Source organism: Gymnodraco acuticeps, unplaced genomic scaffold (assembly GCF_902827175.1).
Source record: "Gymnodraco acuticeps unplaced genomic scaffold, fGymAcu1.1, whole genome shotgun sequence".
NCBI lineage: Eukaryota > Metazoa > Chordata > Actinopteri > Perciformes > Bathydraconidae > Gymnodraco > Gymnodraco acuticeps.
This window is the reverse complement of record NW_022991434.1, coordinates 1-72,089: the sequence shown is the minus strand read 5'-3', so window position 1 is coordinate 72,089 and position 72,089 is coordinate 1. Positions and strand designations below refer to the sequence as shown.

At 42.5% G+C, this 72,089-nt stretch overlaps 3 protein-coding genes across 3 annotated transcripts; 2 read left to right on the top strand and 1 right to left on the bottom strand.

The window, feature by feature from the left end:
- The first annotated feature begins 25,998 nt into the window (after positions 1–25,998).
- LOC117532539 (olfactory receptor 10J4-like) lies at positions 25,999–30,820 on the top strand. The gene is given in 3 exon segments (XM_034195869.1): positions 25,999–26,065; positions 26,068–26,944; positions 30,367–30,820. Coding segments are annotated over 3 exon segments (1,398 nt in total).
- An 11,901-nt stretch (positions 30,821–42,721) lies between these two features.
- Positions 42,722–43,720, top strand: LOC117532538 (olfactory receptor 52K2-like). The gene has a single exon (XM_034195867.1). It carries the CDS (start codon positions 42,722–42,724, stop codon positions 43,718–43,720), a length of 999 nt encoding a protein of 332 aa, XP_034051758.1.
- A 1,218-nt stretch (positions 43,721–44,938) lies between these two features.
- On the bottom strand, positions 44,939–70,149 carry LOC117532561 (beta-arrestin-1-like). The gene is given in 17 exon segments (XM_034195895.1): positions 44,939–46,370; positions 46,871–46,919; positions 48,789–48,859; positions 48,992–49,015; positions 52,500–52,583; positions 53,537–53,674; positions 55,496–55,568; positions 56,278–56,362; positions 56,745–56,880; positions 61,622–61,689; positions 61,845–61,904; positions 62,831–63,027; positions 63,487–63,514; positions 63,516–63,538; positions 63,620–63,681; positions 64,135–64,165; positions 70,005–70,149. Coding segments are annotated over 17 exon segments (1,383 nt in total). The 3' UTR covers positions 44,939–46,261.
- Positions 70,150–72,089: the final 1,940 nt, after the last annotated feature.

Genomic DNA, 72,089 nt, shown 5'->3' with positions numbered 1-72,089 from the left:
TAAGGCTTCTCGGTGAGGTTGGTAAAATAAGGTCATGCTTGTACATTAGTTAGTTTGCTAGTTAGGTAACTGTATGCATTGTTATTGTTAATTTAAAATAGCTATGCTCGACGATGCAGACAGCTAGCGTCACATTAGTGTTGAAGAGCAGAGTATGAGATTAACCCATAGATTAACCTCACTATAAGATCTGTGTATCTGAACAATATGAATCTCACATTTCCAGTTGGTTCCAGAAATAACGTTGACGTAGATATTGCAATATGGTTTGTTGAGCTGGAGTTGATTGTTGAAGCTTACTGGTTAACGTTCATCATGTTAAACGAACGAACCCAAACGTTGTTGTTTTTATTAATATTATTACCAATACTTACTTAGCATTTTATTATCATTACACTGGAGAAACCGACTTATTGTGGCAGCAGAACGTGAACATGTAACTTAATGCCTGCATTTGAGGACGAAAAATAGCTCATTCAATGCTTTAGGGACAAGGAAATGATTTGTTTAAATATTAGATATGACGTTATGTGTGCTTCTGTGACAATGAAGCTTATTCATTGCATTACATTTGTTGAAGATGTTTGTCTTTTACCCTTACGTGTGTGTTACACATGAATGTGAATATGGCATAGGACCAGGGCCGGACTGGGACAATATGTCAGGCCGGGAATTATACACCATACATACAATACATACATACAAATCTATAAATGCCTTAAGGTTTCTAAAATATACAATATGTGGTAAATTCAACAGTGGATCCAGCAAAGATTCACATTTTTGCATGATTTTTGTTATTGATTTGTTGCTGTTACTTAATTATACTTTTAATAAATTCAAGTCAAGCTTAGTTACATGTGATGGTAGCTATATGCTCTCTGTGTGCCTCCTCCGCAACCAGACTGTATTCAAACTCTTAAGTACCAGTTCTATCTACTTTAAACAATTAAAAAGACAAAATCAACTACATTTATTGATATACCAATCTTTATTTTTGGGGCCTCTTCTTCTTTTAAATTAAACTTTCAGACGTGAGATATTGAAATACAGTAATAGTTTTGTCTATTTAAAAAAGAATGAGCCATTCCTTACAGTTAACTTCATATTTCTTATTGTCTAAAGCATTTATGACACACATTTCCCCCTCATATTCACAGTGTGGATCAATTGAGACAGCGTGCAGAGACTTTGGGAGAAACCTCAGCATGACGGATGTCCTGTCTGTGGGTTTGGCTGGAGAGGACTGAGGTGGAGAGGTCTTTCTCTGGGAGGAGGACCAGGCCTGATGGAGGAGGACCAGGCCTGATGGAGGAGGACCAGGCCTGATGAAGAAACCCCCTAACTGCATCTGTGAGCACATACTGGGCTCAGCTGTCACAAACAAATGATGGTCCTGTTTGACTTTGTGTTCAAAATAAAAGTGTAGTTTCTTAGTGAATGTCCTGTATTGGTCTTTAATCTGAAATCAGCTTTTCATTTTCTTCTTGCCCCTCTGAGAAAACGGTGAGGCAGTTGTGTCCTTCAGGTATGTCCTTTCCTAACAGAAATGACAAGAAACATATGACATTATTGCAGAGCAAGTGTGTTATTTATGAAAGGTTTGTTTATTTAGCGGCTGTAGAAATAATGTATTTTTTTTAATTTTAATGTGTTTTTTTAAATCATCACTTTGTACTACAAAGATAATCAGATTATGAATGAACAGTCTGCAGTTAATCAACATTAAAATATCTTATTAAATAATATTCAACTGCTCGGTTGTCTCACTGCAAGAACCACTTTTACCACGTCTTTTACAGACAATATGTAGAGACAAATGGTAGCAATTCTCACAATGTAAAATAATAATTGCCTTAAATACATTGAAATGTGAAAGCTGATTATAGTTGTTACTTTATCTATTTAAACCAGAACGTTTCTCGATTCTTTGTACAGTATGAAAGGAGTCTTTGTACCTTTGAGTCCATGCTGAAGTTCACTGATGTTAGGAATAGGTCTGTCTCTCGTGGTCAGCATCCTCTGGTCTGTCTGCATCACCTGGAAACTTTAAACAAACATATATATATGTAAAGTAACAATGTGTTGGTCACAGACTTTTTTTACATGCAAATGTCATGTGATAATCTTTTTGTTATCCTTAAAAAAAGTGCTGGATATCAAAGCCCTTACTGTATCTTATCAGTTGGATTGTGTATTATTGTATAGTTGGGGTCCTTTTTATTTCAGAATCGTTTTTCATGAGACAGTCAATTTAAATATTTGTACTATGCCATATTCACATTCATTTGTAACACACACGTAAGGGTAAAAGACAAACATCTTCAACAAATGTAATGCAATGAATAAGCTTCATTGTCACAGAAGCACACATAACGTCATATCTAATATTTAAACAAATCATTTCCTTGTCCCTAAAGCATTGACTGAGCTATTTTTCGTCCTCAAATGCAGGCATTAAGTTACATGTTCACGTTCTGCTGCCACAATAAGTCGGTTTCTCCAGTGTAATGATAATAAAATGCTAAGTAACAAACAACAAACCATATTGCAATATCTACGTTAACGTTATTTCTGGAACCAACTGGAAATGTGAGATTCATATTTTTCAGATACACAGATCTTATAGTGAGGTTAATCTATGGGTTAATCTCATACTCTGCTCTTCAACACTAATGTGACGCTAGCTGTCTGCATCGTCGAGCATAGCTATTTTAAATTAACAATAACAATGCATACAGTTACCTAACTAGCAAACTAACTAATGTACAAGCATGACCTTATTTTACCAACCTCACCGAGAAGCCTTATGTTTTACAGTATAATCATTCTTAATGTTTTACACTTCTCTATTATGTTTTAACTTGTATGCTACGGATAGCATATTTAGCACAGATGTAGCTTCGTCTCGCTTGTTAGCTGAATAAAAAGACAAGTAAGAAATAAAGTGCTTGAATTTTACTTACCGAATAAACTGCATTCATGGACGGTCTGTTTGAACCGCAGAGCCATAAGATAAGTGCGATATTTCAATGAAGAAGAATACTCCACACAACAAACACGTCCGAGTAGCAGCCTGGAGCTAATGAAGCTAACGGGGATAGCAAAGAGACCACTAGCAGATGACTTCCGTTACATTAGAATGACTTCCGTTACATTAGAATGACTTCCGTTACATTAGAATGACTTCCGTTACAGCAAGAATGACTTCCGTTACAGCAAGAATCCCCTCACACACACATAGGTGAAACACATGCACATTCCCTACTGAGAACCTTTCAGTAAAATGTTTTTCAGGAGTGTGTGTGTGAGGTTAATTTTCAGTAGTGTGTGTGTGTGAGGTGTTCAGTAGTGAATGTGAGAGGATTTCAGTTCAACCCGGAGAGACGTGATGTAAGAATTACATATTTATTGTTTACACGTCATATGAATGAAATGATTGCCATGATAGTACAACAGGAGAATGTAATGGTGTTTGGCGATTAGGCCCCCGGTTTGCAGGATAATCATTCAGGAGGGAAAGCACCGCTCCGATGAAATCCCCGGGGTCTAGACACTGGTGGTGGTGATGAGTAGGTGAGACCAGTCTGAAGGAGGAAGGTTTAGCTTTGTCCTGAAGGAGACGGGAGGCGAGAGGGGTGGAGGCGGGTTGCGTGTGATCATCTGCAATGACAACTGACAGGGAGGAAGAGCAGGTATTTAAGGCATTTAGCATGTGCAGCGATTGGCTGCTGAGGCATGACGCCCTCATATTTAATGAGGGGGGAAGGGAGCCATAGAGTGACGTGTGAGTGACTCGAGTTAGGTCTTCCTTATTGAACTTGCGCTAAAGCTTCATTTCAACCCGGAGAGACGTGATGTAAGAATTACATATTTATTGTTTACACGTCATATGAATGAAATGATTGCCATGATAGTACAACAGGAGAATGTAATGGTGTTTGGCGATTAGGCCCCCGGTTTGCAGGATAATCATTCAGGAGGGAAAGCACCGCTCCGATGAAATCCCCAAAACCAGTGAAGTATGAATACTGAGATGCTTACCTTGTGGGGTGACTGGTGATCTGGGGAGGAGAGATAATAGATTAACACGTATATGAGCGACACTGTGCCGGAATCACTGCCGGAGCTTACTGGTCATGCTGAGACTCTGACTGCCGAAATCAGTGCCGGTCTTATCTGAAAACGACCTGCGGGTCGCATGCCTGGCCAGCAGGGCTTGACTACGCCGAGGAGCGAGCGGTTTCGTTTTGTAACGGTGGCCCAACGTCCACGACACCGAAGTGTACGGTAGCCTTCCGCTACGACACCGAAGTGTACGGTGGCCTTCCGCCACGCCTGACTTCGCAGGCTATATATATATATATATATATATATTTCTCTTTATTCTTTTTCCTTTGTTTTGTAACTGACACCGAAGTGTACGGTGGCCTTCCGCCACGCCTGACTTCGCAGGCTATATATATATATATTTCTCTTTATTCTTTTTCCTTTGTTTTGTAACTGACACCGAAGTGTACGGTAGCCTTCCGCTACGACACCGAAGTGTACGGTGGCCTTCCGCCACGCCTGACTTCGCAGGCTATATATATATATATATATATATATATATTTTTCTTTATTTCTTTTTCCTTTGTTTTGTAACTGACACCGAAGTGTACGGTGGCCTTCCGCCACGCCTGACTTCGCAGGTTATATATATATATATATATATATATATGTATCTTTTTTTTCTTTACTCTTTGTTTTGTAACTGACACCGAAGTGTACGGTAGCCTTCCGCTACGACACCGAAGTGTACGGTGGCCTTCCGCCACGCCTGACTTCGCAGGCTATATATATATATTTTTTTTCTTTACTCTTCATTTCTTTTCCTTTGTTTTGTAACTGGCACCGAAGTGTACGGTGGCCTTCCGCCACGCCTGACTTCGCAGGCTATATATATATATATATATATATATATCTTTACTCTTTCTTTATTTCCTTTGTTTTGTAACTGACACCAGAGTGTACGGTGGCCCGAGTCCACGCGGACTGCAGGAAATACATTTTACACTGATGCGTTTGAGCAAGGCCTGGGAATGAAATACCTGTGTGCCGGAGATGAAGCCCATTACCTGTAGTTGCGGCGTGAGACGAGACATTATTCCCTGTGGGCGGGGCCCGCGGAATTAGGACAGGAATGCAGTTTTGAATATCGGGAACCTTAGTGAGACATGTATACTTGTGAATGTGTTTGAGCCACCACCAGTTATATGTATAACTACCATAGTTGTTAGGGTCTGAGAGATCTTTGGGAAGCCCGTACGGCGCTGATGTCCGGACGAATTAAGGTTGTGAAGGCGGAGGAGGACCACCGTCCTAGTTGTTGTAGGGATGAGGTAGAGAGACCTTGATTAGCAGCAGAGGTGGCTGCACCTATCCTGAAGGAATGCCCGGGTATGATATGGGTGATAGGCTGGATTTAGTGAGAACTTGCTTGGGTAGAAATTGACGGGGCCATGACCCTGCGAACCACTCTCCCTGGAAGAAACCCCCCCAAAACCCATGGATGGGCGGCATCCGTGAAGACCTCATTGAGTCAGAGGAACGCACGAGGCCATCGTAAATAAAGTAATTCCGTTCCAGTGGGCGAGCAGGAGGGACCAGAACCGAAGGTCTGAACGGCAGCCTTCGTCTAAGAAAACGCAGTCATGGAGGTTGTCGACCGCTGATGCTGCGTCCAGGAGGCGGGAGATGAACGAGCGCCCCTGGGGGATGACGTGCATGGCGAAGTTGAGGTGTCCGAGAAGGGAGAGCAACTGTTGTTTTGTGATAACTTGTTGCTCGCAGTATGACTTGGTGATGTCCTGGATGCGCTGCGATTTGTCGGAGGGGAGAGACGCCTTCATGTCTATGGAGTCGAGGATGATGCCTAAGAACTCTAAGCGTGTGACGGGACCTAACGTTTTCTCTTTGGAGAGAGGGACACCTCACTCCTGAAGCAGTGTTTAAGCTTGGCCAGTGAGATCCCTGAGCTGTCCTGTGGCGGGTTTATGGGGAGGAAGTCGTCCGGTAGGTGAAGGACGGAGGGGATTCTGACGATGTTCAGCAGGATCCAATGGAGCGCTTCCGAGAAGGAATTGAAGATGCAGGGGCTGCTTCTGCACCCGAAGGTCGTGCGAACGCGAAGATAGAGTTTGGACTCCCACTTAATACCGAACAAGTTCCACTGAGACGGATGAATGGGGATGATTTTGAAGGCATCGGTAATGTCCGCTTTGGAGAGCCGAGCTCCGTGCCCTGTGAACTTGATCATCTTTATTGCATTATCCACTGAGGCATGGTGAAGGGAGAACTGATCTGGAGGGATGATGCTATTGACGCTGCAGAATGGGCCGGAGCAGGGAGCGGACAGATCGAAAATCAGCCTTTTATTTACGTGTGGCTATTCCGATGGGATTTGAACGGAACACTGAGAAGGGGGAGGAGCTAAAAGGACCGATTATATATCCTTTGAGAAGTTCTTTGTCGATGAGCTGGGAAACTATGTTGGGTTCTTTAGCGGCTGTAAGTTTCTTGCTACGAAAGTCACTGTGGGAGATGGGAGGGCTCCTACCCTGAAGCCTTGGGAGAGCCCTGACGGGAGATAGTCAACGAACACGGAATCTGTAGATAGCGCAGCTGCTAGCTGAGGGATGTTAATGGGAGTGGAGGGGTGATATTCCAGAATGTTTTTTTTTTTTTTTTTTTTTTTTTTTTTTTTTATGTTTCTGGCGCAGAGCCACTGTGACGGCCCGTCCACACGGTGGCGTGCGTTACAGATTCCGACGCTTCTGCCCATTCACTTTGAATGGGGTGACGTCACTTTTAGTAGAACTGTATTTTGGGAAGCGACGTGGAGCGTTTGCTGGCGTTGCTCGCTTCAAAAAGTTGAGCAATGTTCAACTTTTGGCGCCTCGGCAGAAGCGTCAGCCAATGAAGTCCCGTTTATGCAAATCTGCCGGTACAAGCGCTAGCCAATCAGACCGCGTGTATGTTGGGAGAGACTACGCAGGTAATTCCTCATATTCCAAAAATGTGAGGGAAAATTCATTATAGCGGTAGTGAATCACCCGGTGCTGTATGATCAGTCTCTGTTCATCTACCGGGATACAAACCAGAGGAGCGAGGCATGGAGGGAGGAGGCAGGGACAGTGGGTGAAACTGGTAGGTTTTCGCCTGTTGGGGATTTTTTTTTCCTTTCCAGTTTACTTAGTTTTAACATTGCTATTGCTTTGTGTGTCGGGGGCAAGAGATTCATGTGATTGGTTGTTGCTGCTGTGCGGACCGTAGCGTAGGCAGAAATTTACTTTAGGGTGGGCCTGTAAAAATATAGGGTGGGCCAGATTTTCTTCTGCGCATCGGAAACTAACCACGATCCCGCCGGTACCGGTGGCAGATTACTTTTAGAATACTTCCTTTCCTCTTCTTTTTCTTCTTTCCTCCTCTTCTTTTTATCTTTTCTCCTTTTCCTCTTCTTTCTATCTTTTCCTTTCTTCTTTCTCTTTAGAATACTTTCTTTTCCATAACAGATGGGTATGTTTTGGTGAACGGGAGACACGTATTTTACTGTTTTAATGGTTTATGAAGAGCACGAACACGACATTTTAGTGTCATTCTTGACAGCTCTCTCATCTGCACCGTACATAAAAAGAAAAACTCACCCAGACTGCATTCTTTGTACTGTCTTAAAACCTTTCCTTGGAAAAGTGTATGCATTGTAAGGTGTCCTTGGGTGCTTTGAAAGGCGCCCCTAAATAGAATACATTATCGTTATTTATTATCTGAAACGATGTAATCACTTTTAAAACTTTTCCCAGTTACTTGCCCCATGCATTCGGCAGCAGCAGGCCATTCAGTTAGATTTGATCCCGTTATGAATGTCATAATTTCGACAATACATAAATGCTACGTAAACGTTATCTTCCACGTTTTATCTAAACATCTCCGTTTCTACCTTCCAATATGTTTTGAAAGAGAACTCTCTCTCTCTCATCTGCGTGCGGGGCGGGGCCTCACGGACACGCTACATCTCTCGCTCGCAGATACGCTGCATCGCTGTGCACACGGTTCTGCCGGTAATGAATATTACATTGTGAGGAAACTTTCCACCAATAATTCCAATAAGTATTCACTTCAGGTTTACGAAAGTAACTGCACTCAGTTTACTCGTTTTTTCAAATGTAACGCCAGCTGAATGTACTGATTTTTTTTTTTTTTTTTCTTTCTTTTTCTTCCGATTACGTAACACCGTTACATGTATTCCGTTACGACCCAACCCTGTGTAAGGGTCGAGTGCAAACGTTTTCGTTAAAAACTAGTACCTGAGTGCAACGGAAGTTGAAGCTCCTGTGGCGGAGTCTTCCAGAGCCTGGAGGCGAGCATCGATAGCTATCATGGAGCTAGCAAGGGATTGCAGGGAGCCGGCCGCGCTACTCTCCATAGGGGTGTGTGACGCTCCCGGACTGGCGAGCCTGAGAAGGGGTGGATTTTTTTTTTTGGAGGGGGACGGGATCCTGGAGGGCTCGACTTCCTGCCCTTTTTTTACCTCCGCGGCTGCGGCCTCGTCCTGCTCTCTGGGAAGCTGGCTGGAGCTGCTGCCCCGGACTGGGGAGCTACGCTGGAGACCTGGTCCGAGAGCTATCGCCGCTGAGAGAGAGTGAGGCCTGGGGCTGTGGGAAAGCCCTGCTGCAGGAGCCGGGCGATGAGGAAGTCTTCCTCTGTTGATAAGCCGCTGTGGGGAGCCGAACCGGGATCGGAGACTTCCAGAGAAGGTTCGTGTTCCGAATTGTCCGAGTTGGACATCTTGAGCTAGTTGTTTCTTACGGTTTTTCTCACGAGAAGCAGTATTGTATTGCAACTACCATTGCGTGTGATCATCTGCAATGACAACTGACAGGGAGGAAGAGCAGGTATTTAAGGCATTTAGCATGTGCAGCGATTGGCTGCTGAGGCATGACGCCCTCATATTTAATGAGGGGGGAAGGGAGCCATAGAGTGACGTGTGAGTGACTCGAGTTAGGTCTTCCTTATTGAACTTGCGCTAAAGCTTTCATTAGTGTGTGTGTGAGGTGTTCAGTAGTGAATGTGAGAGGATTTCAGTAGTGTGTGTGTGAGGTGTTCAGTAGTGAATGTGAGAGTATTTCAGTAGTGTGTGTGCAAGGCCAGATGTGTTCAGTAGTGTGTGTGTGAGGTGAGTTTGAATTTTGGCCTATACGGCCCCTCATAATATGGTGCTTTAAATATCTCTGTTTGCGCTCACAACTAAACATTAACAGGGGATGAATTTGCGATCAGGTGTAACGGTGGACAAACAACTTTACCAGGCAAGAAACGGACGAACAAACAATTTGCGTCCCCACAATGGCGGAAGTAGGAGAAATAAAACATCCGATGCTCGAAATGAAGGAAGCAATATCGAAAGAGATCAAAGACTTCAGAATGGATATCAATGAATTTCGAGCTGAGACGGATAAGGAACAGAACTACGCACAGATCAAACAAAAACGAGCGACAGAGTGGATCAGGTGGAGTGCCGTGTCGGTGAGATGCATGACACAGAAATACTTCACCAACAATCAATTAAATATCTGCTAAATAAAGTCTCAGAGTTAGAAGAACGCAATGACTACCTGGAAAATAAGACCAGGCAAAACAATGCGCGTATATTCAACATACCAGAGAAAAGTGAAGGAGAGAATATGTCAACTTTTCTGAATAAACTATTCAACGAGGTGCTTAAAATACCGGGAGCTTTTAACATCACCAGAGCGCACCGGGAGTACAGAGAAGTTAAGGATCGTGCCAGACCGATTATTGTTGCTTTCCTAAACTTTGAGACCAAGAAGCAAATACTACAGGCTGCATGGGGAAAGAAGGAAGTAACTTATGGCGGTATGCGAATCTTCTTTGATCATGACTTTACCTTTAAAGTAAGACAACAAAGAGCCTTGTACAGACCTATCAGAGATCAACTTAAGGCCAAAAATATCAAATCGCACATCTTGGCCCCGTCAAAATTGAAAGTTTTCAGCGAAGATGGGACCACACAGACATATGGGAATCCAATAGCTGCGGGGAAGGCTCTCGTAGAACGGGGTCTGGTAGTTGGTGTGCCCCCACCGCGTGACCAATATACCCGGAGCATGGAACGGGACACCGGGCAGCGACAACGATGGGAAGTGGATAATAAACAACGGAGCAGTCGGAGCATTACTGAACTGGCACAGGAGGCAGAGAAGAACCTTGGCATAAGTGAGTGAAAAAAAATGCAGATCACGGTTGAAACGGCTATTATGCTTCAGAACTGTGGTTAGTCTTTCTCGCATGTATGCCTACTTATGTTCATTAAGGATAACCGTATGAGCCTGGTTAGAGGTTTTATTTATGTTTTCCTTATTAGACAAGAAACCCTTTACGGCATGGAATGTTTGTTTTTGTTTTCTGCTTCATTTTTTGGATTATTATTTTTGTTTAAGCCGATCTTCTTCTTCTTTGATATATATATATATATATGTAGAAAGTACATTGAAAGGGGTTGTGACCGCAAAAATGCCAATTAACTCCATGGCAAATGAAATACAGGCATGTTATATTGTTTTTGTGATTTATGTGTACGTCAGTAGGTGTTATATGTTTTTTAGGTTTACAGTTTTGGGTCCTTATCAAGTATTTAAAAAAGGTTGACGAAGTTATATCACTCATTTTAGATGATACATGACATGTACTAGTACTACGATTGCAACTTATTGCAATACGGTGTTAAACATAAGTAAGGATCGTACAGGTACTCATTATTTTAATAATCACCCACAGGCCTTAAATGAAATCCAACAACTCAAGGCATCCTTAGATTTAGTGGATATTTGGAGACAAAAAAATCCAAATTCCAGCAGGTATACATGGCACAGGGGACAACAAGCTAGTCGCATTGACTACTTTCTTATCACCTTTTCCCTGGTTCACAAAGTATTCAAATGTAGTATTGGTGACCGATTAAGATCTGACCATGCCATCGTAAAACTGCAAATTATTACAGCAGAATATCCCAGAGGGCGGGGTATTAGAAATTCAACCTATCACTTTTAAATGATACAGATTTTAATGAAAAAATGAAAGAACTAATCAAAGATCTTTTTTTACATTACATTGCATTTAGCTGACGCTTTTATCCAAAGCGACTTACAATAAGTGCGTTCGTCCAACAAAATACAACTTGAAGAAAACAGAATCATAAAGTACATCAGGTTTCATAGAGCAAAAACATTTCAAGTGCTACTCAACTGGCTTTAGAAAAGCCAGTCCTTTATTAGTATAAAAGTGCTTCGTTAATAGTTCTATCGCTCGAAGTGGAGTCGAAAGAGATGAGTTTTCAGTCTGGAAGGTGTGTAAGCTATCTGCCGTCCTGATGTCAATGGAGAGCTCATTCCACCATCCTGGAGCCAGGACAGCAAACCCACGTGTTTTCGACGTTGGGAACTTGGGTCCCCCTCGCAGCGAGGGCGCAGCGAGTCGTTTGGCTGATGCAGAGCGTAGTGCACGCGCTGGGGTGTACGGTTTAACCATGTCCTGGATGTACGAAGGGCCAGATCCATTCGCAGCATGGTAAGCAAGTACCAGTGTCTTGAAGTGGATTCTAGCAGTTACTGGAAGCCAGTGGAGGGAGCGTAGGAGCGGAGTAGTGTGGGAATATTTAGGAAGGTTGAAGACCAGACGAGCCGCTGCATTCTGGATGAGCTGCAGAGGTCGGATGGCACATGCAGGTAGACCAGCCAGGAGGGAGTTGCAGTAGTCTAGGCGTGAGATGACGAGAGCCTGGACCAGAACCTGAGTCGCTTTCTGAGTCAGCTGGAGACGTATCTTCCTGATGTTGTAAAGCGTGTATCTGCAGCAACGGGTTGTAGCAGCGATGTTTGCAGTGAAGGACAGGTTGTTATCTAGGGTCACACCCAGATTCCTTGCAGTCTGAGTCGGGGAAACAACTGAGGTGCCGATGTTGATTGTTAGGTCAAGAGTGGGACAATCTTTTCCCGGGAGGAAGAGCAGCTCAGTCTTGTCAAGGTTGAGTTTGAGGTGGTGAGCAGACATCCACTGAGAGATGTCAGCTAGACAATCAGAGATGCGTGCGACGACCTGGGTCTCTGAGCGGGGAAAGGACAGAATTAATTGGGTGTCGTCAGCGTAGCAGTGGTAAGAAAAACCATGCGGGCTAATGACTGATCCGAGCGAGTTTGTGTACAAGGAGAAGAGGAGGGGACCAAGAACAGAGCCCTGAGGGACCCCTGTAGTTAATTGACAAATTAATAATAATTCATCGGACCCTCACAACGTCTGGGAAGCCTTTAAGTGTGTTTTTAGAGGACACGCTGTTAAGATGGGGTCATGGAAACTAAAACAATACTTGATAAAGGAGAAGAGACTAATAGAGGAAGTAAATGAATCGACTAAAACGTTGAAGCAATCGTGAAAAGCAATCGTTATGCATAGAAACAACTTATTTGATACAAAATAAACAACTAGAACTGGAATATTTATACTCGGAGCGTGTGAATGGTATAATTTATAGATCCCGTGCCACATGGATGGAAAAAGGGGAAAAGTGCACGGCTCATTTTTCAAGACTCAACCAAAGAAATTCTGCCAAAAAACCCATTATGAGCCTGTTTACTCCAAATGGTATTCTACTCACTTCTCCACAGGAAATATTAGCGGAAGAGGTGGATTATTTTAAAACCTTATATGCTCTGGCTCCAGAGTCTCCTGTAGGATCCAATATTGAGTTATTTGTTCAAAAGAATTATGATCAGATACTGTCAGTAGATCAGCAACTAATTTGTGAAGGAAACATTTTAGAAGAAGAGCTACTGGATGCTATTAATTCCTTCGCTCCTGGTAAATCACCAGGGATTGACGGTATACCTGTTGAAGTTTATAAAACCTTCTACACAGAAATTAAAAAACCTCTATTGGCATCCTTTAACTACTCCTTTACACAAGGAATATTATCAGATACACAGAAAGAAGCCATCATCACATTGTTACTGAAGCAAGACCCAGAGGGGCATTACGGGAAGCAGCCGCCCCCGGGTAATGGCACTTCATGCAAACAATTGATGCACGCCTTCAGCCGGCCTCTCGAGAGGACACCACCCGCATTAGGGCCGCTCAATGCGGCGCTTCCGGCCTTCACGCTGAACGGGCCCTACATCCTCGCATGTGAAGCTTCACCTCATCTCCTGCTTCTCCCACGCCTCACCTCTACGTAACAACAAGGCGTCAAGTGCAGGCCGGCAAGAAGGCAGTTAGCAACAAATTCACGAGAATTTCCGACATGTTATTGCTATCTTTAGTTCCAAGGTTCAGGGTAAAGGTAAATCTAGGTAAGGTATAGGTAGGTCCTCACTTCTCCCACATACGCAAACAAAAGAAAGTAATATATATATAATAAATAAAAAATAAAAATAAATTATAATAATCTTGCAGACTGCCTGCGCGTCAGAAGTCTTGCTCCATGCAATAGTCAGTATCACAGGGGGCGGCAGCTCCAACACGGACCACTATTGCGCGACTGTAACTCCACAGTTGCCTACACTCTTTTCGGGTTTGCTAACGGTAGCTACTTTAGCTTGATAGCTAGCCATGGCTCTTTCCCCACCCTCGGGTGCTATTTCCTGCTCTAACTGTCTCATGTTTGGTTACTTCCCTACCTCCTTTACTGGTACCGGTACATGTGTTAAATGTAGTATAGTTGTTAGGTTGGAGGCGGGAATCATAGCCATAGAAGCCCGGCTCCGCATCTTAGAAAGAAACTCAGCTACAGTAAAGCCCATGTTAGCCGGTGCGGACCGGCAAAAGGTAGCTCCTATTAGCCGTCCCCCGGCAACTCCCGAGCAGCAGGGAGACTGGGTGACTGTTCAGAAGGGGCATAATGCGAAACCCGCAGGTCCCCACCAACCCGTTCACGTATCTAACAGATATTCCCCACTCAGCGAGACACCCGCTGAGAAGCCAACTCTGGTTATTGGTAGCTCTATTATGAGACACGTGAAATTAGAGACCGAAGCCTCCACAGTCACATGCATTCCGGGGGCCAGAGCGGGCGACGTTGAGGCGCATCTTAAACTGCTGGCTAAAAATAAACGTAAATACAGTAGGATTGTTATTCACGTCGGTGGTAATGATGTTCGTATACGCCGATCAGAATGCACCAAACTTAATGTGGAGTCGGTGTGTAGTTATGCTAAGACAATGTCGGACACCGTAATCTTCTCTGGTCCCCTCCCCAATCTGATCAATGATGACATGTATAGCTGCATGTCATCATTTCAGCGCTGGTTGTCTTGGTGGTGCCCAGCAAACAATGTGGGCTTCGTAAATAATTGGACAGCCTTCTGGGGAAAACCTGGTCTGATTAAGAGAGACGGCATTCATCCTACTTTGGAAGGTGCCGATCTCATTTCGGCAAACATTTCAGGGCTTTGTGGACTTAATCCATGACAAACTGGAGTTGAGACCAGGAGGCGGAGTCGCAGTCTTACACGCTTCTCTGCGCTCTCTCCTAGGCAGTCATCCATAGGAATCCCGAACCCAATAAAATACCCAATATTAGCGGTGTGTGTGTCTGCCCAAGGACAAGTTAAGGTAAAACCTAATAGAGGTGTCATACATAATAACCTAATCAAAGTAAATGTAACAACTACTACAGTGCAACAAAACAGGAATATTAAATGTGGTCTCTTAAACATAAGATCTCTAGCATCTAAAGCAATATTGGTAAATGATTTAATATCAGATTATAATATTGATATATGCTGTCTCACTGAAACTTGTTTGAGACATGAAGAATATGTCAGCATAAATGAGGCCACTCCACCCAGCCATATCAATGCTCATATTGCCCGAGGCACGGGCCGAGGAGGTGGAGTTGCAGCAATCTTTGACTCAAGTTTACTTATCAATACTAAACCAAAATTAAATTATACCTCCTTTGAAAGTCTCGTTTTTAGTCTTACGCATCCGACCTGGAAAACTTTGCAGCCAATCTTATTTGTTACAGTGTACCGTGCACCAGGTCCTTATTCAGAATTCTTATCTGAATTCTCTGAGTTTTTATCAACTTTGGTTCTTAAAACAGATAAAGTAATTATCGTAGGTGACTTTAATATTCATGTTGACGATGATAAAAATAGCCTTACTGTTGCATTTAACTCTATATTAGATTCTGTTGGTTTTTGTCAGAGTGTAAATAAACCAACCCACTGCTATAATCACACTCTCGACCTTGTTCTGACTTATGGTATTGAAATTGAGCAACTATTAGTCGAACCGCATAATCCTGCTTTATCCGACCATTTCTTAGTAACTTTTGAAGTACTGTTACTAGACTACAAAGCATTAGTCAAAAGCTCCTGCAGCAGAAACCTATCTGTTAGTGCTATAGCCAAATTTAAGGAAGAGATTCCACCAATACTTAACTCGATAGCATGTCTGCATGTAAGGGAGGAAACTTATACAAAATGTACACCACCCCAAATTGATCATGTTGTTGATAGTGCTACAGATGCGCTGCGAATAAAATTAGACTCTGTTGCTCCTTTGAAAAAGAAGAAAATAAAACAACATAGATTAGCTCCATGGCATAATGCCGAAACCCGCAAAATAAAGCAAAAGTCGAGACAACTTGAAAGGATATGGCGTTCTACTAAACTTGAAGAATCTCGTTTAATTTGGCATATTACTCTCAATGAATATAAGAAAGCATTGCGTAAAGCGAGAGCAGCCTACTACTCTTCATTAATAGATGAGAATAAGAATAATGCAAGATTTATTTTCAGCACTGTAGCCAGGCTGACAGAAAGCCACAGCTCGATTGAGCCTTCTATTCCCATAGCACTCAGTAGTAATGATTTTATGTGCTTTTTTAACGATAAAATTGTTACTCTTAGAAACAAAATTAATGACCTCTTGCCTTTGACCAGTATAGTGTTATCAACAGCTCCCGGAAACGTAAGTTCTAATATTACACTAGATAGTAAACTAGAATGCTTTTCAGCCATAAACCTTGAACAATTAAATTCAATGATTCTCTCTTCTAAGCCATCAACGTGCATGTTAGACCCAATTCCAACTAAGCTGTTGAAGGAAGTTTTTCCATTAATTAGCACTTATTTATTAAATATTATGAATATGTCTTTATTATCAGGCTATGTTCCACAATCATTCAAAGTAGCAGTGATAAAACCGCTTCTTAAAAAGCACAACCTCGATCCAGAGGTTTTAGCCAACTATAGACCTATTTCTAATCTTCCGTTCCTCTCAAAAATTCTTGAGAAAGCGGTCGCAAAACAGTTGTGTGATTACTTAAAAAACAATGATTTATTTGAAGCTTTTCAGTCTGGCTTTAGAACACATCATAGCACAGAGACAGCTCTGGTTAAAGTCACAAATGACATTCTAATAGCCTCTGACAAGGGACGTGTCTCTATTCTTGTTTTGCTCGATCTCAGTGCTGCATTTGATACTATCGACCATGATATCTTATTGCAAAGACTAGAGCACTTAGTTGGCATACAGGGAACTGCTTTAGGCTGGTTTAGGTCCTATCTATCTGAACGCTATCAGTTTGTACGTGTCAATGATGAATCTTCCACGCAAACCAAAGTTAGCCATGGAGTGCCACAGGGCTCAGTGCTCGGACCTATTTTGTTCACATTATATATGCTTCCGTTAGGCAATATTATAAGGAATCATTCTGTAAACTTTCATTGTTATGCGGATGATACTCAACTATATTTATCAATCAAGCCTGATGAAATTAATCATCTAAATAAAATTCAAGACTGCCTTAAGGACTTAAAAACGTGGATGACCTTAAACTTTTTGATGTTAAACACGACCAAAACTGAAGTTATTGTACTTGGCCCGAAGAATCTACGAAACAAATTATCTAAGGATATACTAACTATGGATGGCATTAATTTGGCCTCCAGTGAGACTGTAAGGAATCTTGGTGTTATATTTGATCAGGATTTATCCTTTAACACCCACATAAAATCAATTTCAAGGACCGCCTACTTCCATCTACGTAACATTGCAAAAATCAGGCATATCTTGCCTCAAAACGATGCAGAGAAACTAGTCCATGCATTTGTTACTTCAAGGCTGGATTATTGTAACTCTTTATTATCAGGGTGTACCAAGAAGTCAGTCAAGTCGCTTCAGCTGATTCAAAATGCTGCGGCTCGTGTACTAACCAGAGTTAGGAAAAGGGACCACATTACTCCTGTTCTGGCTGCCTTACACTGGCTCCCTATAGAACACAGGATAGAATTTAAAATTCTTCTTCTCGCCTACAAAGCCCTTAATGGGCAGGCGCCATCTTACCTTAAAGAACTCATTATACCCTACTGTCCTACTAGGGCATTGCGTTCCAAGAATGCAGGGTTGTTGGTTGTTCCTAGAGTCTCTAAAAGTACAATGGGAGCCAGAGCCTTTTCTTATCAAGCTCCACATTTGTGGAATCAGCTTCCAGTTTGTGTTCGGGCGGCAGACACCCTATCCGTTTTTAAGAGTGCGCTTAAGACCTTCCTTTTTGATAAAGCTTATAGTTAGGGCTGATTAGATCCAGCCCCTAGTTTTGCTGATATAGGCTTAGTTTGTCGGGGGACATCTTACTTCTTCCTTCTCTCTGTCTATACCTGTGTACTCTCATGTTCCGATTAACCCAGCTTCCCCAAATGTCTTTCTTTTTGGTGTCTATATACGCCGGGATCCGGAGTCATGGATGATCCTGCGCTCCTCTGTCCTGGATCGCGAGCCCTGGATCTTGAGTCGTGGCTGTGGTCCTGGATCATAGGTCCTGGATGGATATCCTCGTGGATTCATCTTCCTATTATACACACATGCATTTCCAAACATTTGGACTACCTATGTTGCAAATGTATTATCTTTTCAATTTACACACGGCATCTATTGCACGTCTGTCCGTCCTGGGAGAGGGATCCCTCCTCTGTTGCTCTCCCTGAGGTTTCTCCCATTTTTCCCTTTAAACTGTGGGTTTTCTCCGGAAGTTCTTCCTTGTACGATGTGAGGGTCTAAGGACAGAGGGTGTCGTATTGTCATACTGATATTTTGTACAAACTGTAAAGTCCACTGAGACAAATGTAACATTTGTGATATTGGGCTATATAAATAAACATTGATTGATTGATTGATTGATTGCTTGTTTCCCAGTTTAGACTCGCCGCATCATGTAAAGTAAGTGCATGCCCACATTCAGCGCAGCACTACTATCATATCACTCACGGATACAAAAATAAAAAAAACCTTAAGGACGTGCACTGCACATTCTTTGTTTTGGGGGAAATCTCGCAGGGTAAGCGAGTCGCAGGCTCGAGCCCACTCACTTACAGTAGCGACACTTTCCTGCTCGAGATCATCCGCCATAGCGGCACGTTCAGATTTCCACTATCGCTTACACATTCATTATCATACTTGTCGGATCTAATACTAGCGTCCCTCCATCGTTCTCTTTTCAGATGATAGAAACAGTCTTAATCACTCAATCAAGTAATCAAGCATATCAGCATCTATGACTATCTTGGGGTAACTAAACTGCTAATTAAGCTAGACCTGTTCATGGGTCACGTTTCAGCATTTACCTAAGCGTATGTCATTTTATGCTGTGCATCCCGAACTTCATTCATATTCTCGGCTTCATGCTCACATGGCTTGCCGCTTGCCGATAAGCCGGGTTATGATATCCATGCATTACTGTACTCAAGCCAACAGCTCATGTGCATTACATTGCCTACATCTCCCTCTTCGCCCGGACATCGGCTCGTGCAGCAATCCAAGATCTCTCAAGCTTAACCATGGTAAATATGCATATAACTGGTGGTGGTGTCATTAGCATATCAGCTCACATATCATTCTCATGTTTCTATCTGAATTCAAATTGTATCATTCAATCTAAAGATCACAGGCACGTTTACTCTTGCAGGTCATGTCGTGTCACATGTTTCATTTCAGGTCACGTTCCATGTCAACCAACTTCTGACCGGAGGGTCTCCGGCTCGCGTGAGCCAGGTCGCGATCATCCACGCATTTTTATTTCATGTTTGACCAGAAGGGTCTCAGGCTTGTGAGCCAGGATGTGACATCCACGCATTTTATTTCATGTTTGACCGGAAGGGTCTCAGGCTTGTGAGCCAGGATGTGACATCCACGCATTTTATTTTCATGTTTGACCGGAAGGGTCTGAGGCTCGTATGAGCCAGGACGTGTCCATCCATGCATTATCCCACTCTTAGTCCTACGCTAGTCAATAACATGTCTTCTCTGTCCCCGTATAATTCTCTCATTATATCCATAGATCACCGCAGCTAGCTCGTAAGGTAAGAAACCCAGTACATCTCCTTTCATTATATTTCATTATTTTGGGGATTTCATCGGATCGGTTCTCCCTTCCCGAATGATATTCCTGCACAACGGGGCCTAATCGCCAAAACTCCTTTACATTCATGTGTATTTCTGGCAATAAATATGTACTCTTACATCAAAACTGTCTCTCCTGATTGAACAGCTGAAATGCTCCTCTCGAGCTCTGTTCCTAAATATCTATAGACCACCCAAATACTGTGCAAGCTTTTTTTATGACTTTACTGAACTGCTGTCTATAGTGTGTATTGACTTTGACCGTCTAGTCATTGTTGGTGATTTTAACATCCATGTTGATAACCCCCAGGACAGAGGGGCTAAAGAACTATTTTGTGTTCTTGATAGCTATGGACTGACTCAGCATGTGACGGAGCCCACGCACAATAAGGGGCACACTCTGGACTTAATTATCTCAAAGGGTCTGAATATCTCTAAGGTTGTGGTGACTGATGTTGCACTCTCTGATCATTCCTGTGTTTTATTTGAGAGCTCTATTTCTGCACACAAATGTTCAAAAGAGGTAACCACAAAGCGATGTTTAACTGAAAATACTAGGGAAATGTTTACTCAGAATTTTCTTCCACACTTGCCCCTGCCAACATCTCAGTAAATGAGCTAGTAGATCATTTTAATAAAAATGTTATAGATGCCATTGCTCCAGCTAAGGTAAAGGAAGTGTCTGGCAAGAAAATATCTCCATGAAGAAAGGCCATGAGCGTGAAAACAGAAAAAAGAGAATGTCGAAAAGCTGAACGCAGGTGGCAAAAAAACAATCTCCAGGTTCACTTTGAAATCTATAAAGAGAGACTTGGCCTTTATAATTTGGAATTGAAAAACGCACGACAGTCTTTCTTCTCTGAAATCATTACCAAAAACAACGCACGTGCCTTGTTTGCTACCGTCGACAGACTAACTAACCCCCCATTGTCAGTAGCCTCTGAATTTCTATCCACCAGGGCGTGCAATGATTTTGCCTTCTTCTTCACTGACAACATTCAGAAAATCAGACAAGCAGTCAGTGCCTCTGCATCAGGAACAACAAATGTGTTGTCCCTATCTCCACTTAACATCAATTCAGACATCATGACACAATTCCATCAGATTAATGATAAAAACCTAGAGGACATTATTCAACTTCTGAAATCCTCCTCTTGCTGCCTTGATATTATTCCAACAGGATTTTTCAAAGATGTTTTGCCTTGCATGGCCTCAGATCTACTTCATATAGTAAATAAATCTCTTCACTCAGGTATTTTTCCACAGGCCCTGAAAACTGCAGTCATTAAACCGCTCTTAAAAAAGAATAATCTAGATGCTTCAGTAATGAACAATTACAGGCCCATATCAAACCTCCCATTTCTAGGTAAAATCATTGAAAAAGTTGTTTTTCAACAGTTGAGTAATTTCTTGCATTTAAATAACTGTTTCGATGTGTTCCAGTCAGGCTTTTGTCCAAACCACAGCACTGAGACTGCTCTTGTAAAGGTCTTTAATGACATTCACTTAAACACAGACAGTGGCAGAACTTCAGTGTTAGTATTATTAGATCTCAGTGCTGCGTTTGACACTGTTGACCACAGCATATTACTAGACCGACTGGAAAACTGGGTGGGACTTTCGGAAACAGTTCTAAATTGGTTTGAATCCTACTTAAAGGACAGAAACAACTTTGTTTCTATAGGTAAATACACATCTGAGTTGACAAATATCACATGTGGGGTTCCTCAAGGCTCCATCTTGGGGCCTCTTCTCTTTAACGTCTACATGCTACCACTGGCTCAGATAATGAAGAACAACAAAATAACTTACCATAGCTATGCAGATGACACACAAATGTACGTAACAATTTCACCAGGAGACTATGCTCCAATTCAAACACTGAGTAAGTGCATTGAACACATCAATGACTGGATGTGTCAGAACTTTCTCCAATTAAACAAAGATAAAACTGAGGTAATGGTTTTTGGAGCCAAGGCAGAACGTATAAAAGTTAGCGCTGAGCTTCAGTCTGCAATGTTCAAAACAACAGATAGAGCCAGAAATCTAGGTGTAGTCATGGACTCTGACCTGAGTTTCAACAGTCACATTAAAACTGTTACTAAATCAGCCTACTATCACCTAAAGAATATATCTAGGATTAAAAGACTAATGTCACAGCAGGATTTGGAAAGACTTGTCCATGCTTTTATCTTCAGTAGACTCGACTACTGCAATGGTGTCTTCACAGGTCTCACTAAAACATCTATTAGGAAGCTGCAGCTGATTCAGAACACTGCTGCTCGAGTCCTCACTAACACTAAGAAAGTGGATCACATCACTCCAGTTCTGAAGTCTTTACACTGGCTTCCTGTGTGTCAAATAATAGATTTCTAAATACTGCTGCTGGTTTATAAAGCACTGAATGGTTTAGGCCCAAAATACATTTCTGACCTCCTGCTAAATGATGAACCATCCAGATCTCTCAGGTCTTCAGGGACTGGTCAGCTTTCTGTCCCCAGAGTCAGAACTAAATATGGAGAAGCAGCGTTCAGTTATTATGCTCCAAATATCTGGAACAAACTCCCAGAAACCTGCAGGTCCGCTGCAACTCTGACTACTTTTAAATCCAGGCTGAAGACTTTTCTTTTTGTCGCTGCTTTTAATTGAACTATTCATATCTTAGACGGCACTGTAACTTTGATCCATGTACTTTTTCTTTTAATGTTTATTTTATTATCTTTTCTTTTTAATGACTGATTTTAAATGCCATTTTCTAAATGTCTTTCATCTTTTGTAAAGCACTTTGAATTGCCTTGTGTTGAACAGTGCTATATAAATAAACTTGCCTTGCCTTGCCTTACTGTATTTTTTAAGTATTAAGTTACATTACAATATTGCTGTCTCTGAAATGTAATGAGTTACACTACTTTTATATTACTTTTGAGTTAGTTTCACCAAAAATAACCGTAAAATAATGGCTAGGTATTTTAAATGCTAAAATGTAGTTTAGTGCAGCAACTGTGTAGGCCCTTAAGGCTACTAACAACTTGTATTACCAGGCTTAGTTGAATACTCAATTCTGATTGGTCAATTCAAAACATGTGACACGTCGTTAATACATTAGTACAGACCGCTGTCAGGGACTGTAAAGACCGTTGCTAAGGAGGATCAAGAAAGAGAAAGGAAAAGAGGTTAAAAGACGGAGCGCTGGATGTCAGATAAATGAACAGAAGAAGACAGACATGAAGTGAAAACTAACAGGAACAGAACACGGTATGGGCTCTGCGGTGTTTAAGGACTTGTTAGTGGATCAGAAACTGTAAACCGATTTGGACAGTGCTTTTTTTTTTTTATTTCCTTAAAGTTGCTGTTGTCGCAGTTCTAGCCGTTTGTGCACCGAACAGACTTAATTGTTTTCTTAGCGGAAGAAATACGATAATTTTAAGTCAATAAAATCATTTAAATTAATATTGGGAGTCAATTCCTTAGTTTATTTAGTATCTGGCTGTGTAATATGGGGCGGAGTGGTGCAGTGAGCTGTGCGTTTGATCATCAGATCAAGGGGGCGTTGGGAAACTCCAGTCGAAACCCGCTCCCGCCGCAACTGCGTCAGGCCCTTGTGTCCTTGGGCAGCACCAGAATTTGCTCCTGTGGGTATTATCCACAGTACTTGTATGATATTAATGTGTACTTGTAAAGCGCCTTGACGACTTTGAGGTGTGAAGATGGGCGGTGTGGCGCAGTGGGCTGTGTATTGATCATCAGATCAAGGGGGCGAAACCCTGGGGGGTTGTCCTTGGGCAAGACACTTCTCAGTCTCAGGACTGGCCAGTAGTCTCAGGACCGGCCAGTAGTCTTAGGAACCACGCCTAGTCTGCTCCACCTGTTAAACATCTGCTCAAAGATAGTTAGTCCACCTGTCAGAGACTCTATGACTCAGCCTATCATAACAACCTAGTGAGGCTGTCCAACAACATCATCTCCGACCCAAACCATGTTCTGAACAGTGAATATGAACTGCTACCATCTAATCGGAGATACAGAGTCCCATGATGCAATAAAGACAGACTGAAGCATCCTTTGTGCATCAGTCAGTCCTCTCAGTGAACACAGAGCTGATCCCAGATCAGATGCACGCTGAAGGCTCTGAGCAGCTTTTCTCTCACTGATTGTGCTGTTTGTTGTTTGTGTTTCATGTATTTGTGTCTGGATATTTGTCTGTTGATGTTGGACATGGAGCTGCTGTTAAAGTAATATCGTATCAGATCGAATAGTCTCAGGAACGACCCCTAGACTCAGGACCGGCATCTAGACTCAGGACCGACCCCTTGTCTCAGGAATGACCCCTAGTCTCAGGAATGACCCCTAGTCTCAGGACCAGCCCCTAGTCTGAGGAACGACCCCTAGTCTCAGGAATTAACCCTAGTCTCAGGAACGACCCCTAGTCTCAGGACCGACCCCTAGTATCTGGACCGACCCCTAGTCTGGTTAGACCCTCCTAATTTCATTACATTCTGCTTGCATTATGTAATGACAATAAAGTAATCTAATCTAATCTAGTCTCAGGACCGACCCCTAGTCTCAGGAACGACCCCTAGTCTCAGGACCAACCCCTAGTCTCAGGACCAGCCCCTAGTCTCAGGAATGACCCCTAGTCTCAGGACCAGCCCCTAGTCTCAGGACCAGCCCCTAGTCTCAGGAATGACCCCTAGTCTCAGGACCATCCCCTATTCTCAGGACTGGCCAGTAGTCTCAGGACCAGCCCCTAGTCTGAGGAACGACCCCTAGTCTCAGGAATTAACCCTAGTCTCAGGAACGACCCCTAGTCTCAGGACCGAACCCTAGTATCAGGACCGACCCCTAGTCTGGTTAGACCCTCCTAATTTCATTACATTCTGCTTGCATTATGTAATGACAATAAAGTAATCTAATCTAATCTAGTCTCAGGACCGACCCCTAGTCTCAGGACCGACCCCTAGTCTCAGGACCGACCCCTAGTCTGGTTAGACCCTCCTAATTTCATTACATTCTGCTTGTATTATGTAATGAGAATAAAGTAATCTAATCTAATCTAGTCACAGGAATAACCCCTAGTCTCAGGAACGACCCCTGGTCTGTATAGCCATCACCAGATTTTAGCACTCAGAAAATGCACCAATGAAGAGCTGTTTAGATCATCACAGGAAGTAAAGCATCAGTCTTCCTTCAGAGCGTTCGGACAGCAGACATTAATAAACATGAGCTTGAATCGGAGTTCGATGATGAGGTGATGCTGTCTGGAAGAGGTTAAAAGAGGTCGCACCGCTCACTAGGGGTGTTGAAAATAATCGTTTCTGCGATGCGGACGTGGACGATTCGGTCTCGATGCAGTGACGGAAGATAATCGGTTATAGCGTAGTAACGTTGCTTCCTGATTTTCCGGCCGCGGCTTTACTATAACGTTTTTTTTTCTGTCACTTTAATATCAAATCGGTCGGTGACGCAGAGATCAGGGAACAGACGTGACAGCGGCACAGCAACACCAAACACGGAGCAGTCTGCTTTATCCACCAACACAAGAACACTAGTCCAGAACCAACAGCAGAAGGACCCGCTCTGAATCACTCCGTGTCGCTGCGGCTCAGAGACACAGGGATTTATGTTTTTCAAAAATAATCGCGTTACAATCATGTCAGGTTTTTGGTGGATTTAATTAAGTCTTGGATTGCAGAGTATGAATGTCCTCTAGCAATTTTCAGACGATATATACGTGTGTAAAGTTTGTGAAGGCAGGAGGAAAAAAGCTCCCGCGATCACCGTCTCCTCTGTTCCTCTAAGCCCCGCCCCCTCCCTGAAAATAATGAGTGACAGGCTGATAGTGACCTGATAGACACTTTATTATTCACTTAATCACTGAGATATAATGAAGCTAACTTAATCTCATACATTCATGGGATTTATGTAACAGTAAGACAGAGAATGTGAGTCTGCACCCACATGCAGTATTTTAATAGTTATGCTGTTGTAAATACTCCTGTTGTCTGCTGTGTTCAGACTCAAGTCCTGTGTGTGATGCCACATTCAGGACATTCAGTGTCCTTTCTTTAACAGAAGGCCGTTGCTAGAAGCTGCAGCTAGACTGCAGAAGCATTATTTATAGAGGCTAGACCTATACAATTCATTTATTTTGGTTCATAAATGAATGTCAAGACATTTATGTTATTGATTTCTGAAGCACTTTCTAAATAATAAAAAGAGAGTTCATATGTATTTACTGCATGTATGCATTGATGAAAAATAAGCCATGTGCAGTAATATAGAAAATTGAGGATGCAACGCATTGGTATGAATCGTGATGCATCGGGATATCGAATTTAATCGTTGACAGGATAATCGTAATCGAATCGAATCGTGAGACCAGTGAAGATGCACAGCCCTACCGCTCAGTGAGAGGAAGGGTCCGATTGCAGATGGATTGTGGTGTTTTCCAGGATAATGAATCTGTTTAGGGTCTGTGTGCTCATATCTCACACTGTGTTTAAAGAGTGCTTCATATTTACAGATGTATGAGAGAACGCAATAATGGTTTCTGACCACAGGAGGACCATAGTGAACTCTATGCATGTTTCATATTTTATACTGAGTGTCTACTGGTTTTTAATTACTTGTTCTTCACGATTGTCATGTGTTTATATGTGTGTATTTTAGGTGCCAACACGTCTCTGATTGTGGTTATCTGTGTGAACAGGAGCTTACATGAACCTATGTACCTTTTTCTGTGCAGCCTGTTTGTAAATGAACTGTATGGTAGTACAGGGTTGTTTCCATCCCTTCTGGTTCAGATCCTCTCTGACATTCACACTGTCTCTGCTCCGCTCTGCTTCCTGCAGGTTTATTCTGTGTATTCTTATGTGTGTGTGGAATATTTAAACTTAACCGTCATGTCTTATGACAGATATCTTGCTATCTGTTATCCTCTGCAATATAACACACGTATGACTTCTAGGAGGGTCGCCTCTCTTGTTGCTGTGTCGTGGTTTTACTCGCTGTTAATCTGTGTTGTCATGATAGCCCTGACTGTGTCTCTGCAGCTGTGTGGGAATATCGTTAATACTGTGTACTGTGGGAACTACTCCATTGTTAAACTGGCCTGCTCTGACATTACTGTTATTAATATTTGTGGACTCTTTGTGAGTCTTTGCACGTTATTCGTTCCTCTGATTTTAATCCTCTACACGTACATGAGGATCTTCAGAGTGTGTTTCTCTGGTTGTAAGCAGAGCAGACCGAAAGCTGTCAGTACCTGCACACCTCACCTTGTTTCCCTCCTCAACTTCTCTTTTGGCTGCGGCTTTGAAATACTTCAGAGTAGATTTGATATGAGCGGTGTTCCAACCAAGTTCCGCACCTTATTATCGTTATACTTCCTCACGTGCCAGCCTCTCCTCAACGCTGTGATGTACGGCCTGACATTTTCCAAAATCCGTGTTGTTGTGAGAAGTGTGGTGTCAGAGGTCAGAGGTCAGAGGTCAGAGGTCAGAGGTCAGAGGTCAGAGGTCAGAGGTCAGAGGTCGGCCTTTAACGGGAGGTGATTGTGAACTGAGTGATGAATAAACCCCGTCTGGATGCACCTGAATCCACCTGTCCCGTTTCTTCTTGATCTGAGAGTTGTCGGCAGGATGTAGAAAATACAAGACAGCGTTTGATTGTTATAATTATCATTAATAGCTTGAGTGTGAGGTTTATGTATGCATACAATGCAAGGTTATTACACGAGCGTGTGTATGAATGTAAGAGGGTGATCAGAGAATATGGATAGGTTTGAATACCTGTAAAGATCGATGTGTATATTATAAGATTTACATTTATTACAGTTTATTATACCACATAAGGAACCCTAACTGTGCATTGTGTGATGGCCCTTTAATAACAGGTGTGCACTAAAATACCTGACCATTCAATTGTGTATATTGCAATATCTAAGTACAATTAAAGAAATGTACGTTGAAAACATGATAGATGTTGGCAATGTTTGTGTGTGTGTGTGTGTGAGTGTGTGTGTGTGTATGTGAGTGTGTGTGTGTGTGTGTGTGTGTGTGTGTGTGTGTGTGTGAGTGTGTGTGTGTGTGTGTGTGTGTGTGTGTGTGTGTGTGTGTGTGTGTGTGTGTGTGTGTGTGAGTGTGTGTGTGTGTGTGTGTATGTGTGTGTGTGTGTGTGTGTGTGTGTGTGCGTGTGTGTGTGTGTGTGTGTGTGTGTGTGTGTGTGTGAGTGTGTGTGTGTGTGTGTGTGTGTGTGTGTGTGTGTGTGTGTGGGTGTGTGTGTGTGTGTGTTGTGTGTGTGTGTGTGTGAGTGTGTTGTGTGTGTGTGTGTGTGTGTGTGTGTGTGTGTGTGTGTGTGTGTGTGTGTGTGTGTGTGTGTGTGTGTTTACATCAGTAATCACGGAGACTCTTCCCACGATGCAGTGCTTGCTAATTAGCCCGTTAGAGGAGCTCGTTAGTGTCCGAGTGGCCACACAGACCCTCGGGGGGCGCACAGGGTTTGTTAGTGTTAGTGACATGACAACCAGAGGGCACCTGGGGGGGGGGGAGTGGCTTAATGGCTGTAAACACATACTGAGCGGCCAGAAAAACGACCACACAGAAAGTTTAACCACTAAAAACCAAACAGTGTATAATATGTGGAAAATATAAACAAAAACTCTTTAATAAGTCAAGAAATATGAAAAAGACTTTGAATAGCATCTCGAAAAATATGAAAAAAGTCAAAAATATTTGAAAAAGGTAATAGAATATTAAATCAAAAATAGATTGGAACTTCCAGCTCTGATCTCTTCCTATAGAAACATCAGCTCTATTTTAACAACTAAAACAGTTCGTGAGCTCTGAAACAACTGCCTCGTTTTTATTTCCACCGGTTTTAACTTTCTGCAGAAACATTATATAATTGGAAATCAGAAGAAATGTTTTATGAGAGTTTTCCATAAACACATACATGAACATAATAAAACTAATATTAACTAATAATGTTTGCAGCCATCTCTCATGACACTGTGACTTAAATATAAAAGTATTTATAAAGATATGTTTTGGAACGTGTTCTTATAATATTTTAAATTCATTGTTTGACGAATAGACAATCAATAAAGGGTCTGTGAGCGGGATTTAAAAATGAATATTAGAAATGTTAAGAAATAAAAAGCAGGGTATAAAGATTTCACAGAGTGGTGTCAGCGCCCTCTGGTGGAGACATTTAATATGATTATTTCACAGAATTATTAATAAACTGTATTTATTTACTTTAAGTAAAATATATTATTATTTTCTTGTTTATCCCTCTTTAGATTTGATTTATTTGTATTTATTATTCCTCCTTTATTTGATATTTCTTATTAGTTCATGACTTCATCCATATTTATACAACTTTAGATAACTTCTTTATCCTCCAATGTATTCCTATTTTTCTATCATTTATTAAATTGAATAAAATACACATTTACATTTGATTTTGTTTTGTGATTATTCACACTTTTTGACCCTATTGTGATTTAAATACATGTATTTGTTCTACTTCTTGATGGCTTGGTCATTGGTCCCACAGCGGGGACATTCCCAGTGTTACAGCAACAGTCAGGTAGAAAAATAAAAAGGGACATGAAATAATGAAAAGGTAAAGCACACATTAGTGATAAAATAATAGTAGTAATACGTTTTATTTATACAACACGTTTTCTAGAAACTCAAAGACACTGTATAGGGTAAACACAACACACTTAAAATATATAAAACACAACATTCATCACAGATTAAAAGCAGATCTGAAAAGTTGAGTTTTGTGATATAGAATAGTAATAGTAAGACAAATCAGTAAGCAAAGTAAAATAGATGGCAAGTGACCTTTAAAGGAGGCTGTGGCTCAGGGGATTGTGATCTTCAGATCAGGGAGTTAGTGGTTCAAATCCTGCAGTCAGCATATAACTGTTTCTGATTTGAGTGAATCGTACGCAGGGATTGATCCAGACAAGATCGTTGTTTCTGTGCATTTATTACATGATCAAATATCACCAAAATATCATTGAACCTGTTCCTCTTGCCCTGTGCCCACGGACTGAGGGGGCTGCAGCACCCCCATCTGTTGATCATTGCCCTGTGCCCACGGACTGAGGGGGCTGCAGCACCCCCATCTGTTGATCATTGCCCTGTGCCCACGGACTGAGGGGGCTGCAGCACCCCCATCTGTTGATCATTGCCCTGTGCCCATGGACTGAGGGGGCTGCAGCACCCCCATCTGTTGATCATTGCCCTGTGCCCATGGACTGAGGGGGCTGCAGCACCCCCATCTGTTGATCATTGCCCTGTGCCCACGGAATGAGGGGGCTGCAGCACCCCCATCTGTTGATCATTGCCCTGTGCCCACGGACTGAGGGGGCTGCAGCACCCCCATCTGTTGATCATTGCCCTGTGCCCATGGACTGAGGGGGCTGCAGCACCCCCATCTGTTGATCATTGCCCTGTGCCCATGGACTGAGGGGCTGCAGCACCCCCATCTGTTGATCATTGCCCTGTGCCCACGGACTGAGGGGGCTGCAGCACCCCCATCTGTTGGCGGAGAGTTGTAACTGCAACGCCAAAAAGTTCACTAAACAAATCAATTCAAAAGTTTTATTTTGAGTTACTATTTTTGAGTTAGTATTTTAGTGTAAGCAGTTAATAAAAAGCTTCACTAAATAATAAGAGAAAGTGAAAATGCGGTGTGCTTCTTCTGTTTCAGTGCAGACAAGATCAGGGATGGGAGTGTTGTGAGAGGAGGATTTAAGAACTGGCGAAAGGCAGGGGAAACATTTAGGGAGCATGAGAAGTCCCATCAACACACAGGCCGTCCATCTGGCAGCATTCAAACGAACACCGATGAATGTGCTGCTCTCACAAGCTGCAATATGACGTTATTATACAGGACCATCCCTGCACAGGGCCTCACAGAGACGTGGACCCTCACAGAGACGTGGACCCTCACAGAGACGTGGACCCTCACAGGGGACGTGGACCCTCACAGAGACGTGGACCCTCACAGAGACGTGGACCCTCACAGAGACGTGGACCCTCACAGAGACGTGGACCCTCACAAAAACTTGGACCCTCACAGAGACGTGGACCCTCACAGAGACGTGGACCCTCACAGAGACGTGGACCCTCACAGAGACGTGGACCCTCACAGAGACGTGGACCCTCACAGAGACATGGACCCTCACAGAGACGTGGACCCTCACAAGACTTGGACCCTCACAGAGACGTGGACCCTCACAGAGACGTGGACCCTCACAGAGACGTGGACCCTCACAGAGACGTGGACCCTCACAGAGACGTGGACCCTCACAGAGACGTGGACCCTCACAGAGACGTGGAACTGACCCTCACAGAGACGTGGACCCTCACAGAGACGTGGACCCTCACAGAGACGTGGACCCTCACAGAGACGTGGACCCTCACAGAGACGTGGACCCTCACAGAGACGTGGACCCTCACAGAGACGTGGACCCTCACAGAGACGTGGACCCTCACAGAGACGTGGACCCTCACAGAGACGTGGACCCTCACAGGGGATGTGGACCCTCACAGAGACGTGGACCCTCACAGAGACGTGGACCCTCACAGAGACGTGGACCCTCACAGAGACGTGGACCCTCACAGAGACGTGGACCCTCACAGAGACGTGGACCCTCACAGAGACGTGGACCCTCACAGAGACGTGGACCCTCACAGAGACGTGGACCCTCACAGAGACGTGGACCCTCACAGAGACGTGGACCCTCACAGAGACGTGGACCCCCACAGAGACGTGGACCCCTCACAGAGACGTGGACCCTCACAGAGGACTTGGACCCTCACAGAGACGTGGACCCTCACAAGACTTGGACCCTCACAGAGACGTGGACCCTCACAGAGACGTGGACCCTCACAGAGACGTGGACCCTCACAGAGACGTGGACCCTCACAGAGACGTGGACCCTCACAGAGACGTGGACCCTCACAGAGACGTGGACCCTCACAAAGACTTGGACCCTCACAGAGACGTGGACCCTCACAGAGACGTGGACCCTCACAGAGACGTGGACCCTCACAGAGACGTGGACCCTCACAGAGACGTGGACCCTCACAGAGACGTGGACCCTCACAGAGACGTGGACCCTCACAAAGACTTGGACCCTCACAGAGACGTGGACCCTCACAGAGACGTGGACCCTCACAAAGACTTGGACCCTCACAGAGACGTGGACCCTCACAGAGACGTGGACCCTCACAGAGACGTGGACCCTCACAGAGACGTGGACCCTCACAGAGACGTGGACCCTCACAGAGACGTGGACCCTCACAGAGACGTGGACCCTCACAGAGACGTGGACCCTCACAAAGACTTGGACCCTCACAGAGACGTGGACCCTCACAGAGACGTGGACCCTCACAGAGACGTGGACCCTCACAGAGACGTGGACCCTCACATCCCCAGATGCTGCTTCAGGTGCTCGGCTGACAGATGGAGGAACTTAGACATGTTTCTGAGTAAAGCAGATTTCTGGAACCGTCGATCTTTATCTGCTGGTTAGTAACCAAGCCTCTCTCTGCCCCGCTAGAGGAGGCTGTGGGAGTTGTAGTCTTTTATACTCCGTCTCTCTAGAGGAGGCCGTGGGAGTTGTAGTATTTTATACTCCGTCTCTCTAGAGGAGGCTGTGGGAGTTGTAGTCTTTTATACTCCGTCTCTCTAGAGGCCGTGGGAGTTGTAGTCTTTTATACTCTGTCTCTCTAGAGGAGGCCGTGGGAGTTGTAGTCTTTTATACTCCGTCTCTCTAGAGGAGGCTGTGGGAGTTGTAGTCTTTTATACTCCGTCTCTCTAGAGGAGGCCGTGGGAGTTGTAGTATTTTATACTCCGTCTCTCTAGAGGAGGCTGTGGGAGTTGTAGTCTTTTATACTCTGTCTCTCTAGAGGAGGCCGTGGGAGTTGTAGTATTTTATACTCCGTCTCTCTAGAGGAGGCTGTGGGAGTTGTAGTCTTTTATACTCTGTCTCTCTAGAGGAGGCTGTGGGAGTTGTAGTCTTTTATACTCCGTCTCTCTAGAGGCCGTGGGAGTTGTAGTATTTTATACTCCGTCTCTCTAGAGGAGGCTGTGGGAGTTGTAGTCTTTTATACTCCGTCTCTCTAGAGGAGGCCGTGGGAGTTGTAGTCTTTTATACTCTGTCTCTCTAGAGGAGGCCGTGGGAGTTGTAGTCTTTTATACTCCGTCTCTCTAGAGGAGGCTGTGGGAGTTGTAGTCTTTTATACTCCGTCTCTCTAGAGGAGGCTGTGGGAGTTGTAGTCTTTTATACTCCGTCTCTCTAGAGGAGGCCGTGGGAGTTGTAGTCTTTTATACTCCGTCTCTCTAGAGGAGGCTGTGGGAGTTGTAGTCTTTTATACTCCGTCTCTCTAGAGGCCGTGGGAGTTGTAGTCTTTTATACTCCGTCTCTCTAGAGGAGGCTGTGGGAGTTGTAGTCTTTTATACTCCGTCTCTCTAGAGGAGGCTGTGGGAGTTGTAGTCTTTTATACTCCGTCTCTCTAGAGGCCGTGGGAGTTGTAGTCTTTTATACTCTGTCTCTCTAGAGGAGGCCGTGGGAGTTGTAGTCTTTTATACTCCGTCTCTCTAGAGGAGGCTGTGGGAGTTGTAGTCTTTTATACTCCGTCTCTCTAGAGGAGGCCGTGGGAGTTGTAGTCTTTTATACTCCGTCTCTCTAGAGGAGGCCGTGGGAGTTGTAGTCTTTTATACACCGTCTCTCTAGAGGAGGCTGTGGGAGTTGTAGTCTTTTATACTCCGTCTCTCTAGAGGCCGTGGGAGTTGTAGTCTTTTATACTCTGTCTCTCTAGAGGAGGCCGTGGGAGTTGTAGTCTTTTATACTCCGTCTCTCTAGAGGAGGCTGTGGGAGTTGTAGTCTTTTATACTCCGTCTCTCTAGAGGAGGCCGTGGGAGTTGTAGTCTTTTATACTCCGTCTCTCTAGAGGAGGCTGTGGGAGTTGTAGTCTTTTATACTCTGTCTCTCTAGAGGAGGCTGTGGGAGTTGTAGTCTTTTATACTCTGTCTCTCTAGAGGAAGCTGTGGGAGTTGTAGTCTTTTATACTCCGTCTCTCCAGAGGAGGCTGTGGGAGTTGTAGTCTTTTATACTCTGTCTCTCTAGAGGAAGCTGTGGGAGTTGTAGTCTTTTATACTCCGTCTCTCCAGAGGAGGCTGTGGGAGTTGTAGTCTTTTATACTCTGTCTCTCTAGAGGCTGTGGGAGTTGTAGTCTTTTATACTCCGTCTCTCTAGAGGAGGCCGTGGGAGTTGTAGTCTTTTATACTCTGTCTCTCTAGAGGCTGTGGGAGTTGTAGTCTTTTATACTCCGTCTCTCTAGAGGAGGCTGTGGGAGTTGTAGTCTTTTATACTCCGTCTCTCTAGAGGCTGTGGGAGTTGTAGTCTTTTATACTCCGTCTCTCTAGAGGAGGCTGTGGGAGTTGTAGTCTTTTATACTCTGTCTCTCTAGAGGAGGCTGTGGGCGTTGTAGTCTTTTATACTCCGTCTCTCTAGAGGAGGCCGTGGGAGTTGTAGTCTTTTATACTCCGTCTCTCTAGAGGAGGCTGTGGGAGTTGTAGTCTTTTATACTCTGTCTCTCTAGAGGCTGTGGGAGTTGTAGTCTTTTATACTCTGTCTCTCTAGAGGAGGCTGTTGGAGTTGTAGTCTTTTATACTCTGTCTCTCTAGAGGAGGCTGTGGGAGTTGTAGTCTTTTATACTATGTCTCTCTAGAGGAGGCCGTGGGAGTTGTAGTCTTTTATACTCCGTCTCTCTAGAGGAGGCTGTGGGAGTTGTAGTCTTTTATACTCTGTCTCTCTAGAGGCTGTGGGAGTTGTAGTCTTTTATACTCCGTCTCTCTAGAGGAGGCCGTGGGAGTTGTAGTCTTTTATACTCTGTCTCTCTAGAGGAGGCTGTGGGAGTTGTAGTCTTTTATACTCCGTCTCTCTAGAGGAGGCTGTGGGAGTTGTAGTCTTTTATACTCTGTCTCTCTAGAGGAGGCTGTTGGAGTTGTAGTCTTTTATACTCTGTCTCTCTAGAGGAGGCTGTGGGAGTTGTAGTCTTTTATACTCTGTCTCTCTAGAGGAGGCCGTGGGAGTTGTAGTCTTTTATACTCCGTCTCTCTAGAGGAGGCTGTGGGAGTTGTAGTCTTTTATACTCCGTCTCTCTAGAGGAGGCCGTGGGAGTTGTAGTATTTTATACTCTGTCTCTCTAGAGGAGGCTGTGGGAGTTGTAGTCTTTTATACTCCGTCTCTCTAGAGGAGGCTGTGGGAGTTGTAGTCTTTTATACTCCGTCTCTCTAGAGGAGGCCGTGGGAGTTGTAGTCTTTTATACTCCGTCTCTCTAGAGGCCGTGGGAGTTGTAGTCTTTTATACTCCGTCTCTCTAGAGGAGGCTGTGGGAGTTGTAGTCTTTTATACTCCGTCTCTCTAGAGGCTGTGGGAGTTGTAGTCTTTTATACTCCGTCTCTCTAGAGGAGGCTGTGGGAGTTGTAGTCTTTTATACTCTGTCTCTCTAGAGGAGGCTGTGGGAGTTGTAGTCTTTTATACTCTGTCTCTCTAGAGGAGGCTGTGGGAGTTGTAGTATTGTATACTCCGTCTCTCTAGAGGAGGCCGTGGGAGTTGTAGTCTTTTATACTCCGTCTCTCTAGAGGCCGTGGGAGTTGTAGTCTTTTATACTCTGTCTCTCTAGAGGAGGCTGTTGGCGTTGTAGTCTTTTATACTCCGTCTCTCTAGAGGAGGCTGTGGGAGTTGTAGTCTTTTATACTCCGTCTCTCCAGAGGAGGCTGTGGGAGTTGTAGTCTTTTATACTCCGTCTCTCTAGAGGAGGCTGTGGGAGTTGTAGTCTTTTATACTCCGTCTCTCCAGAGGAGGCTGTGGGAGTTGTAGTATTTTATACTCCGTCTCTCTAGAGGAGGCTGTGGGAGTTGTAGTCTTTTATACTCCGTCTCTCCAGAGGAGGCTGTGGGAGTTGTAGTCTTTTATACTCCGTCTCTCTAGAGGAGGCCGTGGGAGTTGTAGTCTTTTATACTCTGTCTCTCTAGAGGAGGCTGTGGGAGTTGTAGTCTTTTATACTCCGTCTCTCCAGAGGAGGCTGTGGGAGTTGTAGTCTTTTATACTCCGTCTCTCCAGAGGAGGCTGTGGGAGTTGTAGTCTTTTATACTCCGTCTCTCTAGAGGAGGCTGTGGGAGTTGTAGTCTTTTATACTCCGTCTCTCTAGAGGAGGCTGTGGGAGTTGTAGTCTTTTATACTCCGTCTCTCTAGAGGAGGCTGTGGGAGTTGTAGTCTTTTATACTCTGTCTCTCTAGAGGAGGCTGTGGGAGTTGTAGTCTTTTATACTCCGTCTCTCTAGAGGAGGCTGTGGGAGTTGTAGTCTTTTATACTCTGTCTCTCTAGAGGAGGCTGTGGGAGTTGTAGTCTTTTATACTCTGTCTCTCTAGAGGAGGCTGTGGGAGTTGTAGTCTTTTATACTCTGTCTCTCTAGAGGAGAATGTGGGAGTTGTAGTCTTTTATACTCCGTCTCTCTAGAGGAGGCCGTGGGAGTTGTAGTCTTTTATACTCCGTCTCTCTAGAGGAGGCTGTGGGAGTTGTAGTCTTTTATACTCCGTCTCTCTAGAGGAGGCTGTGAGAGTTGTAGTCTTTTATACTCCGTCTCTCTAGAGGAGGCTGTGGGAGTTGTAGTCTTTTATACTCTGTCTCTCTAGAGGAGGCCGTGGGAGTTGTAGTCTTTTATACTCCGTCTCTCTAGAGGAGGCTGTGGGAGTTGTAGTCTTTTATACTCCGTCTCTCTAGAGGAGGCCGTGGGAGTTGTAGTCTTTTATACTCCGTCTCTCTAGAGGAAGCTGTGGGCGTTGTAGTCTTTTATACTCCGTCTCTCCAGAGGAGGCTGTGGGAGTTGTAGTCTTTTATACTCCGTCTCTCTAGAGGAAGCTGTGGGCGTTGTAGTCTTTTATACTCCGTCTCTCTAGAGGAGGCTGTGGGAGTTGTAGTCTTTTATACTCTGTCTCTCTAGAGGAGGCTGTGGGAGTTGTAGTCTTTTATACTCCGTCTCTCTAGAGGCCGTGGGAGTTGTAGTCTTTTATACTCCGTCTCTCTAGAGGCCGTGGGAGTTGTAGTCTTTTATACTCCGTCTCTCTAGAGGCCATGGGAGTTGTAGTCTTTTATACTCCGTCTCTCTAGAGGCTGTGGGTGTTATAGTCTTTTATACTCCGTCTCTCTAGAGGAGGCTGTGAGAGTTGTAGTCTTTTATACTCCGTCTCTCTAGAGGAGGCTGTGGGAGTTGTAGTCTTTTATACTCTGTCTCTCTAGAGGAGGCTGTGGGAGTTGTAGTCTTTTATACTCCGTCTCTCTAGAGGCCGTGGGAGTTGTAGTCTTTTATACTCCGTCTCTCTAGAGGCCGTGGGAGTTGTAGTCTTTTATACTCCGTCTCTCTAGAGGCCATGGGAGTTGTAGTCTTTTATACTCCGTCTCTCTAGAGGCTGTGGGTGTTGTAGTCTTTTATACTCCGTCTCTCTAGAGGCTGTGGGGGCTCATTTTGCGGAGGGAGCCTCATCTGAAGCGCAAACGCGGCACACCTACAGTGTCAGCGCGCTACAGTTTCGGCGCTGCAAGGCTTCTCTAGCACCCCACCCCCCCAACTCTGACTGACTTCCTGACTGAGGGTGACCAGGTCCCAACAAACCACATGTGGGACAAGGAGTTTGTTTGTGTGGGACAATATGGGACAATGTGGGACACCCTCTCAACAGCACCAACCCCCCCCTGGGGAAAAAAAATCATTTCTATTCTGTTTCCTATTCTGTTTGGTTTATTCAATAGCATCCAATAAAAAATGCAGATAAAAACTTAACAAATATACAACAAATGTATTTTTATTTGAATGTGAACTCACAATAAAGTATAGAGCAGAAAGTGAAGTCAAAATGCAGTAACAAAGGCTATGCACTTCCAGCACCATGTAAAGCACCTGGCAGGGAAACAGAAACACAAGAAAAGCAGCACCGTATTAAAATCTAACACCACATTGGCCCACAATATCCTACTATATTCTAAAATATCCTACTCTTAGTCTATATTCTAAACAAAGTTTATCTTACCTTAGATGCTTTTCATGACTTTGTACTTTTTGCTTGAGCGTGCAGCTTCCAATAAGGCCTTCTCCTAGAGTGCATAGGTGTAGAATTCCTTCAAAGTTGGTCTTGACTTGAATTTCAGACTTGATAAGCTCCTCAGAGCACCAGTTCCTCTGGTCAGTCCACGCTGCCGTCATGAGGGAAAACACTCTCTACTGAAGCATTAGTGATGGGGATGCTTTAGAGAAAGGATGCCACAGCAGTCAGATTTGGTGTGTTTGTGCCTTGAAGCAAGGTGGACCACTCTTCTCTCCACAACGTCCTGCTGGCGTGGCAAAGTCACACAGTATTCATCATACAGTTCATCCATGTCTAGTTTCCCCCTTATCTGTAGGGCCTCCACTGCAGCACAGAGATGGGAGGATGTGAACTTGCTCTTCAGTGCCAAGCTTGCAACATTCTTCTGGTAGTTGTTGTCTGTGAAGTCATACCACTTCTCAAGGTAGTTGAGAGCAGCCTGGTAGAACTTGGAAAGATCATGTTTGCCTTTTGGTCTGGAAACTGTTGGAGGATAGCACTGGTCTCCATTCCAAAGAAGGAATCAATCTGTCGTTGTTGGAGCTTTGTCTTGAGAGTGAGTATCATGTCATATAGCTCACATACGGTCCCGTCCTCTCTCTCCAACAGCAGCACAACATCGTGGAAGATTTCCAGCACATTATTGAGGAAGGACAGGTACAGCTGTAGCTCTAAGGGTTTCCCATCACCATCCTCATCGTTTCTGAATTCAAAGTGCTTTACAAATTGAAATAAAAGACATTTAAGAATAAACACAGCAGAAACACATTAAAAACTGGCATTAAAAAAGCTAAGGTAATAAAGTAAACATAACAGGTATAGAATACATGAATAAAAACCATACTGCAGGTTCGATATGAACAGCTCACTTAAATGCAGTATCAAAAAGATACGTTTTTAGTCTGGAGTTAAAAGTATTAAGAGTTGCAGCGGCCCTGCAGGATCCAGGGAGTTTGTTCCAGATGGGCGGGGCATAACTCGTGAAAGAAATCGATGTGTTGCGTACAATAAACAATACAAGCAAACAGCAACAGGGAAACAAAACAAAACGGTTATAATTAAAAAATATATTTGACCTAATTAATATACATTTTTTTGAAAATATCACAAATGAGTTGAAATGATGAAATAAATAAACAAACTTTAAGCACCCCTTGATCAAAGTTAATTAATCAACTAATTAAAAATAAATAAGTGTTTCTCTGTGGAAACGTTGCAGGAGATCTCGTTAAGCCTCGGCGGCAGAGACTCGTTAGCGAGAGGCGATAATTACTCCCAGAATCCTCTCTGAGGACGACGTCCTGCAGGGCCAGATAATTATATTCACCGTCTCATTTAATGAGTCAGTGTTAAAGTAACAACACAACAAGTACATCTGGAACATTTCTCAAAAGGATCCACCAAAAGTGTAAAAAACAACGTGTAAAATCGCAAAATAAGTTAATAAAATGTGAAAAGTGTCAATAAAATATGTGAGAACAACCTGTGAAACATTATAAAAACTTTACTTAAAATGTGGAAATATTCTCTGGGGAAAGTTGTCTGAAAAGTAAGTTAAAACATTTCCAAAAGATGTGAACATTGTCAATAAAATGTCCTTTAATAAAATGTCAAAACATCAAAAAAATAAGCGAAGAATTTGAAAAAAAAACAGGAAAACTGACAAAATTCCTCAAATGTGAAAAATGTTCTATGAATATTTGAAATAAAAACCAAGATATATTAAATTACATCACTTGTTACTTGTTAGACGCTTTTATCCAAAGCGACTCACATACTCAGTCCTGAGGACAATCCCCACAGGAGCCCTTTGGGGTGAAGCGTCTCAGGGACACAATGACATGCTGACTGCAGTGGGGTTTGAACCTGTGACCCCCTGATCCCAACACCAACGCACTATCCACTGCGCCACAGCCTCCCTATTTGTATAGATATATGGGAAAACTGTATGTTTCAAATGTCTAAATAAATTGGAAAAATCTCATAAAAATATGTTACAAATGTCCCAAACATTTAGAAATCTAAATAACGGACGAAAAATAAGTGAAGAATTTCTAAAAAAATATGTATAAATATATTTCTAGGACATTTTTAAAACATTTTATTTCACACCATTTTTTTATCCTTTTTTTTTAGGACATTTCTTTCATCATATTCAGGGATTTTCTATCGCTGAATATGATGAAGAAATGTCCCAAAACATTTCCTTTAATTGTGTGAATTGTTTCTTTCTTAATGGTTTGGTCTCTGAAAGAAAATAGTAAAAAGAAGAGGATGCAAACATTGTGTGAAAAAAAATGTTTTTAAAATGTCCTAGAAATATATTTATACATATTTGTGAAAGAAGAAAATTCAAAAATTATTTGAATTTTATTAAATTGAGGAAGAAATGACTAAATATCACCAAAAAGGTTGTAAAAATGGTGATGTCAGAAATGTCCTAAAACGTTTTATTAAACTGTGAAATCTGTCCATACAATGTATTGTATTATTGCCCACTCAGCTGTTTTAATCCTTTATATGATAAATTAAAGACGAATCAAAGTTGTTTTTGTATAAAGTTTTAATGATGAATGAGCTGGTTAATTAGAGAATCTCCTCTAATTGGCTCTGGGACGTTTTAATTGGTTCAGAGAGCAGCTGCATGTGATGGACGGTTGGACTTTGTTTATAAAACGTAGCGGGACGGCAGCGAGTTCTTCCAGACGAGCAGCCGGCGGCAGGTAGGAGCGCTTCATTTTAATTCATTCATGTTTAATAATGACTGTCGGGAACGGAGGGTCGTTTGATAATGAGAATAGATCAGTTCATTATCTGACAGGATGGCAAACTGGGATTGGTGTCACATGACCTTTAAATGTTCTGGAAAGTTATAGCTGGTCTATTTAGTTTAAATCATGTTCCCTTAATTTCCCCAAAAGTAGAAATGTGTCCGGGTTCTTAGGGTTCAAATAAAAAAAATGCATTTAAATGTTTTTTTCCTTCAAACGTAATTTTATCGGCTGATTTGTATTAAATGAAACTTGATGCATTTACATGTTATTAATATCTGATTTAAATGACATGTAATGCTTTTAAATGTTCTTGAATAACTGATGTGATACCCCTTTATGCTTTTATTTGTATTTGATTTAGCTACTGATGTTATTGTTAATGTTATCCAGGGTGAGTTTCCTCAAAATGTGTGAAAGTGTAAAATAAAAAGTGAATAATTAATTAATAATAATAAATGCTTTTAATCTGTTATTAATGTTGTGTTTTATATTTTTATGTGTGTTGATTTAAGTATGTTTTTATGAATTTTTACTCTGTAAAGTGTCTTTGAGAAAAAATCATTATTAATAATAATAATAATAATAAAATGTGAAAACTGCAAATGTAGCAACTGATTTTGATATTATTGCTGTTGTTCAGAGGGTGATTTAGAGTTGATTGTATTTCACATCATTAATTCAGATCTGTAAAGTAACTCAATGGATTACATATATGTGACAGCCAGGCTGGACTGGCCATCGGGAGGACCGGGGGGTTTCCCGATGGCCTGTTGATTATTTTGTTTTTGTGTATGTATTGTGAAAGCAACGCTGCGCAAATGTGGGTCTGCCTCACACAGGGTGACTGGCTGTCTACAAGATGTGGCCTGTCCACATGCCCACTGTCATACAATTACACAACATCTTACATTTATTTTCACACAATACGTCTCCTTGCAGTATCAACACTAATTCGGCTGACTTTTATATTTGATCCAATTGATTTATATTTACACCATAACGGTGCACAGCTGATAGAAAGGGACTTAAAAAACGTTATTGAATTATTTTGTTGAAATTATGTTATATTTGATGACAAACATATTAAGAGTACATGCTTTCATAGGGGGGAAGTAGAAGGTCAATGATAGAAATATAGAATATAAAATGTCAAGAAGATACTGTAGTAATACTCTAGAATGAAACAGTTTAGTGCCGGACGTCCAATTATATTAACAGGAGGAGGTGCAAAACAGACCAACTAATAAGGCTTTATTTAAACATTAAAGAATACTTTAAGTTAAGGTCTTCTTTTGAATAAGAAAGAAACGTTGGGGGTATCCACAGATACAAATGAAGTCTGACAAAGTACAATCACACCCCTGAATTTGACTCAGGTGTAACTAAAGTCTGATTTAAGGGTTGTTTATATTTCACATCATTAATCAGAATCTGCAAAGTGACTAAAATAAATGTAGTGGAGTAAAAATACCAGGTTAACCTCTCAATTGTAGTGGAGTAGAACAAAGTAGTACATGCTGCTGTAACAAAAACATTTCCCAACTTGGGATCAATAAAGTATATCTTATCTTATGAGTGGATGAGTAATGCAGATATCAATGTGTGATCATTTGACAGTGAGAGGAATACATCCGGTTTTATTATGAAAACTTCGAGACCGGAAAAACTGTTTTCACCCCGTGAGGGTTGACGCTAACTTTACATGGAAGCTGCATACACGTTCTCCTGGCGAGACCTCAAATCATCTTCGTAATGTCTATCAAACTACAGATCCTACACATCGACTGGACGTGGATTCTAAAAGTACAATATACACTTCATGCCAGAAATCTAATAAAAAAGCATTTTAATGGCCAAACTATTCCACAATTTAGGATTTTCCAGAGAGGGTTATTTGTGAATAAACGTCCCTCCGGAGCATTTATAATGAACGGGCCGGGAGCATGTTGTTTATTACACGACCACTAGAGCACCTCTAGTGGTCGTGTAATAAACAACATACACTTTAAAACGTGTCTCTGGGTCGTAATAAGGGCATGAACAACTGGCCTATATGGTCGTTTTTTGTAGGAGGACAGGCTGCTCCTTTCGGGTACGGTGTGTTTATAGAGACATGTTTTGTAAATAATTGTTGAACATTAAGTTGTGCATACCAACAGAACAAATACAAATGAAAGGAAATGCTGCCCTCTTGGCCAGGTCGCTCTTGAAAAATAGATTTGAATCGCAATGAGACTTTTACCTGGTTAAATAAAGGATATATATATAATGGGATTCTGATTGTGTTTTTGAACGTGTGTTTCAGGTTGATTGGGCGCCATGTTGGAGGCGTCGCCGGGCGGGAACTCGTCCCACAGCAGCTTCCTGTTCGGAGGCTTCCCGGCGCTTCAGAACCACCAACGGCTGCTGGTTCTGGTTCTCCTGATCGGCTGCTACGTAACTTTGCTCCTTGGAAACTGTGCTTTGCTGCTGGTGATCGGCAGCGTGGCGTCTCTCCACAGCCCCATGTACCTTCTGATCGCCTCGCTGTGTGCCGTGGACATCCTGGTGGGAACGACCATCTTCCCCACTACGTTACTCAGCCTTCTGTTCAACTGGGACCGGATCTCTCTGACTGGCTGCCTCACACAGATGTTCTTCACCCACTTCCTGTCCTCGCTGGAGTCCACGCTTCTTCTAGCCATGGCGCTGGATCGCTACGTGGCCATTTGCTTTCCGCTACGCTACAATAAGATCATGAACGCCTCGGTGTTCGCCAAACTGCTTCTGTTCGCGTTGTTTCGCAGCTGTTCAGTCATGGGGACTTTGGTTGGTTTGGCGGGATCTCTGTGGTTCTGCGACTCCAACACAATCCGCCACTGTTACTGCGACCACATGGCGCTGGTTAGCTTAGCGTGCGGCGACACGGAGAGAAATCGAGCGGCCGGACTCGCCGTTATCATCTGTTTCGTGGGCGTCGACACCCCGGTTATCTTCTTCTCCTACGTGAAGATCCTGAGCGTTGTCCTGCGGGCGTCGGCGTCCGGAGAGGACCGCTGGAAGGCGTTCCACACCTGCGGGACGCACCTGATGGTTATGACCTGCTTCTACCTGGTGGGCAGCGTCTCCTTCCTGTCGCCCAGCATCAACATCCCCCCCGACGCTCACACCTTCATGGGTCTGATGTACATCCTGCTGCCGGCCACCGTCAACCCCATTATCTATGGAGTCCGCACCAAGGAGATCAGGAACGGATTCCTGAAGATCTTTAAAGTCAGAGCGAAGAAACTCAAGTCGATGAAGGTGAAGGTGTCTCCTGCTGGGAAAGGTAAAACTTGACATCAAAGTAAACTTCTGATGGACAGCCGTGTGTTTGACTGGAGAAATGTAGGGAATGAGGTCAATGGTTTTCTGAAGATATTTAAAGTCGATGAAGGTGCATCCTGCCGTGAACGGAAAAACTTTCGGCACCTAGTTTATTTGTTGTTGTCTGTCTGACTGTTTGTCTCACTGTTTATTTGAGTTATTTGTACTTCTGTTTTCCTGTAAAGTGACCTTGGGTTCCCTGAAAGGAGCTATATATTTAAATTATTATTATTTATAGTATTGACATCAAAGTAAACTTCTGATGGACCGCCGTGTTGGTTTGACTGGGAGAAATTAAGATGAGTAAACTTTGGGAATGAGGTCAATGGTTTTCTGAATGTGTTTTTGGTTTTAGAAATAAGGTGGTTAACACAAGGTGAAGAGATGTTACTGTACGACACGTTCAGAAATCAAGTGGTGCTGATATGTGGAGATTATCCTGCTGAACTAAACGTGTAATCATCAGAAACGTTGAGTATATTTTCTGCAATAATCCAAAATCACATGGAGGAATCCCATTGGACTAGAGAGATGCTGCCTTCAGGGACCAACACAGAAACACCACCTCCCTGCAGGACTCTTTAACAGCCAAATAAAAAATGTAGGTCTGAACTTTCATGTTTGCTGTGTGCTTGCATTTTACCTCTGGGTATTAAACGTCGGGACTCGTTGAATTAGCAGCGGCATTTCTTGTTGAATTGATAAAAATGGAAATTGTGATTATTGTTAACCCTTTGTGGTCCTTTAACACATCATGTCTGGCAAACAACTCTGTCGGGAAAAATATAAGTTTAAAATGGTGTGTTGGCACGAGTTTCTCAAAACTGAAACTACAATTCTTCGGTCCTCAAAACTAATCTGCAGATATATTACATCTATATCAATGTTTGTAAAATCAGTTGTGTTCAGGCTTTATGGTATTCCAGACATTTTTAGACCTAAAATATCAAAAACTAAATCAAGACTTTTTACGGATGGTTCTTAACGTCGGAGATTAACCCGAGCAATCCCAGTTCATGGTGAAGGGAATAAAGTTGTTTCCAGTAAAGACCTGACTAGAACGCACCCAGAGAACCAGCATGGAGCTACAACCAAACTGGTTTTCAGTGGAAAAAAAATCACATCGAATCCAAAATGTAACATTTGGGATTCAAGAAAAGTCCAGATTAGACCTGGAAGTAAAACTTGTGGTTGGTTATTTTTACACATTTTAATGCAGAAATGTTACATATTAACTCTGGGCTGTAGAAACAAGGATCAGACTATAAAAAGATAAATACAGCATTCATTTTAATTTGATCATTTACATCTGAAGGTGCAGAAGGTGTGTTTGAAGTCGTGCTTACGGACATTTCCTCTACAGTGTAAAATGTTCAGATTTTTTCAGAAATATAATTTGTTGATGCTTCAGAAAAAGGTCAGAATGCCAAAAAAACATCCTTTTTATTTAGGAATATATAGGTTTTCTCCAGGCCCTTTAAAAAATAAAGCCCATTCAAATAATGTGCGAAATAATGAGGATGTTTTGGGTGTTTTTATTTTGTAATCCTAATCTTTATCCTGTGGTTGATTATTTAAAGAGACACCATTTTTCTCCACACTTTTTTTGTTGTAAATTAATAACTTAAATCCCAGCAAAATGAATGGTTCTTCATTTTCAAGTTGCTACAGAGGCCGACGGTTGCAAACGTGCCCAAATCTCTTCCATCAGGGGAAACACGCTGCAGCTTCAGAAACGATGCAGAAATAGAAACCCAAATTCCCAACATTCAGCAGCTTGAGGAGACATGGCAGCGTTTACTACAAGCTACAGAAACCAAATGCTGAAGAAGCTCAAACACTTTGTGTGGAACATTTGGATTTTTATATCTGCACCCTTTCTGAAGCTGCAGCTCGTTTCTCCTGATGGAAATGTTTGGGCCGTTGTAGCACGTCTGCACCTGTCGGCCATCGTAGTTGCATATCAGGGAAATATCAAAAATGTTCTCTCTTGTGAATGTGAGAGATATTGGTAGATGAAAGACTCAGCTGAGTGAAAAGGAGGAAGATGTTCATAATGATGCAGGTTAATGATCTGTTTGTTTCAGGGCTTTCCTCTATAAAGGTTGATTATTCATGATATTAATAAATAATAATAATAAGTATGGATTTCATGCAAACGAGGCCACACTTCCCTCTCGGACAGTTTCGGTTGCGTTTCGTTGGGAAGCTTCTTCTTCAGGTGTTCCTCGGTGGGGAAACACTGGCAGTGTCTATGAGGACCGTCTGATACAACACATCGAAACTAATCTCAACACAACGTTACTCCTGCGGCTCCCTAATGGAAACACGTACAACAAAGTGACATTAGAGGCATGCTACCGGCCGCCGTGACGCCGCGGCCGCCGGTTCGAGTCCCGGCCGGCCGAGCTGCTCCGTCTGAAGACACGACGTCGGGACGGGATCGCGTTTAAAGGGTTTCCGGACGGTTTTCTGGACTCTACAAACAGCAGCCAAACAACAACAACAGCGGCTCTATCTGTCGTCCAGTTTTGGCGAATCCACAGGCTCCTCGTCTTCGTCGTCATTCGCTTCGGCGGTCAGTCGCTGGCGGGCGAAGTCTTCGAAGATGATGTCATCGTCGCTATAGGAGAGGAAGGAGGGAAGGGGGGAGTGAGTGAGTTTATAACAAAACAAGCAAAGATCAGAGACTCATCACATTTGTGCGTTCAGGTTGTACGATACATTTGTACACGTTAAACTTGTACGATACATTTGTACCTTACTTTAGGTTTGTATCTTCAATTTGGATGTCAAATGCGTACGTAAAGTTTCTATGTTAAAATTGTACGTTTAACTTAAGAGACTTGGAGTTGCTCTGTGTTAATCTGTGAGTTGTATTCTTTTAAATGGACCACTTTGATTAAATGAGACCTGCTTGAAAATTCGGAAAAATCCTTCGCCATACCCAAGATCATCATCTCATCAAAACTGAGTCTCCCCATATGAACCTTGAGAGAACACTTTGATAATATAACAATTTTAGCTTTCCTCTTTTAGTGCTGACACATTAAATCAATTGTACATATGGTACTGCTGTAAAACAGACAGAGAGACAGACGGAGAGACAGACAGGAAGCTCACTTTGTGTCGAACTGGATCAGGTTTGTGTCGATCGGAGCTTCATCTGGAGCTGCAGAGAGGAGAGAGAAAACCTTTACAGAAACACATTTTTTAAAGAGTCCTCTCCTGCAGATTTTCAGGTGTATATCAGTATGTAGTGTCTCTACTTTAAAGAGTCCTCTCCTGCTGATGTTCAGGTGTATATCAGTATGTAGTGTCTCTACTTTAAAGAGTCCTCTCCTGCTGATGTTCAGGTGTATATCAGTATGTAGTGTCTCTACTTTAAAGAGTCCTCTCCTGCTGATGTTCAGGTGTCTATCAGTATGTAGTGTCTCTACTTTAAAGAGTCCTCTCCTGCTGATGTTCAGGTGTATATCAGTATGTAGTGTCTCTACTTTAAAGAGTCCTCTCCTGCTGATGTTCAGGTGTATATCAGTATGTAGTGTCTCTACTTTAAAGAGTCCTCTCCTGCTGATGTTCAGGTGTATATCAGTATGTAGTGTCTCTACTTTAAAGAGTCCTCTCCTGCTGATGTTCAGGTGTATATCAGTATGTAGTGTCTCTACTTTAAAGAGTCCTCTCCTGCTGATGTTCAGGTGTATATCAGTATGTAGTGTCTCTACTTTAAAGAGTCCTCTCCTGCTGATGTTCAGGTGTATATAAGTATGTAGTGTCTCTACTTTAAAGAGTCCTCTCCTGCTGATGTTCAGGTGTATATCAGTATGTAGTGTCTCTACTTTAAAGAGTCCTCTCCTGCTGAGGGTCAGGTGTATATCAGTATGTAGTGACTCTACTTTAAAGAGTCCTCTCCTGTTGATGTTCAGGTGTATATCAGTATGTAGTGTCTCTACTTTAAAGAGTCCTCTCCTGCTGATGTTCAGGTGTATATCAGTATGTAGTGTCTCTACTTTAAAGAGTCCTCTCCTGCTGAGGGTCAGGTGTATATCAGTATGTAGTGTCTCTACTTTAAAGAGTCCTCTCCTGCTGATGTGCAGGTGTATATCAGTATGTAGTGTCTCTACTTTAAAGAGTCCTCTCCTGCTGATGTTCAGGTGTATATCAGTATGTAGTGTCTCTACTTTAAAGAGTCCTCTCCTGCTGATGTTCAGGTGTATATCAGTATGTAGTGTCTCTACTTTAAAGAGTCCTCTCCTGCTGATGTTCAGGTGTATATCAGTATGTAGTGTCTCTACTTTAAAGAGTCCTCTCCTGCTGATTTTCAGGTGTATATCAGTATGTAGTGTCTCTACTTTAAAGAGTCCTCTCCTGCTGATGTTCAGGTGTATATCAGTATGTAGTGTCTCTACTTTAAAGAGTCCTCTCCTGCTGATTTTCAGGTGTATATCAGTATGTAGTGTCTCTACTTTAAAGAGTCCTCTCCTGCTGATGTTCAGGTGTATATCAGTATGTAGTGTCTCTACTTTAAAGAGTCCTCTCCTGCTGATGTTCAGGTGTATATCAGTATGTAGTGTCTCTACTTTAAAGAGTCCTCTCCTGCTGATGAGTTCCATAGTGATGTAACTGTGTTTAGGAAGTGTCAAGCCAGCCATAAAAACAGATAAATAAAAATAATAAAGTCATATTTATTTCACTGCAGTCAAAGTACTAATAATATATTGTAAAAAATAAAGTAAAATGTAACTGCAGTCACACTTTTGACAAGCACTATATAAGTTCAATTATTAAAGTACTATTTATTAATAAAATGTATAAAGTTCTGTTGTAATTGGGACATTTTCACTGTCTGTGTATTTGATGCACACTTATTATCGCAGCTGAACTGCATTAACAAATAAAAGCTGACATGTTTACAACATTTCATACAGTATGCTTTAAGGCCATGCATCAGGTTCACAGTAATGGCTCTGCTGTAAACACTGGGAAATGTCCGATTAAATGTCCTACAGAGTCATTATTGACGAGCGTGCAGTGAACTCACCGTCTCTGTAGAACGACTCCTCTAGCGGCTTCGGGTGCATTAACGTAAACGGCAGCTCCACAGAGACGTCACTGAAACACAAATCATCAGAAGCACCGCCATAAAAACACCCATAACCCTCAGTAGCTTTATTACACACATCTATTACTGGGACTATTATCCCTGCCCTCTGTAAATCTCAGTGACAGAATGAGAAAGGTTACCTCGCCGCCAGATCTCCCAGGAGCCTGAAATAAAAAAACATTAACGCTTTAGATTCATCTCATTTCTGATGATGTGCCAATAACGGCCATCTCGGTACCAAATGGACTGAAATGTAGATAAAAAGCCATAGATATCTTTTTTCAGTTCAATCACCAAACTATTCAACCCAGTCTCACGGCATTTCGTGTTCACCAACACGATTTTTAATCTATTGATTCGTGTTCACCAACACGATTTGCCCCTTTTTTTCGTGTTGCACAGCACGATTTTAAAAGCAATGTATTTCTACTGCCTGCAGCACGTCTTTTTCTCCGGTCGGGTCGAGGAAGACCGGAAGCTGTGTGGTTCATAAAAACATGTTCTTACTCAATATCAAGCCACAGTTATTGCTTTTATTTGAAATCGTATAATTTCGGACTTTTGTTGCCGTCTGTGAGGAAAATAAATGGCTCAGAGCCTCAGGATACAGAAATCTGTATTTTTAAATATTTTTTTCCTTCTAATTCGATATTCTTTTCAAAATAACACACTGTTATTTACTCACCAATAACACACAATTATCCTTGCTTTTATTTATTGGTTTGATTCCATAATCTCGGGCTTTTTTGGCGTCCGTCAGGAACTGAATTTCAAAATAAAAATAACCAGAAACAGACGTAGGCATTTCGAGCGATTACCCAAGATCCTCAGCTATGGTTTTAAGCTCGCTTATTGGATGTTTTAGCCGCAATGCATGCTGGGATTTGGTGTTTATATGATATGAAATCCGGAAAACATTTTAAAAGAATAAAATAATACTTAATTCCGAGCGCTCTTGCTTTTCTCTTTGAAAGTCTTCACATAACGGCATTGTAATACACGGTTCGGCTGCATTGTATATTACAGATCTGCCGTAGTTCTTTATTTATAGAGCCCTGATGAGAAGACCTTTGGAAAAACTGAGAAAATGCCGCCGAAACTGAATACTTGACGTGGATCATAAATATATTCAACAATTAAACAACATCTTCAATTTCTCTTCACACAATACGTCTCCTTGCAGTATCAACACTAATTCGGCTGACTTTTACATTTGATCTAATTCATAGATAGGTTATATTTACACCATAACGGTGCACAGCTGATATAAAAGGACTGTAGTTTTTAAAGATATTACTGATTTTCTTTGAATGTAAGAATGTAAATACTGAGTCTGAAATAGTATAGCAATATGCTGTAAAATTATGTGAAAGCATGAATAAAACTACACATCTTCAGATGTTGTACGAAAACATAAGTGTCCTACACTAATAATACAAAGTTATTATGGCTGTGTGTACCTTGTGTGCACCGCCTAGTGGTTAAAGCACGTTATTGAATTATTGTGTTTTATTTGATTAAAAAAATATTAAGAGTACATACTTTCATAGGGGGAAAGTATAAATATAGAATATAAAAAATCAAAAATCAAGAAGATACTATAAGTGATCTCTACAATAAAACAGTTTAGTGCAGAATGTACAAAGATATTAATATGAGGAGGTGCAAAACAGACAAACGAATGAACCTTTATTTAAACATTAAATAACAGATTAAGGTCTTCTTTTAAATAAGAAAAAAACTTTGGGGGTATCTATCTACAGATAAATATTAAGCCTGACAAAGTACTTAACGTCTAATATATTGCTTTCCTGCAATGTTAACTATGTTGAAGCACTTATTTTAACTGATATTATACATATGAATTATACTCTTATGTATGTAGATAGAATAAGAAATGTGCAGAATATGACAGTTTAATGGTGGAGGTACACACATATTGATAGATGTCTTGTAATGCACTGTTGAGGAACCTGTGACCCAAGTGTTTCATTCATTGCATAACTACACCGTAGTTGTGTATAGATATGTCAATAAACCTTTGAAAATCTTGAAATCTTGAAAGGGATGTGCAAAATAGCCATAATATACAGTCTTTAATGAACTATTAGTAGAGAATAACGAGTAATGAATATACTTTATTACTCGTTTCCATTCATGTCAATTGCAGATACATGTTTAGTCTTCTCAAGCACCAACTAGCAAATATCTCTCCTGATTGTTGGCACTTGACAATCACCTTTCCTGAATTTTACTCAGGTGTAACTAAAGTCTGATTTAAGGGTTGTTTATATTTCACATCATTAATCAGAATCTGCAAAGTAACTCAAATAAATGCAGTGGAGTAAAAATACCAGGTTAACCTCTGAATTGTAGTGGAGTAGAATTACAAAGTAACAATGAGCTGTCATGTGGGTATTAATGCTGCGCATTATGGACACAAGCGATTTTCACCCATTTATTAATTATATGTTTTACATTTGATAACACCAATGTGTTTAATACTGGCAACTTCTAATTGTGGGAAAAACGAAAACGTTCAGTAGAGACGTCCCATAGAACATTTTGCGAAACACAATAGCCAGCATGTGTAGTTCTGGGAGGGCGTTCGATTCCAGTTTTGGATAGTCTGGCGTGGTTTCGTTCCATTTCACACAGCTGTTTGACGCTCGGCGTAACCTTGGCGCACTGCCACTCCAACATTCAATCCCAGAGTTTGAAGATTAATCACGGGGACTGTAGTCCTAAACGATAGCTGGGGATTATGGGTAGTGTAGTGTCTTCGGCCATCCTAAACTCAGAAATGTTGACAATCGCAATGATGCTCGAAATGTCCCTTATAGGCCTACGTCTGTTTCCGGTTATTTTTATTTTGAAATTCAGTTCCTGACGGACGCCAAAAAAGCCCGAGATTATGGAATTAAACCAATAAATAAAAGCAAGGATAATTGTGTGTTATTGGTGAGTAAATAACAGTGTGTTATTTTGAAAAGAATATCGAATTAGAAGGAAAAAAATATTTAAAAATACAGATTTCAGTATCCTGAGGCTCTGAGCCATTTATTTTCCTCACAGACGGAAACAAAAGTCCGAAATTATACGATTTCAAATAAAAGCAATAACTGTGGCTTGATATTGAGTAAGAACATGTTTTTATGAACCACACAGCTTCCGGTCTTCCTCGACCCGACCGGAGAAAAAGACGTGCTGCAGGCAGTAGAAATACATTGCTTTTAAAATCGTGCTGTGCAACACGAAAAAAAGGGGCAAATCGTGTTGGTGAACACGAATCAATAGATTAAAAATCGTGTTGGTGAACACGAAATGCCGTGAGACTGGGTTGAACTATTGGTTATTGGCCTTGGAGCTTTAAATAACTGAAATGTACACCAGCTCAACAAGTAAGAAAACAAGGGGGTTGTATACGATTCAGAAAACAGCTTTGACCCCCTCTTGACTTTTTATCATCTCAAGAGTTAGGAACAGAAACTGGTGATCCTACGGTGCTACAACAAGATGTTTTCTAAATGCTGCATGTTTTCTCAAGTTGCTGAAGATGATTCTACATGTGTTTTAGCCCATTTGTGTTTTTGTATCTGCGATTTCGTCTCCTCTGATAATATCAGTTAATGAGTTAAAATCACTCACCCGCCTCGAGACACGACCAGCTTCACTTTGACTTTGTACGACACGATGATGCCGAGGATCTCCTTATTTGCTCCTTCTCTCAACCTGAGCAAAACACATTCAAATGGACCAATAAGAAGCCAGTAGCATGTCAGTATAGTAAAGTCAGAATTTAGAACAAAGTCAGATTTAGTAAGAATTCTGTTTTTTTCTTTCACTTTTGTTTGGATCTAAAAAATTCACATGTGGCCTTTATCTTCTACCGTAATAGAGTGGTTCAGGAATGAGTCCTAAAACCCGGAAGTGAGTCAGCATTTTACCACTTCCTGTTCCCTCGTCTTAGAGTCAACGGGATTTCTCCATAGGATTTTGGAAAGCAAAGTCAAGAGACGGATCACGTTTTGTTCTAGGACATTAAATCCATCAGCAGTGACCCCACTGGGGATTTCTGAAGAGTTGAGGTGTCTGAAAAACTATGGTTGTTACCAAGTGGCTGATTGCACTACAGAAATCGTGGAGGACGTTGTACGTCATTGCACCAAACACGTAAACACCCTGTTCTGAAAGCAAGCAAGTGCCTCCTGCAAACTGTTAAAACAAACGCTTAAACTCGTACCATTTAGAATCTGTATGTTTGAATATGGATTTTAAGTTGGCGTGACGTTGAAGTCGTGCTGCATAACGTTAGCATTTTGCTTCTGGCCATTAGATTTATGATTAGAAAATTATAAAAGTAGGGCAGACATGTGGAGATTATCCGGCTGAACAAAACATGCGTTTATCAAACAGGTTCGTTTTTCACAGATCTTATTTTTTACAATATTCCAAAATCCTATGAAGAAATCCCGTTGTTTTTTTGTCGAGGGAACCAGCAGCTTCCTTCTGGGTCGAACTACATAAATACGTCATCACTGCACCGCTCTATTATTACTCTTGTAACTATATACACTTTTTACAATACAATACCTTCAGACTCAGTTGCAGGATTTTGTGAATCAGCTGATTAAAGAGTCTTCCCCTGTCCCATGGGCCAATGAAGGCATCATGTTTTGACTCACAGTGTGCTGGAGGCCAGGTTGGTGTCCTCGTGCTTCAGCTTCCCGTCCAGAGCCAGGCCTCGCTTCTCCCGGTTGCTGGCCAGAAACGGAGTGAGGGTGAAAACTTTGCAGAACGTCGAACTGGGAGCAACGAGATTGCTGAGGACAGAGAAATATAAAATAACATTAAAGATATATCCTTTTGACTTTAAAATATACAAACCTGGTTAGGAAATTAACATTAGAGCATCGTGCTTAACATATCAAAGGTATGTTTGTTTATATTAAATATTTCAAAACTTAAAAACAAAGAATACGGTGCAAAGTCACTGAAAACGAGAGATTAGCATAAAAATCACCAGATTAACATGCAAAGTTACTGATTAACGTACAAAGTTACTGATTAACGCACAAAGTTACTGATTAACGTACAAAGTTACTGATTAACGCGCAAAGTTACTGATTAACGCACAAAGTTACTGATTAACGTGCAAAGTTACTGATGAACGTGCAAAGTTATTGCTTAACGTACAAAGTTACTGATTAACGAGCAAAGTTACTGATTAACGCGCAAAGTTATTGCTTAACGTACAAAGTTACTGATTAACGCACAAAGTTACTGATTAACGTACAAATGACTGATTAACGCGCAAAGTTACTGATTAACGCACAAAGTTACTGATTAACGTACAAATTACTGCTTAACATACAAAGTGACTGATTAACGTACAAAGTTACTGATTAACGTACAAATTACTGATTAACGTACAAATTACTGATTAACGTGCAAAGTTACTGATTAACGTACAAAGTGACTGATTAACGTACAAAGTTACTGATTAACGTACAAAGTTACTGATTAACGCCCAAAGTTACTGATTAACGTACAAAGTTACTGATTAAAGTTAAAAGTTACTGATTAACGTAAAAAATTACTGCTTAACATACAAAGTGACTGATTAACGTACAAAGTTACTGATTAACGCGCAAAGTTACTGATTAACATACAAAGTTACTGATTAATGCACAAAGTTACTGATTAACGTACAAATTACTGCTTAACATACAAAGTGACTGATTAACGTACAAAGTTACTGATTAACATACAAAGTGACTGATTAACGTACAAAGTTACTGATTAACGTACAAAGTTACTGATTAATGTACAAAGTTACTGATTAACGTGCAATGATTAACGTGCAAAGTTACTGATTAACGTGCAAAGTTACTGATTAACGTACAAAGTTACTGATTAATGTACAAAGTTACTGATTAACGTACAAAGTTACTGATTAACGTACAAAGTTACTGATTAACGTACAAAGTTACTGCTTAACGTACAAAGTTACTGATTAACGTACAAAGTTACTGATTAACGTACAAAGTTACTGATTAACGTACAAAGTTACTGATTAATGTACAAAGTTACTGATTAATGTACAAAGTTACTGATTAACGTACAAAATTACTGCTTAACGTACAAAGTTACTGATTAACGTAGAAAGTTACAGATTAAAGTTCAAAATCACAGATTAAAGTTCAAAATCACAGATTAAAGTTCAAAGTCACAGATTAAAGTTCAAAATCACAGATTAAAGTTCAAAGTCACATATTAAAGTTCAAAGTCACAGATTAAAGTTCAAAGTCACATATTAAAGTTCAAAGTCACAGATTAAAGTTCAAAGTCACAGATTAAAGTTCAAAATCACAGATTAAAGTTCAAAGTCACATATTAAAGTTCAAAGTCACAGATTAAAGTCAAAGAATAACGTGTAAAATTACAATTTTTTATAATCACACACTAACGTACTGTAAAAGTCAGGTATTACCTTACAAAGTCACAGAATCACGTTAGAAATATCTTAAATGATTAGGTTTGTTTATTTGCAGATGATTTAAATAAATTCCTCATATTATGTTTTTTCATACATAAACAGCTCCAGATAAATTATAAAGAAAGGACAAATAAATGAAACTGACTCTGACTCCTCGGTGGCCACCGGACATTTGTACTGCGCCGTGTTGAAGAGGCAGATATCTGCGTACTGGCGCACTGCGGACACACAAAACATCCGTCACTAACAGAGGTGGAAGAAATACTCAGATCTTGTACTTGAGTAAAGGTAGAAGTACTCTGATCTTGTACTTGAGTAAAGGTAGAAGTACTCAGATATTGTACTTGAGTAAAATTAGAAGTACTCAGATCTTGTTCTTGAGTAAAAGTAGAAGTACTCTGATCTTGTACTTGAGTAAAGGTAGAAGTACTCAGATCTTGTACTTGAGTAAAAGTAGAAGTACCAGAGTGTAGGAATACTCTGTTACAGTAAAAGTCCTGCATTCAAAATGTTCCCCAAGTGAAAGTAGAAAAGTATTCTCATCAAAATATAGTGAAAGTAGCGACAGTAAAAGTAGTCGTTGTGCAGATTGGTCCATTTCAGAATAATATATATGATATGTTTTATAATGATTGATCATGAAAGTGTTCTCAAAGCTGGTGAAGGTGCAGCTAGTTTGAATGGCTTTGTATACTGCAGGGTAGCTGGTGGATTTACTCCGGGTGGAACTAAAGTCTGATTAAAGAGTTAAAGTACATCATTTACCTCTGAATTTTAGTGGAGTAGAAGTACACAGTATCATAAAATGGAAATACTCAATTAAAGTACGAGTACCTCAACATTGTACAGTACTTAAATGTACTTAGTTACTTTCCACCGCTGGTCACTAACACAAAGGGACAAACAGAGAGTGGTGCGTTCTGGGACCTGAGATCTTCATCTTCTTCACCGTCTTGTTGGTGTTGTTGGTGACGTGGACGTTGACGCTGATCGGCTCTCCGTGGTAATAAATCTGAGAGAGAAAGATTATTAGATCTATTATATAAGTATATAAATGATTATTGTTATTCATTTAAAATATTATTATAGATATATGTTATTCTTGTGATTATGGTTTATGATATCTGTAATAATTAATATGAAATAATGTCATATTTGCAATAATATTTTTCATAATCTGAATTATTGTGAAATCGATATTTCTGTTCTTGATCTGGTCGATAGTGGAGTGTACGTGTTCTTATGTTCAAGTACTGCACTTGAGAACACATTTACTGGTAGTACTTTACTAGAGCATTTCCATGTTCTACTTTAATAAACTCTTCCTGCATTACAGCTGTAGTTCCTGTCTAAATGAGTGTGTTATAAATGTCATTTATCATGATAACACACACCTCTTTGTCCAGGGACGCCTCCAGGTGCAGCGGTTTGTCCGACATCAGGAACTGTCGGGTCGTCTCTGCGGTCGGCTGAGGGCCCGGCTTCTCCGGAGCAAACTGAACCTTCCTGATCACCAGACGCACAGAGTTCCTGCACAAACAACGCACTTATTGTAAGTCGCTTTGGATAAAAGCGTCAGCTAAATGCAATGTAATGTAATGTAACAACAACGTGAGCAACAACGTGAGCAACAACATGAGCAACAACATAAGCAACCACAACAAAAACTACATGAGCAACAACAGTATAAACAGCAACATGAGTGCTATAAGTGCTTATTAACAAAGCACTTATATACTAATAAAGGACTGGCTTACCTAAAGCCAGTTGAGTAGCACTTGAAATGTTTGGCTCTATGAAACCTGATGTACTTTATGATTCTGTTTTCTTCAAGGTTGTGTCTTCCTGGTCGAATGCACTTATTGTAAGTCGCTTTGGATAAAAGCGTCAGCTAAATGCAATGTGATGTAATGTAATGAGCAACCACAACATAAGCAACAACATAAGCAACCACAACATAAACAACAACATGAGCAACAACTTAAACAACAACATAAGCAACCACAACATAAACAACAACATCAGCAACCACAACATAAACAACAACATGAGCAACAACTTAAACAACAACATAAGCAACCACAACATAAACAACAACATCAGCAACCACAACATAAACAACAACATGAGCAACAACTTAAACAACAATATAAGCAACTACAACATAAAAAACAACACAAGAAACCACAATATAAACAACAACTTCACACCAGAGGCCTGCACTACGAAGCCGGATGTTCTCTTAGCGGCTAACTTCAGGGAAAACTCGGGGTTTTCCGGTCCCACGACGCTGGTTCACTTTTTAGCGGGCTAGATCTCCATGGTGACTTATCCTGGAACCTAGTCTGTGCTCCGTTCCAGGATAAGAGATCAACTCAGCGAAAGCACCACGCCTGCTGACCAATCAGAGCTCAGTGTGCGGAGGACATACAGTTTAAACTGCGGTTGCAGGAAAGACGGCCGGCCAAAATCACCGACTGTGTGAACGTGAAATGAATAGAATATCACCTCCATCTTCAGAGCAATCGGACTATTATAACTATCATTATACTATTATTTTAAGAAAGCTTAATTAAATATCTGCCACAACATAAGTAAGCAGATCAAAGTAACATTACGTAGCCTACAGTCCGCGGCACTGTGAGAGCAGACGTCGATATGTCCCATTATCATTCATATCACATCATATCACTTCATAATGTATCATCTCCTTATCTGAGTCAGCTGAGCCGTATCTGGCCGTGCAACACTCACAGCGTCACAGACTGGATGCAGAAGCATTATTTGAAGCAACACATTAAGTTGAGGAAACACTGGAGTCAGATGTAATGAAAGTCAGATGGTGTTTTAGACGGGCAGTGATATCATGAAGCTGTTAATGTACGCATTCAAACACTTGTTCTGTTCCCAGCTGTGTTCACCTTGCAGGTGCAGCTCTGTGGCTTTGATCCTGGATCAATTGTTTAAGTCATGGATGTTTAAAGTTTAACTTCTTCATATTTGACTAATATTATAGTTGACTTTTCATTCAGGAAGTATGACGCTGCGCTGTCAGTGCGCTTCTCCATGTTTGTGATTGGTCGAATGCTCCAGATACTAGTGAAGTTACGTATTGCGCCGAGGCTTCGGAGCATGTGTCGAGTAATCCCCGAAGCTTTTTGTGAAGCATGTACCGAGGCTTGTATCGTTTTGGGCCAGTGACGTCATCGACGACAAACGAAGCCTCGCTGCCTGTCGACACCACGTGACTGCTTCACGAAGCGATTCAGATCGGTTGAACCGTTGAACCACAACGCTCATAATACCCATGGATGTATAATAAGAACCATATTACCCCTCCTGTACCCGGGCCCGGTGACACGATGGAATCAAGAGAGCTCAGACCCTCACTCATATAGAGGTCGGAACATGTCATAAGTATAAATAGATACAAGCATAAATACATGTAGGAATAAAAACATCAATAAATACAGGAATAAATATCTTACAGTGTTTTCAGGGAGATTCAGTGTGTGGGCTGTGGCTCAGCTGGAAAGCAGTTGACTCCTGACCGCAGGGTTCCTGGTTCAACGACTGAACAATACGTATTTTTTGTTGTTTATAAAAGCTACAGCTAAATGAGATAATGTAGTTAATAAATGCATTCTTTGATATGGTTTGGCCTTTCTCAGGCTACAACATGGTTAAGTTTATGAATGAATGCAAATCCCTCTTTGCAATGTTTTACCAGCCTCCTTAGGCTTTTCAATCACAATCATTCAAAAACAATATTGTTGACATGAAGATATGATTTAATGTTCGTTGTTTAGAGTTATTCTAAGGCTTTACTCATTGGGAACTCGATATGAGATACAGCACACTGTTGAGATGTCCAATCTGCCTGTTTTACACACTTTGACCAACAGGAGGGTTTGTGTTCAAATCATAGACTGGTTCAAATCATAGGTTGAAATGAAGCCCATGATGAAGCCTCATGAGATGAAGCCCATGATGAAGCCTCATGAGATGAAGCCCATGATGAAGCCTCATGAGATGAAGCCCATGATGAAGCCTCATGAGATGAAGCCCATGATGAAGCCTCATGAGATGAAGCCCATGATGAAGCCTCATGAGATGAAGCCCATGATGAAGCCTCATGAGATGAAGCCCATGATGAAGCCTCATGAGATGAAGCCCATGATGAAGCCTCATGAGATGAAGCCCATGATGAAGCCTCATGAGATGAAGCCCATGATGAAGCCTCATGAGATGAAGCCCATGATGAAGCCTCATGAGATGAATCCCATGATGAAGCCTCATGAGATGAAGCCCATGATGAAGCCTCATGAGATGAAGCCCATGATGAAGCCTCATGAGATGAAGCCCATGATGAAGCCTCATGAGATGAACCCTTTTGCGAACCAATTGGCTGGAAAGCTTCAAAGCTTCATAAGGCTTCATCTCGCCATCACTACCAGATACCACCCCTTTTATGTGGACGCGCACCTAACTAGATAGGACACGGCTGGCTTGAGCGAACGAGTTGATAGCCAGCGTCATAGGACAGTTTAGCGAGAGCGGCTTTGTTTTGGATTAAGTCAACCGAATAACTCAAAATATATCCAGGAAAGGTTGAACTAGATTCGTAGTATACCCCCCTGGTCGGGAGCAGGTTAGGTTGCAGGCTAAGAGCTCAACTCAGTGAAAGCACCGCCTGCTGACCAATCAGAGCTCAGTGTGCAGAGTTTAAAGCGATCAAGTCATATTACAGGAGAAAGGAAATACAGAAAAGCTGCCGTCGCAGGAAAGACGGCCGGCAACAATCAGCGACTGTGTGAACGTGAACATGAATAGAATATCAGCTCCATCTTCAGAGCAATCTGACTATTATAACATTAGCGTTAAGAAAGCTTACTGAAATATCTGCCACAACATCAGTAACCGGATCAGAGTCACATTAAGTACAGTCCATATCACTTCATAATGTATCATCTCCTGATCTGAGTCAGCTGAGCCGTATCTGGCCGTGCAACACTCACAGCGTCACAGACTGGATGCAGAAGCATTATTTGAAGCAACACATTAAGTTGAGGAAACACTGGAGTCAAATGTAATGAAAGTCAGATGGTGTCTTAGACGGGCAGTGATATCATAAAGCTGTTAATGTACGCATTCAAACACTTGTTCTGTTCCCAGCTGTGTTCACCTTGCAGGTGCAGCTCTGTGGCTTTGATCCTGGATCAAGTGTTTGAGTCATGGATGTTTAAAGTTTAACTTCTTCATATGTCTAATATTATAGTTGACTGTTCATTCAGGAAGTATGACGCTGCGCTGTCAGTGCGCTTCTCCATGTCTGTGATTGGTCGAATGCTCCAGATACCACCCCTTTCATGTGAACGCGCACCTAACTAGATAGGACACGGCTGTCTTGAGCGATCCACTTGATAACCCGCGTCGTAGGACAGTTTAGCGAGAGCGCGTATGTTTTGGATTAGGCCAACCTTAGGCTAACTCAAACATATCCAGGTTAGGTTGAACCAGCTTCGTAGTACAGGCCTCTGGGCCGTGTCTCGTTTCTGAGATTCCCCTCCTCGACTCCTATCCTCGAGACTTAGTGCCGCCCGCAGGAGATACGAGCGGAGGAGCAGAGGAGAGAGGAGTCGAGGAGGGGAACCGAGGAGAGAGGAGGGGAAGCAGCAGGCGGTTAGAGAAATGAGAACTCCTCTCCTCTGAGCGGTCATTTTAAAGAGACGTCCATTAATGATGACAGGAGGCAGCAGCCCTCTGTCTGATGGACAGATGTGTTCATGACCACTTCTATATTTACTTTGATTCATTCACAGTGCGGTGTCATGAGACAATAACAGGCTACAGATGCGGACACACACACACACACACACACACACACACACACACACACACACACACACACACACACACACACACACACACACACACACACACACACACACACACACACACACACACACACACACACACACACCACACACATATATATATATTTATATAAATATATACAATTTCAGAATCAAACAAGTATGAGAGCACTCTCATAATAACGTAACACCAAACTAAACATGCGAGTCTCATCAACGTTTCAGATTATTGTCTGCATTAATCCAGAACCCACAGAGAATCCCATTGGGAGCCCTTCTGTCCAACAGAAACTCTTATTATTACTGAACCACTCTGCGTTCCTGTCCGACCTGCTAATGCACGCCGGGTTTCGCTTTCATCCATAATTCATCTCTTTATTGCGCCTCACTTTTACCTCTTGTGGATCTTCTCCTCAACGTTCTCTGCACAGAAAGACTTCACCTCGAAGTCCACGCCGCAGGCCTGGAAACACAGCAGAGGATGTTTAGCGCTGATTTAATTTCAGGAGTCTGATTCAGTGCTGAAGCAGTGAACACATCGTTACCAACTATTTCTGGTTATTTTGCAGGTTGTTTTCCACATGTTGCATTTTTGGTGGTTTTTGCGTCTCGTTTTACCTTCCCCGTGTCCTCGGGGCCCGGCTGCAGGGTGACGGAGCACGGCAGGTTCAGAGGGATCTGCAGTCAGGGACAAATAATCATAACGTTATTTACACATTGTCACAAGGACCGATACAGGAAAACACTCCTACCTACTGCAATAACTCTCTATAACAAATCTCCTCTGGAAGAGAACTCTCTGCTTAAACTCTCTCTGTACATTTTACATTTATATTCAATTTAATATTTGATATTCCATTCCTTACACACTTATATATAATATCCTGCTTTATATTTTGTTACTGTAAATTTGTAATTCAACATGTATATTTTCTACTCTTTTAATGCTATTTTATTTAAATTATTCAGATGCTTACTTGTTGTAATGTTTATTTCTAGTCTTTTAATTTCTCTAATGTACCACGCCATGTCTTTTCATGCTGCTGCAACACAACAATTTCCCAAATTGGGATCAATAAAGTACTTCTTATCTTCTTGTCTTATCTTGGACAGGATTCGTAATCATCGGCGATCTAGTTACGTCTTTTTTAGTCTTTCTGCAACGTTCGGTCATTTTGTAATTATTTTGCACCCATTCTTTTGAATTTTTACACAACTACATTTATTTTTTGGTTATTTGACAACTCTTTTTAAAAGTTGAGCACCTAATGGTCATTTTGTAGTTGTTATTCACCAAATGTTCACCATTTTTTTGGTGGTGATTTTGCATAGTATTTACACATCAATGATTCCATTTGGTAATGTGAGAACCATTTTCTGTAGCTTTGCACTTGTAATTTTATACGATGTCCAACATTTAGAATTTTCTATTTGTTTTGCATCTATTTTTACACATGTTATGTGTCCATGTGGTCATTTGTAGATTTGGTCATTTTGTGGTTGTTTTGCACCAAGTTTTCCAAAATATTACCTTTTTTTGTTCTTTCTAACCTGAAGCTGAGTTTTTATTCTGAGAGGCCTGACAGTATGGTTTCATACAGTACCTCGAAGGTGAACGGGTGTGCGTGTTCTCCCAGTTTTTTGATCAGGCGTTCTTGAAGACGAGTCAGACTCTTCTTCTCTTCGGGCACGGGAGGAAACGCCTGGATGTTTGCCACGAACAGGTCTTTCCGAAACGTCAACCCAAGGACGTCCAGGTCCTCCCGACCGTACCGGAATGCACAGGTCAGAGTCACGAACACTACGGGAAGAAAAAACAACAAAAATCAGATACTCATATTTCACGGTTTACTATAAAGAGCAGAGGCCCAAGGACGCTTCCCTGAGGAACACCACAACGTATTAAAGATGGACGAAATAGGATTAAAAGTTCAGTAAGCAAGATATTTAAATGTCTGCCCGTTACTTACCCGCTTGGACTGTTGTATATTGTATATTGATATTATCTTATGTTGTTGTTTTTATGTTTTGGGGTGGCAGTGGCTCAGTTTCTTAGCGGAAGCAATACCATATTTTTGACGTCAATATAATCCTTTTTAAATCAGTACTGTCAATCAAGTTGTTGGTTTATTTAGTAGCCGTGTAATGAGCAGGATCATTACCCTTACTTATGTAGCTTTGCTGTACTTAAGCAAAAGACACATTCAATGAGGTGGACAGTAAAGTCAGTTAAACATTAGTTCTGATGGACATGTTTCACCTTTCCTCTCCTTCAGGTACTCCGGGTCCGATCAGGATGACGCCGTCTGCAGGAAGTAAAGTCAGAAATCAACGACATAAAATAATATAAATTAATTGAATAAATGCTTTCTAACTTATTTAAATAATCTCACCGACAGGCTCCACCAGATCCACCTGGTCCACAAAGTCTCTCTTCCCCAGATAGACTGTGGAGCTGAGGGAGGAAACACAGCGACCAATCAGAATCAACCATGACAAAATCAACAGGCAAATCAGAAAGCGTCAGGACATCCAACAGCCAATCAGAATCCACCATCAGGACCTAAAAACTACTCAGACTTAACTGTCATGACATCTAAGAGCAAATCGTGTCAACATCAGAACATCTAAAAGCCAATCAGAAACTTTCAGGACATTCAATAGCCAATCAGAATCAACCGTCCTTCATAGATGTTTTAAAAACTGATTTCCACAGAGCGCTGCTGAAAAGCATCAAACCCTTTCTGCTCCAGTGACTGCTTTCGTTTACTTGTTTTTCTTTTACTTTTTTGTAAATTACTGGGGTTTTTTGCAGCATTTTTTTGTTGTTCTTTTGCTTTTCTAGGACTTTGTGTTTAGATTTCTCTTCAGGGGGCGAGCAGGTGTAAAAAAACAAACGAGGACTCACCTTTCCATTGGGACTGGCCTTCTTAAACACTCTGAAACACAGACAGAGAAGCAGGTTAATGAAATCCTTTATCTGGCCCGCAGACTTTTACAGCAGCAAAGAAACAGTGCAGATGAAATGTTAATAACAAACAAAACAAATAAGTACACCACGGTGAAAAAAATAAAGATATGTGTCAGGATTCTCATGTTTTGTCACGTTTGTAGTTTTGTATGTCTGGTTATGGGTATTTTCCTCCTTGTTTTTTGTCTGGTCCTTCTTCCTGTGTTTTTCCCCTGTCGTTAGTTTCCATGGTGTGTCTAGTTGTCTGATTGTGTTCACCTGTGGCCCTTGTGTTTCGCCTCCCCTGCCCGGCTGTTTCTCGTCTTGTGATTACCCCTCCCTGTATTTAGTCTTGTCTCTTCCCGTGTTCAGTGTTGGTTCGTCTTTTGTTTGTGACTAAGTCTCCGGTGAGTGTTCTGTTTTGTCTTTATTAGTATCCGGTAGCCTTGAAATAAAGGAATTTTCAGTTTAAATCTCCATTGGGTCCTGCCTGCTTCACACACCGTAACAGAACGAACCAACCTAAATATGGGCCCAGCAGATCCTTTTGAGCAGGAGATATTGGAGTTTTCCTTTGCTTTGGCTGGCTGCTCTAGTCGATGGTTGGGAGCGTCCAGGGTTCAGCAGCGAGAGGCTGTTCTGGCAGAAGCACGCCAGATTACGATGGAGAAACCAGGCTTGGTTAAATTCTTACCGGGCGGGATTTTGGATTTCCTCATGGTGTGTTATCCCTTGCCTGACAGCCCCAGGCCTCCCAACTCCCGTTATGATACCACACGCATCGGTGCGGTCCATTTGGAGTCAACCCTGGCTTCTGCCCCATTGCCTGCTCCTGTCCAGGAGCCGTTCTCTGGAACTCGTCTGGCCTTTGGAGGTCCACAGAGCCTCCAAACGGCTCCTAAAGGAAGGAGTCGCAAGGTCAGGTTAGCAGCCCGAGCCCAAAGATCCATGGTCCCCGGCCCCAGTTCTGGCCCCAGCGGCCATGGTTCCGGCCCTGGTCCCGGCCCCAGCAGCCATGGTTCCGGACCCAGTTCTGGCCCCAGCGGCCATGGTTCCGGCCCTGGTTCCGGCCCCCAGCAGCCATGGTTCCAGCCCCAGTTCTGGCCTCAGCAGCCATGGTTCCGGCCCCTGTTCTGGCCCCAGCAGCCATGGTTCCGGCCCCAGTTCTGGCCCCAGCAGCCATGGTTTCAGCCCCAGTTCTGGCCCCAGCAGCCATGGTTCCGGCTCAAGTAGAGGCCCCAGCAGCCATTCCGGCCCCAGTTCTGGCCCCGGCAGCCATGGTTCTGGCCCCAGCAGCCATGGTTCCGGCTTCAGTACAGGCCCCAGTAGCCATGGTTCCAGCCCCTGTTCTGGCCCAGCAGCCATGGTTCCAGCCTCAGTCCTGGCCCCAGCAGCCATGGTTTTCGACTCCAGCCCCTCGTCTCCGGCCGACGCCAGCTCCCGTGTCCTGTCGGCGTACCGGCCGACGCCAGCTCCCCGTGTCCTGTCGGCATTCCGGCCGACTCCAGCCCCCCGTGTTCTGTTGGAGAACCGACCGACTCAAGTCTCCTCTCAAGTTCCTTCTCAAGTCCCCTCTCAAGACACATCTCCAGCTCCCTCTCGAGTCTCCTTTCAAGTCACCTCTAGAGTCCCCTCTCGAGTTCCCTTTCGAGTCTCCTCTCGAGTCCCCTCTCGAGTCATCTCTCGAGTCTCCTCTCCAGTTCCCTCTCAAGTTCCCTCTTGAGTCCCCTCTCAAGTCTCCTCTCCAGTTCCCTCTCGAGTCTCCTCTCCAGTTCCCTCTCGAGTCCCCTCTCCAGTTCCCTCTCGAGTCCCCTTTCAAGACACTTCGCAAGTTCCCTCTCGAGTCCCCTCTCAAGTCACCCCTCCAGTTCCCTGTCGAGTCCCCTCTCGAGTCATCTCTCAAGTCTCCTCTCCAGTTCCTTCTCAAGTCTCCTCTCCAGTTCCCTCTCGAGTCCCCTTTCAAGACACTTCGCAAGTTCCCTCTCGAGTCCCCTCTCAAGTCACCCCTCCAGTTCCCTCTCGAGTCCCCTCTCGAGTCATCTCTCGAGTTCCCTCTCGAGTCCCCTCTCGAGTCACCTCTCAAGTTCCATCTCTAGTCCCTTCTCAAGTCACGTCTCTAGTCCCCTCTCTGGTCCCTTCCCGAGTCCCTCCTCTAGTCCCTTTCCAAGTCCCTTCTCTAGTCCCATCTCTAGTCCCTACTCAAGTCCCTCCTCTAGTCAATTCCCTAGTCCCACCTCTAGTCACTTCTCTAGTCCCATCTCAAGTTCCCTCTCGAGTCCCTTCTCGAGTTCCCTCTCCAGTTCCCTCTCGAGTCCCCTCTTGAGTCCCCTCTCAAGTCCCTACCCCAATGTCCTGGTCCGTTGGAGGTTCCACTGGGGGTCCCTGCCAACTCCATGTCCTGTCCCGTTGGAGGCCCCGCCAATTACTCCTCATGCCGGGGGTCTTGCCAACCCTATGTCCGTGCCGTTGGAGGTTCCGCTGGAGGTCCTGCCAACTCTATGTCCTGTCCCGTTGGGGGTCCCGCCGACCCTATGTCCTGTGCTGTTGGTGGTCCCGCCGACTACTCTCCTGCCGGGGGTCCTGCCAACCCTGTGTCCTATCCCGTTGGGGGTCCCGCCGGCGACTCTTCTGCCGGGGGTCCTGCCAACCCTATGTCCTGTGCTGTTGGAGGTTCCGCTGGGGTTCCTGCCAGCTCCATGTCCTGTCCCGTTGGGGGTCCCGTCGACTACTCTCCTGCCGGGGGGTCCTGCCAACCCTGTGTCCCTGTCCCGTTGGGGGTCCCGCCGACGACTCTTCTGCCGGGGGTCCTGCCAACCCTATGTCCTGTGCCGTTGGAGGTTCCGCTGGGGTTCCTGGCAGCTCCATGTCCTGTCCCGTTGGGGGGTCCCGTCGACTACTCTCCTGCCCGGGGGTCCTGCCAACCCTATGTCCAGTCCCGTTGGGGGGTCACGCCGACTGTTCTCCTGCCGGGGGTCCTGCCAACCCCTTGTCCTGTTCCGTTGGAGGCCCCCGCCATCACATGTCTCGCCGGGGGGTCCTGCCAACCATCCTGGTCCTCTTCCGTGGGGGATCCTGCCGAAGCCTGTCCCCACCGGCTCCGGTTCCTGTTCGGCCGACACCGGGTCCTGCCCGGCCTCCGGAGTTGTTTGGCCTTCGCCCCACCTTGGACTCTGCCTTGCCCCCGGGCCGTCCGCCCGAGTCCCCCTTCTCGGCTTCTGCCTTGCCCCCGGGCCGTCCGCCCGAGACCCCTTCCTGGTCCTCTGCCATGCCCCTGGGCTGTCAGCCCAAGACCCGTCCTCCAGACCCCCTCCACCCACCCTGGTGGCCCTAGTTTTCCTGTGTTTTTCCCCTGTCGTTAGTTCCCTGGTGTGTCTAGTTGTCCTGATTGTGTTCACCTGTGGCCCTTGTGTTTCGCCTCCCCTGCCCGGCTGTTTCTCGTCTTGTGATTACCCCTCCCTGTATTTAGTCTGTTCTCTTCCTGTGTTCAGTGTTGGTTTGTCTTTTGTTTGTGACTAAGTCTCCGGTGAGTGTTCTGGTTTGTCTTTATTAGTATCCGGTAGCCTTGAAAAAAATGAATTTTCAGTTTAAATCTGCATTTGGGTCCTGCCTGCTTCACACACCGTAACAATATGTATAGTATAAATAAAGAAGTATTGTATAACTGAGTACAGTGGAGCTGTTCGACCAATAGACTGCATATTTAGAGGTTTATTTTATTGCTTCATTATTCAAATGTTTATTTGTTTACCTTGTTCTGTAAACATAAATACTTTATTTGTATTGCTGTTGTAATTTGTTCTGCGGTAAAAGTCCTTGTATCAGATTTTAAAGGGCCCCTTTTCTGCTCATGATGTACATATCAGTATGTAGTGTCTCTACTTTAAAGAGTCCTCTCCTGCTGATGTTCAGGTGTATATCAGTATGTAGTGTCTCTACTTTAAAGAGTCCTCTCCTGCTGATGTTCAGGTGTCTATCAGTATGGAGAGTCTCTACTTTAAAGAGTCCTCTTCTGCTGATGTTCAGTATGTAGTGTCTCTACTTTAAAGAGTCCTCTCCTGCTGATGTTCAGGTGTATATCAGTATGTAGTGTCTCTACTTTAAAGAGTCCCTCTCCTGCTGATGTTCAGGTGTATATCAGTATGTAGTGTCTCTACTTTAAAGAGTCCTCTCCGGCTGATGTTCAGGTGTATATCAGTATGTAGTGTCTCTACTTTAAAGAGTCCTCTCCTGCTGATGTTCAGGTGTATATCAGTATGTAGTGTCTCTACTTTAAAGAGTCCCTCTCCTGCTGATGTTCAGGTGTATATCAGCATGTAGTGTCTCTACTTTATAGAGTCCTCTCCTGCTGATGTTCAGGTGTGTATCAGTATGTAGTGTCTCTACTTTAAAGAGTCCTCTCCTGCTGATGTTCAGATGTATATCAGTATGTAGTGTCTCTACTTTAAAGAGTCCTCTCCTGCTGATGTTCAGGTGTATATCAGTATGTAGTGTCTCTACTTTAAAGAGTCCTCTCCTGCTGATGTTCAGGTGTATATCAGTATGTAGTGTCCTCTACTTTAAAGAGTCCTTTCCTGCTGATGTTCAGGTGTATACCAGTATGTAGTGTCTTCTATTTTAAAGAGTCCTCTCCTGCTGATGTGCATGGTGTATATCAGTATTATGTAGTGTCTCTACTTTATAAGAGTCCTCTCCTGCTGATGTTCCGGTGTATATCAGTATGTAGTTGTCTCTACTTAAAGAGTCCTCTCTGCTGATGTTCAGGTGTATATCAGTTGTAGTTGTCTCTACTTTAAAGAGTCCTCTTCCTGCTGATGTTCAGGTGTATATCAGTATGTAGTGTCTCTACTTTAAAGAGTCCTCTCCTGCTGATGTGCAGGTGATATTCAGTATGTAGTGTCTCTACTTTAAAGAGTCCTCTCCTGCTGATGTGCAGGTGTATATCAGTAATGTAGTGTCTCTACTTTAAAGAGTCCTCTCCTGCTGATGTTCAGGTGTATAGCAAGTAATGTAAGTGCGCTATTCTCACTTTAAAAGAGTTCCTCTCCTGCTGATTGTTCAGGTGTATATCAAGTATGGTTGTCTCCTACTTTAAATAGAGTCCTCTCCTGCTGATGTTCAGGGGTATATCAGTATGTAGTGTCTCCTACTTTAAAGAGTCCTCTCCTGCTGATGTTGCAGGTTGTATATCAGTAGGTAGTGTCTCTACTTTAAAGAGTCCTCTCCTTCCTGCTGATTGTTCAGGGTGTAATCAGTAATGTAGTGCTTCTACTTTAAAGAGTCCTCTCCTGCTGATGTTCAGGTGTATATCAGTATGTAGTGTCTCTACTTTAAAGAGTCCTCTCCTGCTGATGTTCAGGTGTATATCAGTATGTAGTGTCTCTACTTTCAAGAGTCCTCTCATCCTGCTGTCAGGTGTATATCAGTATGTAGTGTCTCTACTTTAAAGAGTCCTCTCCTGCTGATGTTCAGGTATCAGTATGTAGTGTCTCTACTTTAAGAGTCCTCTCCTGCTGATGTTCAGGTGGTATATCAGTATGTAGTGTCTCTACTTTAAAGAGTCCTCTCCTGCTGATGTTCAGGTGTATATCAGTATGTAGTGTCTCTACTTTAAAGAGTCCTCTACTGCTGATGTTCAGGTGTATATCAGTATGTAGTGTCTCTACTTTAAAGAGTCCTCTTTTTATATCAGTATAAAGTGTTTCTACTTTAAAACTACTCCATTTTTTTTTCACATTGTGTGCAAAGCTTTATTAAAACATGCTTAGATCATTAAATCTGATCTTATCTTGAATGTGTAATATGTATTCCTGCTTTGATCTGCTCTGTACCTTTGCTGCTGTGAATAAAGGAAAGATCCTGAGTTCCCTCACAGTGCTGGAGGTTCATGTTGCTCAGCCGCTTCCTGTCTCTAATGCTGTCTGACAGCCACCCCCCTGTGTTAATGCTGTCATAAATTAGCTTCTGCAGCTCCATTAGCTTTCAGCAGCATCAGGACGCCACTTTACCGGAAACCGCCGAGCCTCATGGGAGCTCAGCACGCCATTACCCGCTGCAATTAGTCAAATCAAAGTTTAACACAGACACAAAATAAATAAATATATCACGACGTGGATCAAACCCACACTGGCTGATGTTCACTTATCAACACACTGCAGGACAATCACTGACACTCTTCATCACGTGCGTCTTTGTTATGATTAAATGTGCTAATGTGGCTAATGCTAACTGTTGGTGAGTTTAGGAGGAAGACACGACACAAACACATTATTTAGATATTTAAAACATATTTATCCTACTTTGACTTATTGTTTACACATTTGGAACTGTTTGTTTGTTTTTTAAGTTTTTCTTTACAATTGTTATTATATATTTGTTTATTTATTAATAGATTTAACAGTCAATACTCATAAATTGGGAACATTGAAATGTTCCTTTAGTTTTTGTTGATTTTAATGCTTAAATGAATTATTCTATCAGTTTGAGGAAACAGACGGTGTTTTAAACCCTTTACAAGGTATGGATTATTTAACAAGCTATTATAATGTGGGTTATTTAATTTCACACATTCTTCTCTTCATCCTTAAATCCTCATGTGAATGTCAGTGCAGGTTAACAATAATATTCAGATAATGGAAACTGCATTTTAATGGGAGTAACGTCTCCTAAGTGTTTGTTGTGAAGCTCGACATCGATCGGGAGGAAACTCTATCTGACGGGTCGATATTCTCCCGAGGATTCCCTTGAAACCTGAACGCCTCATCAGCAGCTGACTTTGTCGGAAAATCAAGTGGAAAGAGAAGAGAGAGATGATGTGAAAACAATATGAAATAAATACTGTAAAAATATAAAAGAAATCCTAAACATGTAAGAAAATTGAGAAATGATATTAAGTATGTAGTGTCTCTACTTTAAAGAGTCCTCTCCTGCTGATGTTCAGGTGTATATCAGTATGTAGTGTCTCTACTTTAAAGAGTCCTCTCCTGCTGATGTTCTGATGTATATCAGTATGTAGTGTCTCTACTTTAAAGTAGTCTCCTGCTGATGTTCAGGTGTATATCAGTATGTAGTGTCTCTACTTTAAAGAGTCCTCCTGCTGGTTCAGGTGTATATCAGTATGTAGTGTCTCTACTTTAAAGAGTCCTCTCCTGCTGATGTTCAGGTGTATATCAGTATGTAGTGTCTCTACTTTAAAGAGTCCTCTCCTGCTGATGTTCAGGTGTATATCAGTATGTAGTGTCTCTACTTTAAAGAGTCCTCTCCTGCTGATGTTCAGGTGTATATCAGTATGTAGTGTCTACTTTAAAGAGTCCTCTCCTGCTGATGTTCAGGTGTATATCAGTATGTAGTGTCTCTACTTTAAAGAGTCTCTCCTGCTGATGTTCAGGTGTATATCAGTATGTAGTGTCTCTACTTTAAAGAGTCCTCTCCTGCTGATGTTCAGGTGTATATCAGTATAGTGTCTCTACTTTAAAGAGTCCTCTCCTGCTGATGTTCAGGTGTATATCAGTATGTAGTGTCTCTACTTTAAAGAGTCCTCTCCTGCTGATGTTCAGGTGTATTATCAGTATGTAGTGTCTCTACTTTAAAGAGTCCTCTCCTGCTGATGTTCAGGTGTATATCAGTATGTAGTGTCTCTACTTTAAAGAGTCCTCCTCCTGCTGATGTTCAGGTGTATATCAGTATGTAGTGTCTCTACTTTAAAGAGTCCTCTCCTGCTGATGTTCAGGTGTATATCAGTATGTAGTGTCTCTACTTTAAAGAGTCTCTCCTGCTGATGTTCAGGTGTATATCAGTATGTAGTGTCTCTACTTTAAGAGTCCTCTCCTGCTGATGTTCAGGTGTATATCAGTATGTAGTGTCTTACTTTAAAGAGTCCTCTCCTGCTGATGTTCAGGTGTATATCAGTATGTAGT

Bases quoted from the DNA above. Each gene is read 5' to 3' on its own strand.
- LOC117532538 (XM_034195867.1), top strand. From the start codon at position 42,722: ATGTTGGAGGCGTCGCCGGGCGGGAACTCGTCCCACAGCAGCTTCCTG.